Source organism: Schistocerca gregaria, chromosome 6, assembly GCF_023897955.1.
Source record: "Schistocerca gregaria isolate iqSchGreg1 chromosome 6, iqSchGreg1.2, whole genome shotgun sequence".
Taxonomy (NCBI): domain Eukaryota; kingdom Metazoa; phylum Arthropoda; class Insecta; order Orthoptera; family Acrididae; genus Schistocerca; species Schistocerca gregaria.
In genome coordinates, this window is record NC_064925.1 from 298,004,430 (window position 1) to 298,076,518 (window position 72,089).

Here is a 72,089-nt window from a genome sequence, read left to right on the forward strand (position 1 = left end):
ACCAGTGCAATTCATGACAGTTTTTCATCAATCACATGGCACTTCTAATAGTCTTGTGACATTTAACATCTCTGAATAACTTTTTCCGTGCAACATTCGTATTAGAAGTTTTAACAAAACACCCATCAGTTCTAAATGTCATGAAGGCAATGTTTTTCATCGTAAATTCACGATTTCCGCCACTAAATACTGAGGTGTCTGCGACCTAAAGGTTCCATTGTGGAATGGTTTACAAGTTCTTTCTGTATAATTCTTGTCCTGTACTCGAGATCGGTGATTATCAAGCCTCTCTCTTGCACCTTTTGCGTTTTAACTGTCCAAGCGAGTGCTGAGGCTCTCCATGCAAGGACCGCTATGGCTGAAAGGCTGCTAACGTAAGTTTGGGTATGGGAAAAACTCCATTGATGTTTTAGGTATTTGTAGAACCCTGTGTGATTTAACTTGTGTTTTCCTTTTTCCTGCTTTATGACTCGTTTAACTACTGTCAGAGATTAGAGAATACATGTTGTCACTCTTGGCGTTTTGTTGGACAATGAGCAACAACTTTAATTGTTCTAGTTCCATATGTGTTAAATCTCACACTTGGCATGCTTTGAAAATCTCATGTCTGTATCATCAGTACGTCTCTAGAAAACAAGTCATTTAGTGCAAAAAATGTAGTTCAGAGATATTGAGGTTTAAAACTTTGTTATTACAAATTATTATACAGACTTACATTTCTGCGTCTTTTATGCGCTAGAATTACCCTGGCCCATAGTCTATGTCTTCATCAGTGCCACAACAGCCCAGTGCTTGCCACCTCCTTTTCTTTCTTGCTTCTTTTGTTATTTGCTGAGCAGCTAACTCTGCTTCACGTACACGCAGCTCAACCAGTTCCCTTAGTCCTTTAGCTGTGTTCTGTCCAAATCTTATCCCTAACTTCTCCAGAACCTTAAGTCTTTCATAGTTTCCACCATTAAAATTTATTACAGCATCAGACACTGGTAACTTTAGAGGCATAGGGCCAACATATACATTTTTAGGCACACAGCACCACACAACATTATCGAAGGACTGATTCACATATTGGGTCTTCCCATGCAAACCCTTCTTTAGTAGCTCAGGATTTGCCATATCTATGTAAATAGGTTTGATTGCCTCCATTACAGGAAAAGCAAGAGAATGTTTATGTGTAAATTCATGCACGGTGCCAGAAAATTCAGCTTGCCTATATTTACACCAAGTGTGTGGTGGAGGACACAAAGCATGACATGACTTTTCATCGGTTGATATTCGATGAAAGAAACTGCTCCACACAGCTCTTTTCATCTTCTCTAAATTGTCACAGTTATCTCTAATGGTCTCCCCTTAATATCCCTGTAATTCAACAATTTCTTTGTCCGTTAGTCTACTAGCACGTTTTGTTGTCTTGCCATCAGACAGATTTGTGTTACCCTTATTGCTTTTTAGGTTATGCAGACGTGTTGCTATCCTTTTCTTGACATCTCCTGCACACTCACGTTTTTGTATAGAAACATCTTATGGCTTACTGTTTCTTACTGCAATGAAAGCCATGCTGTCTCCATCACCTAAGTAATTCACATATCTGACACCTCTCTCCTTCTGGAAACGTTGGAAAATGTTAACTGCTCCCTTTACCTCCATTCCTCCACTTGTGGCATCATAATTTTTTATACACACAATATGTAACACATCCATGATGTGTTACATATTGAGAATGTACACTGTTTTTTGTCTTAAATATGCTTGGCAATATTGCTGGTGCTGACCAGGATTCTGATTCCTAACTTTTGTCAACTCCTATGAAGCCATACTTATTATGCTTCCAACAGTTTGTACAAATACTTTTAATGTCATTGAAACAATTATCCCTACTGACATGTACATCCTAAATATGTTTTATGTAGAAGTTGCCCTGTTTAAAGGTTAGAATAAGTTTTGGGTTATCCTGTACCAACTGTTTAAGTGTCTTTGACTATGTTTGTGAAATATAATAAATGTCAGTTGCCTTATGCCACCTAAAGCGAAAATAATTTCTTATCTGCTGTTGGTTTCCAGTAGCAACACGTCAAAAATTAACACCGAATCCGATTTTTCTTTGTATAGAGGTATTACCTTGGTACTATCACTGTACTTAGCATATGCCACTTCTTTAATGCCATCAATATATCTTTTAACAACTGATGTTTAGGGCTGACTAAAAATTTGGACTGTATGTATACAGTCTCAAAGTGAACTTTATCTGTATGAGTTAGTAGAGTCTTTATTATATTAGTTTAGCCCCAACTTGAAGATCCAACAGTAACTTTCTGTATGTCATCAGTTAGGAAAGAGTCGTTTCTTTTAGTCTTGTTTTTTTTTCTACACGTTATTTGAACAGTAGGTAACTATTATTTCCTTGTGAATAAATATCGCTTGAAATTTATTTTAATCTTTACATGCCAAATTGAATGTTTTACATCTGATGAAGGCACTCTTAGCAGTTGCAGAAACATAGGTCAAAAGACTTCATTTTTGCGACCAAGGGCTGTTATTGCTTTAATTTTACTTCGTAAACGGTCGCTAACAACGCAACCAAGTTCAAAACTTTAACATTAATATATATAGGGTTTTATAGGAATAAGGAAACACTTCATTATTTATACACACGTTCAACCAGAACACAAATCGGAATGTCTAGTTACACTTTATTCAGACTGATTGATGTCACTGTGAGCTAGTTCTGTTAAATCTGTCAATAGATTTTCATCAATACTTAGGAAATATAATATCAAAGTAATACATTCACCAATACCTCGCTGTTTAGCATAACTCTAGAACATTAAATACTTAAATTTCTTTCTTGAAGGCGTGTACACTAATTTTTGTTGAATATTTTTACTGACTGGAAAAACTCTCTACTGCAAACAGCGTAATATTCCAACTACACTTCTGGAGCTTCGGTGTTTCAGATACTCATTACTGCAGTTTGCACAGAGATTCCACAAAGTGGCGCCGCCTTATCGATTGATAATATCGCTCTACTACTGCAAAAGTGAGGATTTTCAGTTACTGCAACTGGGTAAAAATGACGATCCAGTAGCGTTCCAACATTAATTTTCGTACTGCTTGTGTTTCAAGTTATACAAATAACTGTTATTGCTTTAATTTTACTTCTAGGTCAGGTAGCAGTCGTGTTTGCTTCACCAAATGATACTTATTTTTATCATTTGAAACAATAACAATAATGAATGAGTAAAGATGTATGCATGAATAGAGGGATAGTACATATAACGTAGCATTACTTACATTATTCATGTTGTAGTGGTTTTGTCAATAGATACTTGCAGGTATCAATTGAATCATGTCTTAGTGGTGGTGGCTTTGTTGGAGGGTACTTGAAATTTTATATATTTGGTATACAGAGACTGTACACTTCATGTTCACCCTTCAGTTGTTTCTCCTTAACCAACAACGCTTCTTCATGGTAATAATAATTATTATTAACGTACCACATTGTGTGCACATTGGTGGAACAATTTGAAACTGTATGTACCTCTGCACCTGCCATAGCTATCAGCTCAGGGTTCTAGCTGCCAGGAGGTGTAGCAATGCAGTCGTCAGCTCTAGAGGCAATGTGGTGATTTCTGCTAGGCGGCAAGAGCGCCCATCTGAAGGTTTGTAGAGGGGCTGGAAAGGGACAAACTGAGTGCATGAAGTACTTTTAATATGTAATAATAGATTTCCAGTTCCAACCCTGTTGAAAACCTGCCTGATACCGTCTTTTAAATCTTATTTTTAAGAGAAACACCTGACTACACTACATTTTTTTCATTTTTTGAAGCCGGGGGAAGATCGCAGCTTTGCCATGCACCCAGATATGAGTGCCTTTGCTAGGCAATGCTGCCTGTATCACTTATGACTGCATACGTTCTTCCCAAAAAATGCATCACATCTATGTTATAGACTTTTATTTTAGTACCACATAGCTATGTTTTCATACGCTCTAATACAGCATTTTATTGGTTGTAATTCGTCTTGTTAATCCCCTAACTGCGATTCATTCCTGCACTCAGTTTTCACATATTGTGTTGTTAAAAGACAACAATTTCTGCAATGCACTGATGGGTCGGCTACAGATGTACAGTGGCTGTAGGTACTCAGTAGTGCGCATTATACAGGCATCACCTAGAATATTTTATTGCAGCACTTGCTGAAGTGATGCACTACTACTTGCCTTTAATAGCAATTGCCCCAGGGAGATGGTGGTGTCATAGTAATGTTTGTGATGGTTTGACTGGCTAAAGCTGCTTTGTAGTGCATACTATCACATCTGTACATTCGTAGTTTCAGTCCTTCTTGTTGTGTTGTGGGCAGAGGAAATGTATTTCTCTTTCTTTTTTTTTACATAAAACCTGAAACATTTGAATTTTTCAAATCCTGCGAAAATAGGTTATGTTCTAGTGAAAGTAGATCATAGAGTAAAAACTGAATTAAGTCGTTCAGCCAGTTAGAATAGTTTCAGTAAGTAAATAAAAAAAATAAGTTTAAGAAATCCAGGGTATCACCGTGGGAGCAGTTATGGTTTTTCCTATTCTTACACATCTCAGCATTTTGGTTAACGGTAGTCGTCGTAATGGGGTTAATGGCAGTCACCAACTACTGGTCACTATGCTATTTCATGGAAGCATCATGCAGTTTCCACAGTGTTGCGATTTAGTATTATCTGAAGATGACAACAAAAATTTTATACTCAACGATAAAGTTAATATCGTAGCATAGAGTCACTGTAATGTTTGACTGACTTTGAAAGTGGATCGTTGAAAGCAAAGCAATCGTTGTTTCTTATGTATACGAATGTGTATTGCTACTGTACCGTAATGTCTGGCGCTATCAGGACACAAAGGCGAACACCTTGTAATTCAAGATAAAGTCAGTAGCTTAGCATCGATTTACCATAATGTTTGCCTTACCTAAATGAATGTGTATTACTATTGTTCAGCATCCTATTCCATCAATGTATCTTGTAGTTTTCACTATGTGACAGCAGAAGATGACGAACATTTTGAACTGCAAGATGAAACTAATACCTTAATTTTTGGATTACTTTGATTTCAGATGAGCTTTTGACATGGGAATAAGATTATTTACTTTGCTGATTCTTAGGCTGTGGGTTACATCTGCAGTAGCGCTCATGAGTGTTTCACCAATAGACATCCAGAACACGGTGCTATACAGTTTGAAATGTAGGAGTGCTGCTTTTTGTGACCATTGGCTGTTGTCATTATTTACACATTTTGAAACGTAGGAGTGCTGCTTTTTGTAAACATATGCTTTTGTCATTATATAATTTGCGAACTCTTGGTGCACTTTAGGCTATGTGTTAGATTAGCAGTAGTACTCATGTGTGTTTAGCAAACAGTTTTTATACACTTAGACGAATTTAAAGTTGTTAATAAGCGAGCTGTATGCGTTCTAATAAGTTATACAGATAATTTATATGTGGAAATATTTAAAGTTCAATTGCGCTTACAAAGTGTGGTAGAGATATCGAGTTTTCCGTTCTGGAGTTGTGGGAGTAACATAGTAATTGGTCATCCTTATCGACAAGTGCATTTTAAGCTACAACTTAGATTTTCAGTAGGTGCATGTGTGTTTTGCAGGTAGGTGTTCTGATCACACTGCTATATTTTATGCATTCAAAGATGTACGGTGAACTCCTTTTTGACAGCATAGAATGTTATCAGTGTTTACTTTGCTAATACTGGGTGCACCTCAAACTGTAACTTAGGTCTGCAATGGTATTCACATGTTTGTTTTGCAACCAATTTATTTGAAATTAATACATATTACAAATATCGAACGATGGTAATCAACTAACCCATAATTTGATTATGTAGTGTCAATAAGCTAACTATGTGTGTTTTAATAAGCTACACATACCATTCAGAAGCGTAATGTGTACAGCAGTCGAACTTCTATAACATGTGCTGCTTAACCTAAAAGATTTGTTAGTAATGACAGTATGCAAGCTGCGTGTGCTTTAATAAGTAATAAAGAACTTTTCGATGTGAAAATATTTAATTTGAGAGTCATTGCTCTTTCAATGTGTGTTTTGTGCTTCAGATCATGCATATTTTCAAAAATAATACAATTTATTTGAGGGAAAGTTCGAATTTCCGGGATCTGATAAACAATTTTATTTGGCTCCCAAACGTTTTACTTCAAGATGTGAACTCAGTTTCCATCTTTGCTGATGTTTCATCTATCACCATCTTTTCTATTGCTGTGTGTAAACACAGCAGAAGTTCTCATTGTGTATTACAGTTTAAGTAATACATCTTAATAAAAACACCACGTTCTTTACTTCCTAAAATAGTGCATCGTAATGTTTTGTGTGTCAGAATGGTGTTCTTTACATCATGTACTTTTATTAGATTTTGGTGTAATTTAGTAGTTGACTATAGGAAATACAGTCTGTAAACATTTGAGAGAGCCTTGGTACTGTAATTCACATTACAATGAAATTATCACTCTGCAGCGAAGTGTGGGCTGATATGAATCTTCCCAGAAGATTAAAATTGTGTGTGGGACTGAGACTCGAATTCGAGCCCTTTGCATTTCGCGGGCAAGTGCTCTACCAACTGAAGTTTGGAAGGTAGGATACGAATTACTGGCGGAAGTGAAGCTGTGAGGAGGCGTTGTGAGTCATGCTTGTGTAGCTCAGTTGGTAGAGCACTTGCCTGCAAAAGGCAAAAATCCCGAGTTTTATAGTCCCATTGCTAAACGCTTTAGAGATCCTTGGCATCATAGATATGACTGCTAAATATTGTAGTCTTTTGTAGCAATATATTTTGTACTTAACTTTGAATAGGCCCATTAGTTTCTAATAACAAAATCACTGTCATCAATTATACTTTCCTGGGGTTACATTCTTTTCTTTACCCCTAAATTGATGCTTCCCCAGGAGAAACATTCTTAAAATCTTGTGAAAGCATTAAGTGATTACAGTATGTTATAGTGACAACACGGTAACATTTCCTCAGACTGAAATGACAGCACCCATCACGTATTTCAGATGGGGGCATACCAATGAAACACTTCACAAACATTGCATATCAATTTATATTTGGAAGATTGTGGTTTGAGGGCACATTGTAAGACCAGCAGTAGACCATTACAATGGCATTAAATATATTCTTCCAGAAGCGTTCACCGATTGAGACCACCTATTTGTTTGTGTGCTTGCATGTTTAGCATAGTATTTTAGCTAAAATGTATTTTCTGCAGTTAAAAAAATGGCTCTGAGCACTATGGGACTCAACTGCCGTGGTCATTAGTCCCCTAGAACTTAGAACTACTTAAACCTAACTAACCTAAGGACATCACACACATCCATGCCCGAGGCAGGATTCGAACCTGCGACCGTAGCAGTCGCACGGTTCCAATCTGCGCGCCTAGAACCGCGAGACCACCGCGGCCGGCTTTCTGAAGTTATAAGCCTGGTCAGGTTAGTGTTATAAAAACAATCTTTGAGACATACAAGTAACTTGCAATGTCAACTGTCCATTTAGCTTGCTATATGTAACTATTTAGGAGTGGAAATTGCATTGAGGTACTTGCTTCATCATGTTTTTGACAAAATTTTGTCAGATATGTGTGTAAATAGAAAATAACAATGTGATACTTGACATTAACATAGCACTTTTAGAGTTTCTAATTTATTCTTACAGACATTTTAGATTTGAAGAAAACGTGACACTTGACATTAACATAGCACTTTTAGAGTTTTTAATTTATTTTTACAGACATTTTAGATTTGAAGAAAACATTGTGACATTTGACAACCATCACACATGCGGGAAATAATTAATTTGAAGCTCTGTTGGATCTTAAACGAAGTATAGTTCAATTATAAAATGGTTAAAATGGCTCTAGCACTATGGGACTTAACAACTGAGGTCGTGAGTCACTTAGACTTAGAACTACTTAAATCTAACTAACCTAAAGACAACACACACATCCATGCCTGAGGCAGGATTCAAACCTGCGACCATAGCAGCAGTGTGGTTCCAGACTGGGTTCAATTGTAGTCGAACTTTGTACTTTCATAGGTGCAGCCATCTGTTACTGGCGACAGTCAACAGAAGCATAAACTGGCAGTTGATTTTATTTCACAGTCTGAAGTTCTGCAAAATAGTATTTCAAATAAATCTCGTCTTCATCATTACTAATTCGTTAATTGCTTTCCACAAGTAAACATTACTTTAACTACTCGTATCCTATTGTGAACACTGCATACTATCCTAGGAAATTTACATCTGTGACTGGTAAGAAAGACTGTAAAAAGTTTTTGGGGTCAGGAATGAAAAAATAGTGTAGAATAGTGTGTGGTTCAAACATTTTCCAGCACAACCAAGACAGATGCTGTGAGACTATATTGTAATTTCAGTTTTGACTGCGAAAATACTACACTATGATTGGATTTTTCATGCCAATGACAGCTAAAATACTAAGCTCTGATTGGAGAAGAGGGAGAACCCACAACTGGGCTAGTTTCACTATGTTACTTTTTTTAATTTCTCATTATCAAAACTGCGCAATTTCTACTTTTTGGAATTTTATTGGTTGTTTCATTCTAATGGCTCATAAAATACTGGGCTGTGATTGGTTGGAAAGGGGAGAGGAGAGATGAGAGGAGGCTGTGATTAGGCATTACGAACCACAACTGGGCTAGTTACACCCCTTTGGGTAGTTAAACATTTTATTTATTTATTTATTGAAATTATATTTTCACTAGCTGCCTCATTGAGTGGTAATGAGGGGGGGAGGGAGTGTGGTTCGATTATGTCATTTAAAGGATGGTGATGTCACTTGCAAGATTGCCCCTGCATGTAGGCAACCTCCTCTAAAACATGTGCTCTTCAAGGTCAAGTGGGCGCCATCATGGATTGTAGTGTAAGTGGTATCACATAGTTCAATACCGAATTTAAATGTGGTGTGTGTTGGACAGTGAATACCTATTTTGTAAACGTTTGTAAGAATATCGCTACTGATGTTTAATGTGGCTAGAGTTAAATGTGCAAGGCGTTATTAACGCTCTTATCACTATTAAATTAAGGAATGCAGCTACATATATCATTTAAAACCTTCTGTACATCTGCAAAATTCAGTCCACCAAGAAGTTTTAGTATATCAGAAAGGTAAATAAATAAAAGCATCGACTGTATTGCGACACATATAAAACTCAGGACCTGGACAACAGCTGCACAGAAATAAAGAAACTGGTAAAAAGATAATGGGATTCTGTCAGTCTAGTGGATGTGATACTGAAAATTAAATAATGAATGTACTGATTGTCATAAATAAGGCGTTTCATAAACAACTCTTTGCGCCAAGTGAGAAATACAGTGAATTCTCTCACTTACATGAAAGTACTCAAGATGTCACCTTCTGAGGCCTGCATGGATTGTATCGTATGCCGTTCAGCCGTATATTTTTCTTATGCTTCCCTTGCTAAAATTAATGACGTCTTCACTTTAGTGATCTCAACATCGAAAACACGACGAGAGGAATTCGTCGAAGCGTACAGTCATAAGACTTTCATCCATGTGTGAAGCCAAGAAAGATTCGGTGAGGCAGCTCTTCGAAAACTACTTGAAAGTCTCCTTGAAAGTCTATCCGTCGCACCTGGTAACCGAATTGGGATCTAGCGATTCGACTATTAACACTAAGAGTGTTGCTCGATGAGAACATTCGACATGAATTGAAAATCGTTGCATGTCCGTATAAGAAAGACAGTATTTACAGTATCATGAGTTGAAATCGTATTCTGTAGTCTAATGAAGCTTCCAAAGATTTTATCGGTCGTCTTTTGTTGTTGAAGGGTTCTCTTATATGAAGATAGTACACCTCTGTAGCCTAGTGGTAAGTGGGTCTCCTGCAATGTGGAGGGCGTGGCTTCACTTGCAGGTGCTACCAGGCTGTTTCCATCGTATCAAGACTCTGCTGATGAGGGTGGAGGGGAGCAAGGAGGCTGAGAAGTAGCGGCTCGACGGGCTGCAGATGTCGACGTCGGCTGCGAGACAACTCTGCTGATCCCATGACCATCCACATTGTATCTAAGGGATTCCTTGCAGCATAGCATGACACTGTGGCCCCTTTTCATCTCGGCTGTAAGGCAACGGCAGGAGCTGAAAAACCTTTCTCAAATACTTCTTATTTATTGTTTGGGAAGAGAATCAAACGTTTGATAAAATTTACACAATCTTATGCTAAATAACATAAGTTTTTTCATGATCAAGATCAAAAAATTATCTTCCATATTTACTCATGACGCTAAGATTTAAATTTCGTTTGAGTGCTGCTATACTGTTTTACATAATTCGGAACACATGAAGAATGGCAACATCGAGTCAATTCATTCTTTTTTGGGGAACAAATGCACAAAATATGATCACAATTTCCAAACTCCAGAAAAGAGCCATAGGAGTAATAACCAAAAATAGTAGTCGAGCTCACTGTAAATATCTGTTCAAAGCACTGGGGGTTTTAACTGCTCCATGTGAATACATTTACCAGTCGGTTGTACACATCAAAAATAACATTGGTAATTACTGGACATAAAGCTCTGTCTATGACCATTCAACAAGAGATAGATTCAACTTACATCTACCAAGAAAAAAACAAACATAAAACTCAAAACAGCATTTTCTACCAAGGAATAAAACTTTACAATAGATTACCAAAAGAGATTACATAAATTGCAAAAATACACTAATTTCAAAAGGAAACTAAATGTACCTGTTATCAATACATTTTATTCAGTGAAAGATTACTTAGATAAAATAGAGTAGAGGTTTGGTAAAAAAAGTTATACAAATAAATAATAACAGTAATTATAAAACATCCCAACATTCCATATAACACCTTCACGCTTTGTTTCTTTTTCCTGCTCTCTTCCTTACTTCTTTCCTTTTCTGTAAAATTTTACCCTCAAGCTATGCATAGCACAATACTAACACCTCTTCCTCTCTCTGGGCTCAGCATCTCACTCATTATAGAGGGATGCTGACTAAGTTTTTCACGATAGCAAGTGGGAAGTTTCGGTACAGAAAATGGCCCAGAGATCACCAATGTGTGTGTGTCTGTTTGTGTGTGTAGTGAGTGAAGTGTTAAGAAACAATGTTTGTATAGTGTGTGATGTGACTGATAGTGAGATATGAGTGGTGTGGCTTTACATTATTTAATAAGTCATTTGTAAAAAGAGCACTGTATACCAGGGGTAAATATAATGATTGTCTCTAAGTAGAAGTTAAATATGTGTGTATACGATTTAGCTTATTTTAAATTGTAAATACTTCGACATGTCCTATATCCTTGTAAAAAGACATCTATGGATGAATAAAGCTACTACTACCATTACTATTACTACTACTGATATTATAAAGATCCTTTCACGCAATCAGTTGTCAGTCCCATCACTCAATGTGATGTTATCGTGCGCATGGTAAGCGTCATAAATGGAAACCGAGTTTGCTTTCCATCGGTTACTGGACGGGAAATATAGTATACATGAATATATACCACTTGCACGCAGGAAACTGGCTTTTATTTAGAGTGCTTGGTACAGAGTTTTTCTCTTCTTTCTCTGCCTCTATGATAAATATTATTCGAAACACTATGACAGCTTACCATAGTTGCAATAAAATGTCTTCGAATAACATGGAGAAGAAGAGACAGAGAGATTCCAGCAGACAATTCCGTAACACTTTTGATGTTAATTCCCACTCCCAAAGCTGGAAGAAGACCACAGAAAATGCTGCGGTTCTTTTTTTTTTTTTTTTCAACGAACTGCGTCCAGATATGCCGAGTTTGTAAGATATTCATAGTTAACAACCGATGTTGTTCATCAGATTGTACATTTGAGGTTTTCGTGCTGCCAGTGATTTTTTCCATTGCGCGAAAAAAAATTAGTTTTGTATAATTCGGATTCCATAGAAAAAAAAAGGGAATCCGCGACCCTAGGACTGTACATTTCAGGGGAAACAACACGGTACTCACGTATCAATCAAAAATTTTTCAGTAAGGTATCTGAATCAGTTATTTTCAACTTCATTATCATATTTGTTGTATTAAATTCAACATTTCAATCCGTAATATTTGTATGAATAGTATTCCTAAGACATGACGAGAAAAGCAATTTTTTTTATAACTTTAGACTTTGATGGAGTGCTATTTTTAGCCATGCTAACCTACGGTGGTTTGAGATACAACATGAAGAGCATACTGCTTCTGGCAGTGCTTTTTTTTTATAAATTAGTTGCTGTAGTCCTCCGTGATAGTGACGTCTCTTTCCACCGGATCTTTTACAACTAGGAGTGCAGAGTTAACGAAATCTTCATTTTTATGACACTGTGATGCATCTGTTTTTTGATACTGTGATGCATCTGTTTTATGGATCTCGTCACTGAAGCCAAACCAGCCTTTTTTATAGAAGTAAACTGTTCAATCCCATTACTGATGATTTCTGGGATTTTATTGATTTCTACTTGAAACCTTTTAAAATTTTTGTATAATGGTTCCGTTTCACGATTCAATGCACTAACGATTTTTATTTTTGAAGCAGAAGACAAAGTCAGGATATAGGCAACCTTGTAAAACCTTACAATAAATGTTACTGCAAGACAAATTAATAAGGCTTTCGCCATTTCCTCATCTTGGAAACCATTCAGAATAGCGCGTATCTCAATACGAATTTTTTCGCTTCGAATGATCGTCTCTGTCACATCCCTGGATACTGACCATTCATGCTGGGACACCTGTGTATCCATTCTAAAATCACTTCATCCTGACAACTTCTTATATTCTGTAGGCTAGTATTTAATTAAACGTAGTACCAAAGAAAACTTGAGATTGCTTTGGTATTAGTCTTTGTTTCACTTGTAATATTAGGAGTGACAAACACTGATATATTCATTTGTATTAAAGTTAAGCCACTGTGCTGTTTCGTGTTTTGCCAGTGGCCAGCGTTCTTCCATACACAGAAACAAATCGTTTGTGTATTTCCTGTAAACTGAGTTGTTCTACATCATTTCAGTACAAATCATGGAAATTGCGCACAAATATGAATGTAACGACAACACTAACTGCTTTCGTACCACCCAAGAGGTATCGTCTCATGCTAAATACTTAGGGAAGCGGTTTTTTTAATGCATACGAATGGTCGCTAGTGTTGTGATGCTGATGAAAACAATGAAAGTGATGTTTTGTTATTTTGTTTTGAAAACTAGTTTACATGGCAAGATCGCATTATTAACACAATTACTGTATTACTAGTTTCGGTAGTCTGTAGTGCCGTCCTCAGATCCATAAAACCGGTCAGTCGTACTTACATTATATAATGATTTTACCACTCTGTTAGATAAAGACTATACTGTATGCATAAAAAAGTCGAAAATTACAATGACATAATGCCAGAACTAAAATCCAGCAATTGTGTTACTATAGCCATTTTGGCAAATAATTTGCTTTTCAAAAGAAGACTACAATACGAAATTACAGATCACCTCCTGGACTGAATGAGTACACCGAGCATCCAGAAGGGTGAGTACGTTTGTTCCAAATGACAGACATACTGACGGGAACAGAAAGTGCGTCACTTAGAGCAAACACTACCAATCACATGCTCCAATACTGCGTTTTCTGTAAGATACGTTGATTGCAGTACATTCTGGCTATCGCATCTGCCTATCTTTACTAGAAATATTCAGGTTGTTATCGCAACACAGCATGCCCACAGAACATGCATGTGCTGTTTATCCTCATCTTTCGGACGTTCTGTGGTGTTTAGCTATAAATCTCCTTTATGTTTCTGGAGGCTTGATCCACATCAGTGCGTCGTTAGGCGACCTGGTGTAAGAACACAGGAAGCCACGATTCGTGAGCCTTTTACCTCTTCCATATCCAGTGATAATGGTGTGGGGAGCTATTAGATATGACCGCAGGATTGAACCAGTAAATTCTGGAGGGAGGAATAATGCTAGCTAATTTGTGGCAAGAATGGCAAACCACATAACAGTACTCTAAATGAACTTGCTACCAAATGTAATATTTCAGAGGGGATAATGTTTGATCCATATTGCATTTGTCACCACAGATACCCTGAGGAATGTATGAATCTGGGAGCCCAGTCCCAATTTGTTACCCACAGGGAATGTATAGTATGCGATGGCAAGGCGAGCTGTATTACGGGGTGTAATGGCGGTCTATCGTAGTGGCTGCATTCTCACATGGTGAGGAAGATGGAGGGAGCTGTGTATATGTGAAAGCAGCAATGGTTTGCATTTGTGAATCATTTTATCAAACTAAGGCTTCGTTCATACGGTTCTAGAAAAAACATAATATTTTTGCATTTGCTGCACGTGTGGTGGGTGAGCCACGCTAGCTTGTTGAGACTTATCTGGCTCATGTATTGAATGTTGTGGCAGAGTGTCTCCCACGAATATGATTCAGTGGAACAGTTTCTGTTCTGTTTACGAACAGCAGTTATTTCGCGATCTGATTTTGCGTCGTATTTGATTTTCAATTGTATATGGAAGATTAGACCTTTGTATGACCATGCTGAGGGCAGCACGTATTTTATGTAGCTTTAATTAGTGTGGTCTACGTAAATCTATTGCGTTCTTGAGTACAATAATATTTACAAGGTTAACACAAAAATTATACCTTTAATTCAAATCATAGATTTCGTAAATTATATAATGGTTGTAGCATAATGAGACACACTTCTGATGCCAATTATAGTGAGTAGGTTGTATGGAAGGATGTGGGCGGGGGTTCCCTGCGTAAGACGGATACGGATGCAGCAGGGGAAGACAGTAAGTACAAGAACTTATTCATTACTGCTTTTTTACAATCATGAGATTTTGAAGTTGCTAACGTCCATGGCGTACGAGGATATTACACTTTATCAGCGTTCCTCGGTACCTTTGTCTCCAGCACTACCTTGCTACCTTGCTACATTGCACTCCCGCTGTGACCCACGCTGAATCGCTGGAGTCACTTGTTTTCTGGCCCATAGTGGACCGGCCAGCTGCGGTCCCACGGCTACAAATACGGTAGACTCGGCTCCGCCGCAGCAACACATAGTTCCTCCGTTGGTACATATGTAGAGCAGGTGAGTGTGTGTGTGGAGTGGGGGGGGGGGTGGTTGGATCCCCGATCATAGATTCATGAAGACAGCATATCTCACGAGTCCCCGTACGCTCAGGTGGTGGGTAGAGACGACCAGATCATCGGCGTTGCGTTGGTCAGCACAGGCTGGATTTCACACTGCTACCCGACTGTTCAACGACTGTCTGGTTGTGAGCGGATTTAAATGCAAATGGTGCAGGCTGACCCTGCGGAAATGTGTCGTTATTGTGTCGACATGGAAGCGGTCTGGAACAGAGTGGAAGAATGAAATGGTCGTCGGCTGGCGGCAGTCAGTCAAACCGAGGAGGCTTTTTGAAGACTTGTCCCAATGGCACTGACACACAGAACAGTGTTATGGAAGTAGCCGCTTCTGCTGAGGAGCGCTCATCTGGCAGGGCGACTGCTTGTGGTGGTCGATGCCTGTTTCCTGGTGCACTGTTCTTGGCTCCAAGCTCTCTTACTGCCCATCCCATATTAACACACTTAAATGAGGTACAAGTTTCATGAAGTAGTAGATGTGATCAACCGTAAGATCCTTGCTTGCATGCTTTGTACGGAAGTAACGAAACTAAATACACTCCTCGAAATTGAAATAAGAACACCGTGAATTCATTGTCCCAGGAAGGGGAAACTTTATTGACACATTCCTGGGGTCAGATACATAACATGATCACACTGACAGAACCACAGGCACATAGACACAGGCAACAGAGCATGCACAATGTCGGCACTAGTACAGTGTATATCCACCTTTCGCAGCAATGCAGGCTGCTATTCTCCCTTGGAGACGATCGTAGAGATGCTGGATGTAGTCCTGTGGAACGGCTTGCCATGCCATTTCCACCTGGTGCCTCAGTTGGACCAGCGTTCGTGCTGGACGTGCAGACCGCGTGAGACGACGCTTCATCCAGTCCCAAACATGCTCAATGGGGGACAGATCCGGAGATCTTGCTGGCCAGCAAGAGCACGTTGGGTGGCACGGGATACATGCGGACGTGCATTGTCCTGTTGGAACAGCAAGTTCCCTTGCCGGTCTAGGAATGGTAGAACGATGGGTTCGATGACGGTTTGGATGTACCGTGCACTATTCAGTGTCCCCTCGACGATCACCAGAGGTGTACGGCCAGTGTAGGAGATCGCTCCCCACACCATGATGCCGGGTGTTGGCCCTGTGTGCCTCGGTCGTATGCAGTCCTGATTGTGGCGCTCACCTGCACGGCGCCAAACACGCATACGACCATCATTGGCACCAAGGCAGAAGCGACTCTCATCGCTGTAGACGACACGTCTCCATTCGTCCCTCCATTCACGCCTGTCGCGACACCACTGTAGGCGGGCTGCACGATGTTGGGGCGTGAGCGGAACACGGCCTAACGGTGTGCGGGACCGTAGCCCAGCTTCATGGAGACGGTTGCGAATGGTCCTCGCCGATACCCCAGGAGCAACAGTGTCCCTAATTTGCTGGGAAGTGGCGGTGCGGTCCCCTACGGCACTGCGTAGGATCCTACGGTCTTGGCGTGCATCCGTGCGTCGCTGCGGTCCGGTTCCAGGTCGACGGGCACGTGCACCTTCCGCCGACCACTGGCGACAACATCGATGTACTGTGGAGACCTCACGCCCCACGTGTTGAGCAATTCGGCGGTACGCCCACCCGGCCTCCCGCATGCCCACTATACGCCCTGGCTCAAAGTCCGTCAACTGCACATACGGTTCACGTCCACGCTGTCGCGGCATGCTACCAGTGTTAAAGACTGCGATGGAGCTCCGTATGCCACGGCAAACTGGCTGTCACTGACGGCGGCGGTGCACAAATGCTGCGCAGCTAGCGCCATTCGACGGCCAACACCGCGGTTCCTGGTGTGTCCGCTGTGCCGTGCGTGTGATCATTGCTTGTACAGCCCTCTCGCAGTGTCCGGAGCAAGTATGGTGGGTCTGACACACCGGTGTCAATGTGTTCTTTTTTCCATTTCCAGGAGTGTATATTCCTGTCTAACTCAGCCAATGTTTCTCTCAGCATTACTTCCGCTATAATGCACTCTATGCATTAGTACGTTATATTAAGATCATAGGTCAGTTTGCTGCGAGACCTTCGAGATAGCACCTGCACCAAGTTCTTCGTGGAGCTGTGGTATTACAGGCTCAACAAAAGGAAGCATTATCATTTTGTATGTGAATGCTCCTGTTACACGACCAATTTTCTCAAAACTGACGTTTACCATAATTAAACTCCAGTTAGATTCCAATAAGGTAGTAAATCCAGCCAATATAAATTAACACCAAGCTAAGAATAGGAGTCCAAGTATAATTAACCCTAGCAACAACAACGTATTTTTTACAAGGCGTGTTACCAAAGAGGAGGGGGAGTTACTTTACACCCACCTCAAAAAATAAAAAAATAAAAGTTTTGTTACCTGTTGTTGAATTATATGAACAACATACTTCGTAAAGAGATACCGATGTGTAAGTAGGTTGCAGAACATGAATAACTTTTAGCATAATCTTAGCAATATCAACACACTTTCAATAACACGACTACCGACAAAAAAGTTATGAATGCAAATTTCCTTTATTCTTGTTGATTTTACTCTCAGCGTACTTGTTAAAGGGGTATTGACACGTACGTAATGCCTCGAACTTGGATATATTGAATACGACATTCACTGGCGAAACAGACATCTACCACTGAGACTTAAATTTTTTAGTTAACTTTAACTGAATAATTTGAAACATATATGGAATTTGGTATAAGAATCCATTAAACATAATAAATATTTTTTTCGAAATCTTAAAATATAAAATAACTGACTAGATTAAAATATTTTCAGAAGGTGGATGTGAAGCATCCCTCACCCCCCTGCAATTGGTATTGTGAGAGTTAAAGTCAGTGATTGACATATCCAACGACTATATTTCAATATTCTTCTTCTGTAAGAATGTTTAAATGTAGCTGGGGAGCTTATTGAGTATAAGCTGACCAGACGCCATCCAAAGATGAGAGATAGGCAGCGTCCGCCCATTAAGTGTGAGCCATAAGTCTTTTAAAAGGACACGCACTGCCGTTTTTTAATGTCAATAAACTCCACCAGCAGCCGGATACTTTAAGATCGCCATGATGGACCAATAAAGAAACACTATCTTGGTAATGAGACAGCAGGTAGAAAGTTCAGAACAGTATACTTCATGCGGTCTCAGCTCCACAAAAATGGCGCCATCTGTGTTGTGTCCTAAGTAATGGAAAGCAATTCTATCATGTTTTTAACGTGGTTGGCCTGCTGGTGTCGAAGAGACGCACTGTCTCCTGCAGGAAGCCGTTATTCTGGGAAACGCTAGATCCGAAGCAATAACAAGATACCGTATGTGAAGTGGAGTGAGACAGTAGGCCGTCTGGCGCTTTTGTGTTTAACAACAAGGGGACCGTCAGTTGTCAGGCTTGTGCCAAATTAATTGCCTTGTTGTTGATTCTGTTAATAAATAGTAAGAACAGTTACCATTGGTAAACTGAATGAAGGCCAGAGTAGGCGAATGAAAATTACTGTTTGTACATGGTTAAACGCGTGGTTGGCTAAGGCACGAGACGTAATAGATAGTGGAAGCCACGACTAGTTACTTAGGTCTAATCTGAGTATGGAAGGGAAGTTGTTGCGTTATTAGAATGGGCAAGATCAGTCAGCACTCAGAAGAGACAGTATCATTGGTACACAAGGTTCGCAAACAAAAATATAGAATGAAAATTCTGCTTCTTTCTGGAGGCGGTCTGTGGAACTTACTTTCATCCGACACTCGTCAGAAGACACTTCAGCTGAGAGAGGGACATCGATTCCAGGCTCTCAGGGAGAGCAGCCTTCAGTGTACGCCAGATGAATTACAGTTTTCAACCACCACAGCCGCCATTCACAAGCACTTCATCGCTAAGTATGATGGGCCACCGCATCACTCGCAAGCCAAGCGTTATGATGTACGTAAAGTTTTTAGACTGAGTTTAGGACTTTCGCGATTCTAATACAAGTGTATTCATCAGCAGTTTCGAAATCAACATATATACAATCAAGACAGTGAATGCATTATCCTTTCTGTAGTTCTTTCTCTCCTTTCTGATCGACATTTCGTGATCACTTTGTACCCTCCGCGAACTTAATCGTCTCCCTATATGGTGTGTTGAAATAAACATTGTCACCTTAACCGCGTAAATGAATTACCCGATCCTTTCCAAGGTGCTTTTTTGTAATTTCCTTCTAGCTTGAATTAATGTACAGGGTGAAGAAAAAATGCCACCATTGAAGATCGGCATACGATTCCACATCCAGACTGAAGACAACAGTTTCTCTACCAAAATCAGATGAAGTGCATGAAGACGAGGTTCTGGCAACACTGTCATATCGTGCAGCGCATCGGAATGTACAGAGGAACGTTTATACGTGCATCAGAGTATTAGCCATCATAACTGCCTAACTAGACCAGTAGGACATCAGATCCACATCCACTATTGATTACAGTTCGAATCATCGTCGGTTGCCTTCCTATCTTTAGACGTGATTTCCCCAGTTCTCGTCGTTTATAAGCTGGATATCATTTTGTCACATAACAGTCGTCTCTCACATGACAATGGGATCCATTAAATTGCGTGCATGTGTCTACTAACCGCGCAGTGCACAACCATAACTGATTCTGTCAGTTTCCTGTAGTGCGCTTTCCCGATAGAGTACACAGACAATTACTACGCCGATATCCTTTTGGCGCTGGATATGTCCGATAGCTAACATGCTGCTGCTCGTGCATACTGCACGGTACCCCCAAGTGCGGTATCCCAATATAAATGTTTTCCCCCACCCGTAATCTTCGTCCACAGGTATTAGACAGTGGTTGTCCAAGGACTAGACGTGCTCGACAGTGGACGTATTTACTGGAGCGCTTCATCAGTCACATCCGCGAAATATCCGCGATATTACTAGGTAGTTACATATATCTCAAAGATTGGTTATACAAGTGTTGCGCAATGAAGAACATCGTCCGTATTATTACACATTAACTCAACACCAGCGGCCAGAGAATCACATTCTTTGAACTTTTTCGATGTACTCCATCCGTCCTATCTGGTAAGGATCCCACACCGCGCAGAAGTATTCTAAAAGAGGACGGACAAGGGCAGTGTAGGCAGTCTCCTTAGTAGGTCTTTTACATTTTCTAAATGTCCTGCCAATAAAATGCAGCCTTTGGTTAGCCTTCCCCACAACATTTTCTGTGTGTTCCTTCCAATTTAAGTTGTTCGTAATTGTAATACCTAGATATTTAGTTGAATTTACGGCCTTTATATTTGACTGATTTATCGTGTAACCGAAGTTTAACGAGTTCCTTTTAGCACTCATGTCGATGACCTCACACTTTTCGTTATTTAGGGTCAACTGCCACTTTTCGCACCATTCAGATATCTTTTCTAAATCGTTTTGCAGTTTCTTTTGATCTTCTCATGACTTTATTAGTCGGTAAACGACAGCGTCATCTGCAAACAACCGAAGACGGGTGCTCAGATTGTCTCCCAAATCGTTTATATAGATAAGGAACAGCAAAGGGCCTATAACACTACCATGGGGAACGCCAGAAATCACTTCTGTTTTACTCGATGACTTTCCGTCAGTTACTACGAACTGTGACCACTCTGACGGGAAATCACAAATTCAGTCACATAACTGAGACCATATTCCATAAGCACGCAATTTCACTCCAAGCCGCTTGTGTGGTACACTGCCAAAAGCCTTCCGGAAATCCAGAAATGCGGAATCGATCTGGAATCCCTTGTCAATAGCACTCAACACTTCATTTGAATAAAGAGCTATTTTTGTTTCACAGGAACGATGTTTTCTAAACCCATGTTGACTGTGTGACAATAGACAGTTTTCTTCGAGGTAATTCATAACGTTTTAACTCAACTTATGTTCCAAAAACGTGTTGCATATCGACGTTAACGATATGGGCCTGTAATTTTGTGGATTACTCCTACTACCTTTCTGTGCAACTTTCCAGTCTTTGGGTATTTTTCGTCGAGCGAACGATTGTATATGATTATTAAGTATCGAGCTAATGCATCAGCCTACTTCGAAACAAACCCAATTGGTATACAGTCTGAACCAGAAGACTTGCTTTTATTAAGTGATTTCAGTTGGTTCACTACTCCGATGATATTTACTTCTATGTTACTCATGTTGGCAGCTGTTCTCGATTCGAATTCTGGAATATTTACTTTGTCTTATTTAGTGAAGGCATTTCCGAAGGCTGTGTTTAGTAACTCTACTTTGGCAGCACTGTCTTCGATGGTATCTCCAGTGCTATAGCGCAGAGAAGGCATTGACTGATTCTTGCCACTAACTTAGTTCACATACGACCAGAATCTCTTTGGATTTTTTGCCAGGTTTTGAGACAATGTTTCGTTGTGGAAACTGTTATAAGCATCTCTCATTGAAGTTCCTGAAAAGGGGCAGCAGCCTTTTCAATAGTTGCAGGGACGACAGTCTGGATGATTGACTGATCTGGCATTGTTATATCGACCAAGACGTCCTTGCAGTGCTGGTACTATGAACGGCTGAAAGGAAGGGAAAACTACAGAGGTAATTGTTTCCGAGGGCATACAGCTCTACTGTATGGTTAAATGATGATGGTATCCTCTTGGTTGAAATATTCTGGAGGTAAAATAGTCCCCAACTCGGGTCTCCGGGCGAGGAGTGCTCAGGTGGAAAGAAATTGGTGTTCTACGGATCGCAGCGTGGAATGTCAGATACCATAATCGGGAGGGTAGGTTAGAAAATTTAAAACGGGAAATAGATAGGTTAAAGTTAGATGTAGTGGGAATTATTGAAGTTCGGTGGCAGGAGGAACATGACTTCTGGTTAGGTGATAAAGGGTTATGAACTGCAGATTAAAGCTGAAGAAACTGGAAAAAGACAGGTATTTGACGATTTGGGGCCTGGAAAAAGTGAAAGAACCAGAGGTTGCAGAGGGTTTGAGAAGAATCATTATGGAACGACCTAGAAAAACAGAGGAAAGGAGTACAACAGAAGAAGGTAGCTTTGAGAGACAAAATAGTTAAGGCAGCAGAGGACCAAGTAGGTAAAAATACGAGGGCTAGTAGAAATCCTTGGGGAACATAAGAGATAATGAATTTGATCGATGCAAGGAGAAAATATAAAAATGCAATAAATGAGGTGGGTGAAAGGCAATTCAAACGCATAAAAAATGAGATCGACGGGAAGCGAAAAACCGCTATGTAGGAATGGCTAGAGGACAAATGTAAAGATGTGGACTCATACATCACTAGTGGTAAGGTAGATGCTGCATACAGGAAAATTAAAGAGGTTTGGAGAAATGAGAACCACCTATACGAATATGGAGAGCTCAGAGACAAAACCAGTCCCAAGGCAAGAAGGGAAAGCAGAAATATGGAAGGATTATATAGAGAACGTCTATACAAGGGAGATGTACTTGAGGGCAACATTATGGAAATGAAAGAGGACGTAGATGAAGATGAGAAGGGAGACATGACACTGCGTGAAGAGTTTGAAAAAGCACTGAAAGAACTAAGTCGAAAAAAGATACCGGGAGTAGCAAACGTTGCAGTAAACTACTGTCAGCCTTGGCAGAGCTGGCCCTGACAAAACTCTTCCATCTGGAGAGCAAGATGTACAAGAGAAGTGAAACACCCGCAGACTTCAAGAAAATATAGCGATTCCAATTCCAAAGAAAGCAGGTGCTGACAGTTGTGAAAATTACTGAACTATCAATTTAGTAAGCCACGGTTGCAAAATACTAACACGAATCATTTACAGAAAAGTGGAAAAACTGGTAGAAGCCGAACTCGGGGAAGATCAGCTTGAATTCAGGTGAAATGTAGGACGAGGAGAGGCAATACTGACCCTAGTACAGGCATGCTATGTTTACAGCATTTGTAGAGGGAAAACTTTTGACAATGTTGATTGTAACATTCTCTTTGAAATTCTAAAGGTGGCGCGGTAAAATACAGGGTGCTAAAGGCTATTTACAATTCGTAGAGAAGCCAGATGGCAGTTATACGAGTCCAGGGACACGAAAGGGAAGCAGTGGTTGAGAAAGGATTGAGACTAGGTTGTAGCCTATCCCAGATGTTACTCAACCTGTATACTGAGCAAGCAGTAAAGTAAAGAAATGAAAAGTGTATAGTAGGAATTGAAGTCCAGGGAGGAGAAATAAAAACTTTGAGGTTTGCCGATGATATTTTAATTTTGTCACAGACAGCAAAGGACTTGGAAATCAGTTGAACGTAGTGAATAGTGTCTTAAAATGAGAGTACAATATGAACATGAACAAAGGATACGAGGATAATGGAATGAACTCGAATTTAATCAGGTGTTGTTGTCCACAGACGATAATTACACGAAGTATTTGTTAGTATTTGTAAGCAGTGGGTCCTTGAGGTACAGAATCACGTGAACACCGGGAAGTAAGTTAAAACAGTTTATTAACAAAAGACCGATTATAAACACGCACCCTGCGGGCACCCATCATCACCGTGTCTGACATCCTAACGCCGGCTAGTTACGGTCGTATCGAAGGGCTCCATGGTGAGCTAAGATGTATGCGCGCCCGAGGCCGCGATAGCTATACGGCGCGCTGCCGACGGCGCTCAGTCGCCTACTCTCCTGTGGCGCACTGCGGCCGGACGAGCGTCTACTGACCAAGCAAATTGTCAGCATTCGAGGGGTCGGCCGGCGAGTGAGTGTTAACGTTCTATACGGCTACGTGCAAACCCATAGATCCCTAACATCACTCTCCCAAGAGAGAAAGTGCAACCACAGGTGGCTCAAAACGACCTCCTGCGCATTATGAATTTATTTTGCCATTTGTGGTATCAGAAGGCACTGCAACATGTATTTCATTTGCAGACACAGTAACGTCCAGTACAGAGAAGCGAGTTTGCAGGATGACAATTTCATACGCGATAAATGATGCTGACAAAAGACAAATTAATAAAAGCAATAAAAACACAATACTGACAATCAAGTATGCATTAATATTACTGGATGAATCGAATTTGCTGCTTCAATGAAGTTTAACTCATCATTGGAAGAAATTACATTTTCATGAGTATTCTTAATTAAATGATTGTCTTCAGAAAAACTTGATAATGAATGCTTTCCATCTGTTAATATGTATGAATCATTGTAATAAACAGATACATTCTCGTTAATGTGCAAACGGTCTAGTTGCATTAAATGTGGTTGACAATATACTAGGCATATCTACCCCATGAACCATGGACATTGCCGCTGGTGGGGAGGCTTGCGTGCCTCAACGATACAGATAGCGGTACCGTAGGTGCAACCACAACGGAGGGGTATCTGTTGAGAGGCCAGACAAACGTGTGGTTCTTGAACAGGGGCAGCAGCCTTTTCAGTAGTTGCAGGGGCAACAGTCTGGATGATTGACTGATCTGGCCTTGTAACAATAACCAAAACGGCCTTGCTGTTGTGGTACTGCGAACGGCTGAAAGCAAGGGGAAACTACAGCCGTAATTTTTCGCGAGGGCATGCAGCTTTACTGTATGGTTAAATGATGATGGCGTCCTCTTGGGTAAAATATTCAGGAGGTAAAATAGTCACCCATTCGGATCTCCGGGCCGGGACTACTCAGGAGGACGTCGTTATCAGGAGAAAGAAAACTGGCGTTCTACGGAGCGGAGCATGGAATGTCAGATCCATTAATCGGGCAGGTAGGTTAGAAAATTTAAAAAGGGAAATGGATAGGTTAAAGTTAGATATAGTAGGAATTAGTGAAGTTCGGTGGCAGGAGGAACAAGACTTTTGGTCAGGTGAATACAGGGTTATAAATACAAAATCAAATAGGGGTAATGCAGGAGTAGGTTTAATAATGAATAAAAAAGTAGGAGTGCGGGTAAGCTACTACAAACAGCATAGTGAACGCATTATTGTGGCCAAGATAGACACAAAGCCCATGCCTACTACAGTAGTACAAGTTTATATGCCAACTAGCTCTGCAGATGATGAAGAAAGTGATGAAATGTATGATGAGATAAAAGAAATTATTCAAGTAGTGAAGGGAGACGAAAATTTAATAGTCATGGGTGACTGGAATTCGTCAGTAGGAGAAGGGAGAGAAGGAAACATAGTAGGTGATTATGGATTGGGGCTAAGAAATGAAAGAGAAAGCCGTCTGGTAGAATTTTGCACAGAGCATAACTTAATCATAGCTAACACTTGGTTCAAGAATCATAAAAGAAGGTTGTATACATGGAAGAATCCTGGAGATATTAAAAGGTATCAGACAGATTATATAATAGTAAGACAGAGATTTAGGAATCAGGTTTTAAATTGTAGGACATTTCCAGGGGCAGATGTGGACTCTAACCACAATCTATTGGTTATGACCTGTAGGTTAAAACTGAAGAAACTGCAAAGAGGTGGGAATTTAAGGACTTGGGATCTGGATAAGCTGAAAGAACCAGAGGTTGTACAGAGTTTCAAGGAGAGTATAAGGGAACAATTGACAGGAATGGGGGAAAGAAACACAGTAGAAGAAGAATGGGTAGCTCTGAGGGATGAAGTAGTGAAGGCAGCAGAGGATCAAGTAGGTAAAAAGACGAGGGCTAGCGAGAGCTAGTAGAAATCCTTGTTTAACAGAAGAGATATTGAATTTAATTGATGAAAGGAGGAAATACAAAAATGTAGTAAATGAAGCAGGCAGAAAGGAATACAAACGTCTCAAAAATGAGATCGACAGTAAGTGCAATATGGCTAAGCAGGGGTGGCTACAGGACAAATGTAAGGATGTAAAGGCGTCTATGGTAAGGTAGATGCTGCCTACAGGAAAATTAAAGAGACCTTTGGAGAAAAGAGAACCACTTGCATGAATATCAAGAGCTCAGACGGAAACTCAGTTCTAAGGAAAGAAGGGAAAGCAGAAAGATGGAAGGAGTATATAGAGGGTCTATACAAGGGCGATGTTCTTGAGGACACCCGGTCGGGGTGGCCGAGCGGTTCTAGGCGCTACAGACGCAGGTTCGAATCCTGCCTCGGGCATGGATGTGTGTGATGTCCTTGGTCAGTTAGGTTTAAGTAGTTCTAAGTCCCCTAGAACTGATGACCTCAGAAGTTAAGTCCCATAGTGCTCAGAGCCATTTGAGCTATTTGTTCCTGAGGACGATATTATGGAACTGGAAGAGGTTGTAGATGAAGATGAAATGGGAGATATGATACTGCATGAAGAGTTTGACAGGGCACTGAAAAATCTAAGTCGACACAAGGTCCCAGGAGCAGACAACATTCCATTAGAACTACTGATAGTCTTGGGATAGCCAGCCCTGACAAAACTCTACCATCTGGTGAGTGATAGGTATGAGACAGGCGAAATACCCTCAGACTTCAAAAAGAATATAATAATTCCAATCCGAAAGAAATCAGGTGTTGACAGATGTGAAAATTACTGAAATATCAGTTTAATAATCCATGACTGCAAAATACTAACACGAATTCTTTAGAGACGAATGAAAAAACTGGATGTAGATGAAGATGAAATGGGAGATATGGTACTGCATGAAGAGTTTGACAGAGCATTGAAAGACCTGAGTCGAAACAAGGCCTCAGGAGTAGACAACATTCCATTAGAACTACTGACGGCCTTGGGAGAGCCAGTCCTGACAAAACTCTACCATCTGGTGAGCAAGATGTATGAGACAGGCGAAATATCCTCAAACTTCAAGAAGAATATAATAATTCCAATCCAAAAGAAAGCAGGTGTTGACAGATGTGAAAATCACCGAACTATCAGTTTAATAAGTCACAGCTGCAAAATACTAACGCGAATTATTTACAGACGAATGGAAGAACTGGTAGAAGCTGACCTCAGGGAAGATCAGTTTGGATTTCGTAGAAATGTTGGAAGACATGAGGCAATACTGACCTTACGACTTATCTTAGAGAATAGATTAAGGAAAGGCAAACCTACGTTTCTAGCATTTGTAGACTTAGAGAAACCTTTTGACAATGTTGACTGGAATACTCTCCTTCAAATTCTAAATGTGGCAGGGGTAAAATACGGGGGCGAAATGCTATTTACAATTTGTACAGAAACCAGATGGCAGTTATAAGAGTCGAGGGGCATGAAAGGGAAGCAGTGGTTGGGAAGGGAGTGAGACAGGGTTGTAGCCTCTCCCCGATGTTATTCAATCTGTATATTGAGCAAGCAGTAAAGGAAACAAAAGAAAAATTTGGAGTAGGTATTAAAATCCAGAGAGAAGGAATAAAAACTTTGAGGTTCGCCGATGACATTGTAATTCTGTCAGAGACAGTAAAGGACTTGGAAGAGCAGTTGAACGGAATGGATAGTGTCGTGAAGGGAGGATATAAGATGAACATCAACAAAAGCATAATGAGGATAATGGAATGTTGTCGAATTAAGTCAGGTGATACTGAGGGAATTGGATTAGAAAAGTAGTAAAGGAGTTTTTCTATTTGGGAAGCAAAATAACGGATGATGGTGGAAGTAGAGAGGATATAAAATGTAGACTTTTCTGAAGAAAAGAAATTTGTTAACATCATGTACAGATTTAAGTGTCAGGAAGTCGTTTCTGAAAGTATTTGTATGGAGTGTACCATGTATGGATGTGAAACTTGGTCGATAAATAGTTTGGACAAGAAGAGAATAGAAGCTTTCGAAATGTGGTGCTACAGAAGAATGTTGAGGATTAGGTGAGTAGATCACTTAACTAATGAGGAGGTATTGAATAGGATTGGGGAGAAGAGTAGTTTGTGGCACAACTTGACTAGAAGAAGGTATCGGTTGGTAGGACATGTCCTGAGGCATCAAACGATCACAAATTTAGCATTGGAGGGTAGTGTGGAGCGTAAAAATCGTAGAGGGAGACCGAGAGATGACTACACTAAGCAGATTCAGAAGGATGTAGGTTGCAGTAGGTACTGGGATATGAAGGAGCTTGCACAGGAATGGTTGGCATGGAGAGCTGCATCAAACCAGTCTCAGGACTGAAGATCACAACAACAACAACATTAAATTGTTCACATGATAAATCACAATGTGTGGCATTCAAGACTGATCCACTATTACTCAGTTTAAGTGTAAAGGGTAGTTTAAGTGTATCACAATTTGTACATGTAAATGTGACATCAAGGGTGCCGTTAAATGAGAAAATTATACCTTCAGAACATCATTTGAGAAATGGATGATAAAGATGCATTAAAATTCTAGAAAAATAATCTCTTGGGGGATGATTCATATACAATTCTTTTTAGATAATCATTTAGTACATATTTTTCATGAATACCTGGCTGTCTGCATCTCACAGGGCAAGTATAAATTTTATACCTATCAAAATTATGCTTTGATCTAGCAATAGGTATAGAAACAATAATAATTAATTCATATTCAGTCATTAAAGAGTGTGTGGTGCTTCACATGTAGTAAGCATATAAATTGTAAGAGTTATCATGGTAAATCATAGTATATGTTGCATCTACCTTTCATTCAATTGATAGTAGGATCTTTAAAAATTGTTCCGGATATTGTAGTACACTGCTCAAACTATCATTTGAACTACTTTCTAATGCTGTTCTTAAGTTAAGGGCATCAATTCTAGCATTTGATAAACTATCAGTAATCCTTAACAAAAGAGTGTTTAAATCTATGTGTGCACTCACAGCATTTAATCCTTCGAATAGTTCTTGGATATTTGCGTTCATTTCATTACGAATTACGTGGAAATGTGAGATAAATTGCTTTACAATCTGTTCAGTAAAAACCGTGATTAGTAATGGTTCTTTGCATATTCTTTAATACAATAATTTCATTAGAGAGGTTAGATGAATCTATACTGTACTGTTTTCAAGAGCTAATATTTTGCCTTTAACTTCCAGTATATCTCGACTAGTTAAAGTACCACATACAGTACGAAGGACACCCCCTCCAAAATCAAACCAGGCATGTTTATGCCTAATTAAAGTTTTTTTGGTGACAAAAGCTTTAAACAACAGAAGAAACTCTTGTTCATTATTATCAAATGTAGACACTACCTGCATTTTGGCTGTAATCCAGTATTATACCAAGATGTACCCATTTCCCAAATTGTATCATCACCCTTGACAGAACGAATTAGATCAATTTGCTTCTTTACAGAATTGAACTGTTGCTGGATTTCACTCAGATTGTACTTGAGTACAAGTTTTGCATTACTTTTTGAAATTACCATGTCTGATCGTGGTTCAAGCAAAACACCTGTACTCTGTGGTACTATTACTACAGCATTGAGAGAATACGCTATCAAAGCAAACAGTACAATAAAACTGAACATGGTCAAATACTAGAGTTAACAATGAACATAAAAGAAATGAGCTGGTTGTGGTAACCTGTGAATAAAAGGTTGAGTTTGACTTGTGCACTCTTGTAATAGCTTCAATACTAAATTTTCATAACACATTCACATAAGCACATGGCTGAAATAAACACATGCATTGCACTCACACGCACTACATATGTTTACGCAGATTGTAGGGGTGTCTGAAACAACATCACTCGGAATGTAGCCATGCCTCGGCATCGAAGTCAGAACTGCGACATCGTAATTCTCGCTTCCTGTGTGTGAGAACAGCAGGTCCTCATCATCTTACGATGCTACAGGAAATCTACCCAGAAATGGAATTACACGACTGACATGAACGACAATCAAACGAAAGGACGGTTGGAGCTTAAAAGTGACTGGTGGAAACATCTCCAAAATTGTATATGGTCCTCTCCAAAATTTCTTAAACTTTTTCATTTGACTCTTCTTTAACACCACATTGCTCAGATACACAAGATCTCCAAGTCGACACTGTGGCACTGATGCTTGCCGTCGTGTTGTCTTGCTTGCTGAAGGAAGGATTGATGATTTCGCTGTTTCATTCCCCTACATGCTTTCTTTAGTTTGCGTGCTAGACCCCTTACTTGTTTAGTGCTGATTCCAGCAGTCGATATTGCAAAGTCCAAGGGTGAATACATGCTTCTTCCGTAGACGATCTCATATGGGCTTAGGCCAGTTGAGCTGTGCATTTTGGCTTTGTAACAAGTACAGTAAACAGACATCCCAATTGTAGTGTTTGCTGCCCAGATAATGGCTAACCATTTTAATAATTGTTCTGTGGACTCGCTCGAATCTTCCATTTCCTTCAGGGTGTGCTGGTGCCTGTTTAAGTAATTCACTCATAAAATTCGTTTGTTGATCACTAATTATACTTAATGGTGATCCAAACGTAAGAATCCATTCTTTTACAAAAACTTTAGCTATAGTCTCAGCGCTCTGATCAGATATTGGTACCATGAGAATGCATCTAGAGATATGACCTAACATTGTCAATATGTATTTGTTTCCATCTTTAGTCTTAGCCAATGGTCCTACAATATCAAGTCCTACTCGTTCAAATGGTTCACTTGTTTCTGGCACTTCTTGCAATCCTGCTCTACTTTTCCTTACATTATTCCTTCTGTTGCAAGAATCACATAGTGAAACAAACTCGGAAACTTCAGTTCCGAGCTATTTTAATGTTTCTTGCCTTTTTACTGCAATGTACAGATAATAAAAAATCGTATTGTTCCCTCATGATTTTTTATTTCATGCTTTCTGCATAACTAGGCGGCTTCCTTTACTAGTGATTTTGTATAATAATCCATCTATTTCGACGAAACGTTGATCGTTTTTCCATAATTTGCATTGCAGTCTTCTTCTTGAGCTGCCATTAACTCTTCCTCTCGAGTTATGGCAACACAAACATTGACATTTCGACTCATTGCATCAGCATTTACATGTTGTTTACCGGATCGGTGAATAACCTTAAATTGGTACTCACTCAGTCTTAATGCCCATCTTGTTAATCTGGGACTTAGATCCTTTAAGCTCAACAACGATTCCAGTATTGAATGATCTGTAATAACTGTAAATTTTCTTCCTGTTAAGAAACACCTGTTATGCATTGTACCAAAAACCAAAGCACAAAACTCCTTCTCAATAATAGTTTAATTGTCTGGAAGCAAATGGGATTGGATGTGTGTGACCATCAACTTCTTGAGACAAGATTGCACCTATGGCAAAACTGGATGAATCTGTTGAAAGAATAAAAGGTTTACTGAAATCCGGATACGCTAACACTGGGGCTGTGGTTAGAGCAGTTTCAAGTTCTTCCATTGCCTTTTTGCATTCTGTTGACCAATTAAATGTGTCTCCTTTCTTTAGTAGCTGTATCATTGGACGCACTATATTCGTATAACCAGCTATAAATCTTCCGTAGAAATTTGACAATCCCAAGAATGATTGTAGTTCTTTGAAATTCTGGGGTTGAGGAAGATTCTTTTCATCTTCAGTTTATTTTGGATCGGGTCGAACACCTTCACCGGTTATAACATGACCAAGGTAGTTAATGTAACTTTGTGCAAAATGACATTTATGTACTTCTTATACACTCAAGAACAGCCTTTAGTCTCTTAGTATGCTCCTTCATGATTTCACCAAAAATTATTACATCATCAAGGTAAACAAGTGCTAGTGTGGGGGTGAGCCCTCATAAAAGTGAATCCAACAGGCGTTGAAACGCAGCTGGAGCATTACGAAGTCCAATGGCATACGAAGATACTTGTACACTCCTGTTGCTATTACAAATGAAATTTTTGCTTGATCATCTAGATGCAGTGTTAACTGGTGATAACCACTTGTTAAATCACATACTGAAAGAATTCAACATCTGCCCAAGTAATCCAAGGTTCCCACTAAATTTGGTTAGGGGTAAATGTCGGGTGTTTCACAGCATTCAAAAATCGGTAATTAACACAAAAACGGAACTGTGGGTCTCCAGAAATGGATTCTTCTTTACAATTACAACAGGCGAACACCACGGTGGGTCTGAAATATCTCTTGGTTTTATAATTCCGGCTTCTAATTGTTCTTTAACCAAGTCTTCTACCAACTCTCTATGACTAAATGGTATTTGGTAATGTTCCTGTGTGACTGGGGCTGCATTCCCTGTATGAATACGACGCTGAACTAAATGAGTGACAGGTAAATTTGCACGTACTCGGGATAAATCTGCATAGTCCAACAAAACAGGCGCTAAAATCTTCTGTTCATCAGCTGTCAAATGTTGGATCTTCTTCCAAATCTTGCGCTTCAGTTCATTATTAACTTCGTCTCCTCGTTTCAATTTTGCCGTACCGTTACCAAAATCTATAACTATAGCATCTATAACTATAGCATTTGTTTCCTCATCTGGAATCTGTTTGACGTCACTTATACTTATGCTTGACACTTCAGCAACTTCTGTTCCTAGTGACAAGACAACATCCTTATTGCTCATACCCGTTATTGTAACTGGGACTATATCGACATTCTGTCTCACATTGTAGTGACACCTGCACTTCTAGCAACATAACAATACATTGTATCCAGTAACTCACTTTTCTCGGATCGTTCAATTAATAACAAAGTTCCTTCCTCCCATCGGGGTGACTTAACTTCAACCTAGATTGTCTTTCCTGCTCCCTTGTGAATTTTCTGAGGCTGAGCAATTTGAAGATCGACTCTGACGGTTTGAACTGATGCATCGTTTGCGCGGTCCATTCCCGCGATGTCAGTATCCTTGTTCCTTTGAGTAAGATCTGAAGAACGATTTTCTAGGTTGTAGTTGCTACGGCCTAGTCTGATCTTTCTTCCTGCGACAAATATCTCTTCCTCGTTAGTGGACAATTAATCAAATCCAAGTACACCTTCGTAACGCGTTTCGTTATTTGAAACTACTTGCACCCTTGCTCTGTATTTATCTTTACCTTCAATTTCACCTTCATCTTAGCCTTGGCCAATAATTAATTCTACGTCAACTTATCCATAATTACATAGTTTTCCTCCGTTTGACCCTCGCACTTTTAATAGCGGCGGTTTCAATTTATCCCGTTTATCTGTTCAACACCACATTAATGAGGTGTGTGCTCCTGGGTCAATAAGTAGTTTGATGTTTCTCCCACTATATACAGCACCTATCACAAAGTCATTTTCGATCTTATTTTCACTGGAACTAACAGGAATCACCGTTTCTGGCACAGGGCGGATGGAGTGGTGGCCCCGTACGTCCCCATACTCGTTCAAAAATCTGGCAGATGGTCTGTTGTTGGCATTACCTTTCTTCTTGTTGCTACAATCTCTAAACGTGACCCTGTAACTCGCAATGATAGCAGATTCGGTTCTCTTTACAAGCCTTACGCTTGTGACCCAGCTTATTGCTTCTGTAGCATTGTACTGTTGTGTTGAAAACCCTGCATTCTTTTTTCTGCATCTCATTCGGTCGTCTTAGTGCTTCAACGAAACCAACAGCTAATTCTACTGCTTCCTGAAACGTTTTACATCGTGCCAATCTAACAGATTTGCTTACTTCCTCTACGTACAACACATGAATAAATTTCTCTCTCGTCGGCTTCGAACAACTGAATGCGATTTTCATTTTCATTTTCTGCTAACTCGTACGTTTGAGAGTTTATGTTTCGAATTCCGCAAATTGCTCGACAGATTAGTCTCGTCTCATTCGCAAACTGTAAATTTTCTCTCTGTAAAGTCTGATCGCGTTTTTACTTTTAAATCTCTGAACAACAACCGTTCTAAACTCATTGCAATCTTCTGTTTTCACGCAAGTGGGCTCCCCGCTAATGAATTCTTGTGCTGCTCCCTGAATTCTTAATTTGGCAACCACTAGCTTATTGGAATCTGTCCAGGATCCTAACAGGGCGGCACCTTCAAGTTTACGAAAAATACGTTCACATCATCTTCGGGTTTCCCACTAAACACTGGTACTGATGGCAATACTGAAAATATTTTTATTTTAGTTATACTTGTACTGCATGAACTATCATTTGACAAGCCTTTAGGAATGTTATGCTCGCTTCTTTCTGCTTTTAACTGCAGAATCTCTTCTTGCAGTTCATTAATAACAGTTTGTAGATAGACAACGTTACTCTGACTGGATCGTGGAATTTCGTCTACTTTAACGATAATGAGTCACTCAAGTGTAAAATAAAAATCCGTCACTGCCTTTCGTATTCTAGCCAAACTGGAGTAGACCAACCTGAATTCCAGTGTTGGATGTCCCCGCATAGTCGGAAGATGTTGATGCTGCTGCTACTCGAAGTTTGCGTTGTGCTGCAGCTCTTCAGGTCTGAAGGTTTTCCATAATTATTTCACACTTGGCACCACTTCTATAAGGAGGTTGTTTGTGTTCTTGCCCCGGATGATAATTACACGAAATACTTGTTAGGATTTGTAAGCAGTGGGTCCTTGAGGTACAGAATCACGTGAACACCGAGATGTAAGTTAAAACAGTTTATTAACAAAAGACCGATTATAAACACGCACCCTGCGGGCACCCATCATCACCGTGTCTGACATCCTAACGCCGGCTAGTTACGGTCGTATCGAAGGGCTCCATGGTGAGCTAAGATGTATGCGCGCCCGAGGCCGCGATAGTTATACGGCGCGCTGCCGACGGCGCTCAGTCGCCTACTCTCCTGTGGCGCACTGCGGCCGGACGAGCGTCTACTGACCAAGCAAATTGTCAGCATTCGAGATAGGTCGGCTGGCGAGTGAGTTTTAACGCTCTGTACGGCTATGTGGAAGCCCGTAGACCCTTACACAGGTGATGCTGAGGGAATTACATTAGTGAGACATTTAAAGCAGTAGGTGGGTTTTGCTGTTTGGGAAGCAAAATAGGTAATGATGGTTGAAGCAGTGGGGAAGTAAAATGTAGACTGGCAATGGAAGAAAATTGTTTATGGAGAAAAGAAATATATTAACACAGAGTATGGTTTTAAGTGTCAAGAAGTCCTCTCTGAAAGTATCTGTGTGATGTTTAGCCATGTATGGAAGTGGAGCGTGGACGACAAACAATTTAGACAAGAAGGGAATAGAAGCTTTTGAGATGTGGTGCTACAGAAGAATGCTGAAACTTTGATGGGTAGATCATGTAATTAATGAGGAGGTACTGAAGAGAACTGGGAAGAAGAGTAATTTCTGGTACGGCCTGATTAGATGAAGGGATCAGTTGGTAAGACACGTGAAGCGTGGAGAGGAAAAATCGTAGAAGGATACCAAGAGATGAATACAGTAAGCAGATTCAGGTGGATGTAGATTGCAGTAGTTACTCGGAGATGAAGAGGCTTGCACAGGCTTGAGCTGCATGGAAAGTTGCATCAAACCAGTCTTCAGACTGAAGACTGCAACAACAACAACATCTGCTGCGCCGCTTGAATTTGCAATCGTGGCGGCCTGACGGCTACTTAAGTACAGGGTAAACCTTAAGGAAACCGACAAACTCCAGGGACGGATTCCTGAGTGGAAATGGAGGGCAAAAGGTCCAATGAACATGTGTTCGGATGTGCATCGTTGCTACTGTATATAGCGCTGACAAATGATAGTTCCTCTGACCACATGCCTTGTTTTCCTTGTGTGTTGCAAGTTGTGTGATTGACACTGCTTAATGTAAGCAGCAGAATGATCCGGTATTCATATCGGGAACAAGCTGAGGTGGTGTTTGTGTACGGCCAAGCAGGTGGAAACGATTGCGAGGCAGCACAGCTATACCAAAACAAGTACCTTCACAGACACCAACCACATCAAACACGTTTCAAGCCCTTTTTGAGCGTTTGTGCGATCGTGAATCCTTTCACACAAACGGACGAGCAGGGTGGCGTACACCAGATATGAAGGATCGAGTTCTTCAGGATACTGAGGCAAACAGTACCCAGTACAAGCTCCGGGCAAGTGGCCCGCCAATACGGTAATAGCCAGAGTACTATTATGCGTATCCTGCATGACAACCGCTATTATCCCTATCTCCATGGAGGGCACTTTGAAACTCTGTTGTGACATGCATGGGCTGCAGCTCTGTACTGTGCAGGGACGATTTGTTGACGTGACTCGCAGACCGTCCGTTTCCGGACACAGGTTCATAGGACCACTTTTCTTACATTCCCAGTCAGGAATCTGTCCCTACAGTCCGTCGGTTTTATTAAAGTTCATTCTGTGTATATGTATATGGACATTAAATCTATGTAAATTTCTCGGTAGAACTTCGCCACCTGACCTAAAGGGCACACACAAGAACACAAATGACGTATTTTTGGTGTACAAAGTCATACAAAGTGACTCACAGGACCAAATTTAGCGTCTATTTCCTTCTTGAGTTAACCATGGTTAGCGTACGCGGTTCTCATAGCCTGCATTATGGTTCCCTGTTTTGCTTAATATTGTTGTACACCAAATTATTTTTAACTATGTAAAAATACTACCTGTACGTCCAAAATACAGTTGCGATACCATGGTCGTTACATTATAATTTTTTTCTTATATTAGATTTTTGGCAACTTATGTTTGTATAACACTTTCTTGCCCCTCTCTTATGTTATATCAATTGATCACTATTTCTACTAATTTCATTACAGCCTTTTTTATGTAGCAGTCACAGTTATTATTATATCTTTATTCAATTTGGCACTTTAAGCAGTGCATTCACTAACGACACCTGGTTATTGTCATCAAGCACTTTGGCTTTCTGCTGTCGCTAGCCGGCCGCGGTGGTCTCGCAGTTCTAGGCGCTCAGTCCGGAACCGCGCGACTGCAACGGTCGCAGGTTCGAACCTGCCTCGGGCATGGATGTGTGTAATGTCCTTAGGTTAGTTAGATTTAAGTAGTTCTAAGTTCTAGGGGACTGATGACCTTATAAGTTATGTCCCATAGTGCTCAGAGCAATTTTGCTGTCGCTAGTGCAGCGCAGCACGATGTAGACAGTCCCATCGGTCAGTGGTTGCCTTAAGAAGTCTCCACAAGCCGGATGAATTATTATCATTTCATTGTCTCAACATGCTGAATGTATTCAGCACTGATTTTAACTGACATCTCCATGTTGGCGTAACTAATTTTTAATCCAGTGATCTTTTTATATACTGACATCCAGGTATGATTATGTAGCCTGTATTTGATACCTATGCAAATAAGGCAGCTCTGTTTGGTTTAATGCTACCTTATGTAGGATACATTGTACGTATTTTTATGTCTTTCCGTCATAAGACAGATCTGAAGAGCATCATCACAGACGGAAATCGTCAGAAGATTGATTTACGTTTTTGATCAGGCACTGGAATTAATCAGAACTAGAATCAGTGTTGCCCCGGATCGTTGTTCGCGGGGTTTGCGACGATGATGGAACTCATAAATACAGTTTGGTGTATAATTTGTTAGACGGATGCCTGATGATAGCAACTTTGCTGCAGAAACACGTTATGTTTAAGTAAATATTTCTGTTAAACGTGACGGAAACAAGAAATTCTGTTATTTCTTTGTAAAATACAGAAGACAGTCGTGGAGGTAAAACAGTTCCATTTGCATACACATTACAAAATAAAAATGTATGTATGTATATATGTATGTACATATGGATATTCCACATATCCTGCTAAAGCATTGGACCGGTTTCAACCAAACTTGGTACACATATTACTTACTGTCAGCTAAGAACCACAGTTAGGGAACCTACCTACCTAAGGGGTGGGGGTTGCGGTGAAAAAGTAATGTAGCCAACGATGCAAACAGTATTTATGTATACCAGTGAATGTACCTACAAAATTAAATCAGTGTACCACATATAGTTCAGCACATACGACGTCGTAAAACCGTTAAGATGCGCGAAAACGGCCGCATCAAGCATGACGTTTAAATTTACTACTTCTTTGCTACTAACTGTGTTATAGAGGCTGTATCCACATATACCTCTGAATTTATCTACAAAATCGCATTATCGTACGACGCGTTGTTGAGGGGATGCGACTTCATAAACATTGAGTCCCTTGAAAACGAAACTTTTGCGCGAAATTAAATGGACATAAAGTAGAAATAAATATACAAATGTGTGTGAAATGAATTAAATATCGGTGAAATATAAGTGACACGTGCGTATGCGGGCAAAGCAGCGGATAGAAGTCTCCTCTTGAACTGCTGGATCGATTTCAGCGGATCTTTACTATATGGAAAAAGATACTGTGGGGGTAAGACCCGGGAACCTCCTGTTGGGGTTGAGAGTGATAACGTGGAGGGAAAACGGGAAGAGGAAAAAATAGAGGAGATGGTGGAAGATGTGGGGAGAAGAAGATGGACACAGGTGGGAAGGCACAGATGGATAGAGGGTTGAGGTGGAGATGGACAGAGAATAGGGGGGGAGACGATGGAGGTGGGGGAATGAGATAGGAGGGAGAAGGAGGTGAACAGAGAAGGGACGGAGGAGATTGACACAGAGAGGGAGAAGGAGGAAATGAACTAATATAATTTTAATGAAGACATACCCGGGCAACGTCGCGTACTCTGCTACTAACATAGATACAAAGAATTTGTAAAATGATATCTTTTGCCTTTCAGTATCCTCTTCTTTTCATAGTACTTGTTCAATGTTATGCAGCTTTTTGAAGGTCCACCTTGATAAATTTAATAACGACAATACGGTCTTCTTGTTATTGCGCTTTTGTTCTGGATCTGTCGGCATGGTTATTAACAGGTCTGGACTGGTTCCCTTCCCGTCGTCGTCCCGCCTCCCCCCCCCCCCCCCCTCCCAGTACGGAATACGTGGATCCCCAACTGCCTTCGAGTAATGTTATTTATGTGAAAGCGAGCGGAAGTTTTGTAAATGTTTATGATTGTGTAATTGAAGCGGGACTTGGGTACCATCCCAGTATTCACCTACTGGGATGTGGGAAACCACCTAAACGTCACATCAACGCGGCTGGCACAGCGACCGTCGTCGTTAATAGTCCCCCAGGCGTCTACAATCTGGGGCCAGCACACCTCTCCATATCCCAGACGTGGTGTTTGAACATATATGGCTATCTAGGTGGGTAACAGCAATACCTATTTTCAAATGAATCTATATGGTTCCAGAATTTTCCAAGTGTCAGACATCTACGACGTATAATGCAGACTGTAATGACATATATAACTTTGTACCAAGACCAGGGTTCTAACCTGGGTCTCTTGGTCACTAGGGAGAAGTACTAACCACTGTACCACCTTGGCACACTGGCTTTGCACAACTTCGTAGTTTACTATAGCACGGGGTAGCCCCGCGGTCTGGGGGGGTGGGGTCTTAAGGTCTGCGGGGCTCCTCATGCCGGAGGTACGAGTCCCCCGTAGGGCATGGGAGTGTGTGTCGTCCTTAGCGTAAGTTACTTAAAGTTAGATTAAATAATGTGTAAGGTTAGGGACCGATGACCTCAGCAGTTTGGTCCCATAAGACCTTGCCACAAATTTCCAAATTTACGGATTCCTATACACGCCTCAGCTCTCTTGCTATCCCCCTAAACTCGAACAGCAATGCAGAGGCCCTAGAATTCTATTGCAATAACACTTCAGCATCGAACGAAACGGGTTATCCTGCCTGAAACTCAGGCACAGGTGCTTCAATCAAATGAAACTAAAATGGTTTCATAGACGAATGGAATTTGTATTGAGAAGTGAGGCGTGCTAAAGTAGTCCCTTGTGTTGTGCAAAAAGCCTCTGTGCCTGGGCGGAGGTTCAAAATGGTTCAAACGGCTCTGAGCACTATGGGACTCAACTTCTGAGGTCATCAGTCCCCTAGAACTTAGAACTACTTAAACCTAACTAACCTAAGGACATCACACACATCCATGCCCGAGGCAGGATTCGAACCTGCGACCGTAGCTGTCGCGCGGTCCCAAACTGTAGTGCCTAGAACCGCTCGGCCACTCCGGCCTGCTGGGCGGAGGAGTGGGCAAGAGACCTGGGTTCGATTCCCAGACTTGGTACAAATTTTCATTTATCACTTTAATTTGCATACAAACATCCCAGATGTTTCAGACTTGATAAGCCGTCTGGAATCATTTAGTTTCATTTGATTACAGTGCCTATGCCTGTGTTTTAGGCAGGATCCCCATTTCGTTCGATGTTGAGGTATTATTTCTATACAACTGGAGAGTCTCTTCAAAATTATTCGAGTTTGCGGGTGAGCCGTGCGTGGCTCGTGTTCCCGCTATTATGTATTTTACACCCTGTTTTTAACTTACTTCCGCCTCACTACGTCAATTTAAATTACTACTGTCACTGAGTTGATGCTTTGCCTAACTGTGATCGATATATTCCCTCTCTTTGTATCTTTGCTCGACTGCTATTACTTCCCGGTCGTTGTCTGTTGTAGGGGAGTTGGCGGCAGTTCGGGTTGCGAGTTCGTGTTGGAGTTCGGATTGGCAGTTCGGATAGGGAGTTCGGATAGCGAGTTCGGGTCTGCCGGTCAGTTGGAACGTGTCTGGAGCGCAGTCCGGACCTGCAGTCGAGAGTTGCAATGCGGCACTGGTGCAGCCGGGTTGGAGCACTGAGGTCTGCGTCGACATGGCTCGCCCGACCATTGCCGCCACGCATCACTTGAGTCGGGCCACAGTCTTGGTGGATCGTCGGTCGGTCGTCCTAGCGGACGACGCGTTTTGGCCTGCCGATCGTTCATGAACCGGCTGTGTGTGTGTGTGTGTGTGTTTGTGTGTGTGTGTGTGTGTGTGCGTATCGACTCCCGATTGGTCTTCGTATGTGCTTAGTTACTGTTGGGTATCTTTCTGATCTTCGTGCTAGTGTTTGTCAGGTTGTGTGTGTAGTTGGCGTGATTTCCTTTGACAAGTTATTTTAAATTTTGTCGGCATACTGGCTCTGAGAGGTTGGTCGTCTCTTCGGGCGACGTGTAACTTGTTCTCTGAGCGCTTCTGGCCCCCTCCAATTACCATCTTGTGAAACTTGGGTCGGTCCTTTCCTTGTGCAGGGATGCCAGTGGGCCCGTTTCCTCTGCATGGATTGGTCCGAGGCAGTATTTCCGCCTTCGAGAGTCTGGAAGTGAGTCGGAGGCGCACAAGCAATGCAGTCGCGACGGAGCAGCAGTCGCGGACGGATCAGCAGGCAGTCGGTCAGTTGGTGCCGACCAGGGAGTACATCTCCGTGCGGTGCAGTCGCCTGGGTCCGCTGCCGGGCCCTGCGCAGTGTCGCATCGTGTGTGGAGCTGTCCGATCGCTACGTGCTTCGTGGTTCACCGACCAAGGACGTCAAAGTTGAGTAGTGGCTTCAGCTACCCAAGCCACGTCCATTCATGTTGTGGTGGTTCGTTTTAGTGGTTTGCTGTTGGGGAGGTTTTCCTGTGAGCAACACCGTGTGTTTCTACTGCTGAAACTTAGCCGTCATGAGATGTAATTAACTATTTTGGTCGACTACGATTTGAGTGCACCAGTTGAATTTTATGTCTTGTGGCCGTTAGTGTTCTGGTTACCTGCCCTGGCCACTAACGTAATTTCAGGCAGCGTCCTTTCCTCACCTGTTGTCGCTGTCCAACTTGGTGTGTAGTTTTGACAGCTAATACATATTTCATTGTGGATAATCACGTTAGTAACCTTTTGTTTTTGAGTTCTCATGTACAGATTAGTGGGAAGCAAGTCGTTGTGTCGGTGGGTCCGTGTCTGTCTCCTGGTTGGGTTCCGACGGATGAAGTATAGTTCGGCTCACCACCTGTCTCGCCTAAGTGAACGAGTGCCACCGATGTTTAATTACTTGTTGTCAGTTACTTTAAATTTAAGACTTATGGTTATTTTTTTATTTTCTTAAAAATTTTGCAAAATTAATTTTTAAATTTATCCTTGAAGCTTAGATATTGCGGCCTCCTGCCTTTAAAAGGTTATGGTAATATAATTATTTTAAAATTTGGAACTTAATTGTGGCCTTCAGCCATTGGTATTGCACGCTGCATATGTACGTTCTATCTGCTTAACCTTAAGACTCTTCACGTTTTTTGTTTTGTTTTTTGTTTTATTTATTTGATTTACCTCTTTAATTGCATTTTAATCTTGTTGATTTTGAAGATTTCTTGTTGTCAAACAGTCTGACCTTCTGGCTTCAACAGTATATGGTAATATATTCTGAAATTTTGGATTGCACTTTGCATACGTTTGCTGATTTTTAAAAATAAGTTTATTGCTATCTCAATCAGATTTTTGTCTTGTTAATTTGTTAAGATTTGTTCTTTGGAGGCCTTCAGCCGTGAAAGAGTTGCATTCGGTACAGGTCCGGCTATGTGCCGCTTTGGTTGTAAAGGTTATTAAATTACAATAAATGACAATTAGAAGGAGAAACTGACCTCAACCTTTGGCCCTTTCCACAACCCTATTACCTATTTTCCCCAGCGGGCGTATCAACTGGGATGCCAACAGAGCTGAGGGGTGAATGGGAATCTGGATTGGGGAGGGAGACGTGCTAGGGTGGCCAATGTTGTTGGGGTTGTTTGGGGGAGGAGACCAGACAGCTAGGTCATCGCTCTCATCGGATTAGGGTAGGAATTCGGCAGTGCCCTTTCAAAGGAATCATCTCGGCATTTACCTGGGGCGATTTAGGGAACCCGCGGAAAACCTAAATCAGGATGGTGGCCAATGTGGCCAATGTGGCCAATGTGGTTGTGCAGAAAGCCTCCGTGCCAGGGTGGCGTACCGAGCGAGGTGGCGCAATGGTTAGCTCACTGGACTCGCATTCGGGAGGACGACGGTTCAATCCCGCGTCCGGCCATCCTCATTTAGGTTTTGCGTGATTTCCCTAAATCGCTCCAGGCAAATGCCGGTATGGTTCCTCTGAAAGGGCACGGCCGATTTACTTCCCTGTCCTTCCATAATCCGATGAGACCGATGACCTCGCTGTTTGGTCTCTTCCGCCAAAAACCAACCAAACAACCAGGGTGGCGTAACGGTTAGCTCATCTGCTGTAGTGAGCAGATCTGTATTCGAATCCTGGCGTTGGTATGAATTTTCATTCGTCGCTTCAGTCTGCATGTATGCAGTGTTTATGTTAAAGGAATTCAAGACTCAATCCGAAGAACTGTGTACTATTTAACGATCCACTTTGCTAACTTTAGCCAAGACAGTAGCGGTACTGTGATTAATAAACTCACAATTCGTCCTCTAGTGTGCTGTCCTGATTGCGCAGCTCTCTGAAGTCTTGTAGAACAGTTCCTAGCTTCGTCGCTTTGGGAGCGGACGTACAACGGACGAACGCTGCAAATTGCGGATTTTTTTTTTCCCTCGATGACAGCGGGGCGTCGGCGGAGCGGTGACAGCGCGTCGCGGCTCGGCCGAATCAATATGGGCGCAGCTGAGCCCGGCTCTGCCGGACCAACTTTGCGCAAACGAGTGTCGGAACTCTACTCGCAGAACGGCCCCCACCCGCTCATCGATCTGCTGTCCGGTCGCGTGGTGGCGCGTCGCCTGCACCGGCTTCCCAATGGAAAAGATCGCCCTCGGCTGTCATGAGGGCACACCAGTCTATGTACACAAGCTTTATATAAGATGTCATTGTACAATGAGATGATGAAGACCATGCGATCCTCCTAATGTCGTGGCGGACCTTGTTTGGCCGGCGTAGTGCAGCAATTCGTGGCATGGACTCAACAAGTCGTTGGAAGTCCCCTGCACAAATACTGAGCCATGCTGATTTTGCAGCCATCCTTAATTACGAAAGTGTTGCCGACGCAGGATTTTATGCACGAACTAACCTCCCGATTACGTCCCAGAAATGTTCGACGGTATTCATATCGGACCATCTGGGTGGCCAAATCATTCGCGCGAATTGTCCAGATTGTTTTTCAAAGCAATCGCGGACAATTGTGGCCCGGTGATATATTGTCATCCATGAAAAACTCCAAGGTTGTTTGGAAACGTGAAGTCCATGAATGGATGCAACTGGTCTCCAACTAACAGAACATAACCACTTCCAGTCAATGATCGGTTCAATTGGACCAGAGGACTCAGCCCATTCCATATAAACACAACCCATACCGTTACGGAGTCACCATTAGGTGAAACAGTGCCTTGTCGACAACTTCGGTCTATAGCTTCATGGGGTCTGTACCACATGTAACCCAAACCTCGGACCTTACCAACCTAAATCGGGACTCATCTGATCAGACCACGGTTTTACAGTCGTATACCGCCCAACCGATGTGGTCACGAGCACAGGAGAGGCGCTACAGGTGATGTCGTGCTGTTAGCAAAGGAACTCGTGTCGGTAGTGTCTTGCCATAGCCCATTATCGCCAAATTTCGTCGCACTGTGGTAATGGATACGTTCGTCGTACGTCCCACATTGATTCCTGCGGATATTTCAATCAGTGTTGCTTGTCTGTTAGCACTGACAACTCTACATAAACGCTGCTGCACTTTGTCGTTAAGTGATGGCCATCGGCCACTTCATTGTACATGGTGAGAGGCAGTATCTGGAATTTGGTACCCTCGTGCCCCCTTTTGACACTGTGGATCACGGAGTATTGAATTCCCTAACGATTTCCCGAACGGAATGTGCCATGCGTGTAGCTCAAAACGCATTTCCACGTCCGATAATCCCCATCGTGCGGCCATAGTCAGGTCGGAAACAATTTCACATGAATCACCAGAGTATAAATGACAGCTCCACCAATGCACAGATCTTTTATACTTTGCGCACACGATACTATCGTTATGTTTATATGTGCATATCTCTGTCCCATGAATTTTGTCACCTGAATGTGTTTCTTGTGGTCTTCAGCCCGAAGACTGGTCTGAGGCAGCTGTACTCGCTAGCTTATCCTCTGGAAGCCTCTCCAGCTCTGCATGCCTACTGCAACCTGCATCCTTTCCGACCTGCTCACCGTAGTCACGTCTTCGCCCCCTGTACAAATTTTACCTCCTGCATCTCCCTCCCTTACCAGATTGACGAATCCTTGCTGTCTTATGATTAGGGACAGGAATATTTTGTGACAACGATAACGCAAAAAATAAAGCGAAAATTAGTGGTTTATAACAAAAAAACGCGAAATTGGAGATTTTTACTAAATATCGCGAAATTTGTCATTTCCCTTGTCAAAATTGTTATAAGTCTCAGGACGGCAATTTACCAATATTCGTAACGGATAGTTATTGAGTGTTAAAACTGAATTTTGATTCATTTACTCCTCAAGGCTCCGGCTAATGTATAGTTTTAAAACAACAGTTCGTTTGGAATTGTCAATATACGCAGAGTTTGGCAATAAACACGCCGAAATTGACAAAAAATAAAATAAAAATTCCCAAAAAATGGTCTGTCAAAAAAGTTTTACATAGTTATACGGCAAAAATGACACCGAATGTTTAAAAAAATTACACAGAATTTGGTAAAAAATAAAACTGAAATAGGCGAAAAATAACACCAAAATCGAAAAAAGTAAACAAGAAACTAGAAAACGCTTACGCCAAATTGTAAAAGAAATAACAGCGTAATTATTAAAAGTATAAAGTAGAATTCGGAATGTATATCACTGAAATTCGCAAAAAAAATCACATGAAAATTGGGAAAAAACATGGGACAGGAAAAAATAACTCTTAAACTGGTGTTACATGACCCATGGATTGTGACCGTTGGGCAGTGGATTTGTTTAATTAACTTCTTTATTCTGTCCCTCGGGCATAGTACAACGGAAACATTTTGGTGGAGGCATCCAGTTGCTTTTCGTGTGAAACAATAAACGTCTGGCACTGCTGACAGTGCAAAGAGCGGGTCCGAGCATGCCTTCACTTGACTGCCACTGTCAGCGATGTCTCTGGCTGTCACCGTAATGACAGTGTAGCAGTGCAGCTGACGGTTTCATGACCTCACTCCAGCGAGCAGGAAGCTCTCTGCTCTGGCGGCGGCTGCTTTCGTGACTCGGGGCAGGCTGCCCTGAACAGTGGTCTGACAGCAGACCCTGTACTGCATTCCAGGATGTCCCTCCAGGCGTCACAGACTCGTGGTGTCGGCTGTGATATTGAGACGAGAATGTTTCAGTACACAAATGGCTGACAATTAATGCACTCCACACTATGTCCGCTTAGGGCTTAAAGCATATTCTAAAAGCACTTGCATGGTGGCAAGAGAGGAAAGTCTTCCGTCGTTCCGCTAACATAATGCATCGTAATCTATTGCTGTACCAGACCCAGCTGGTTCCGTTTCGCTACACCTGTCGGCCGTGTTTTGCTTCGCAATGCATAAAACTGCCTGCAGCTGGCTCTCTGGCAACTCATTTCCGCTCTGGCGCACTTTTTGACCGAATACGGTTGATACGCTACATTGCACTCCTTTTCATCAAATGGTTCAAATGGCTCTGAGCACTATGGGACTCAACTGCTGTAGTTATCCACCCCCTAGAACTTAGAACTACTTAAACCTAACTAACCTAAGCACATCACACATCCATGCCCGAGGCAGGATTCGAACCTGCGACCGTAGCAGTCGCACGGTTCCGGACTGCGCGCCTAGAACCGCGAGACCACTGCGGCCGGCCCTTTTCATCAAGAAATGGTCCCCCAGGTCGCCCAAACTATGTCATTCTTTACACCAGAGTTTCTGGCGGCTGGTCCTTCTGGTCCTGATTCGCCTCTTAAACATTATTCTAAGAACTGGTTTCTTAATTCTACCACTTAATCTTAGACATTTCTACAGGATCTTAAACGCTATGAACTTATTTCATTACTAGACTTCTTGCACAATAACTTCTAACTCTCTATTCCAAACTTACAAGCTAATACTTCCACCCTAAGAATTCAACTTCATTCTGTTACTTTTATACTTGGGATATCCACTGGAATCTGAACAACGGCTGGATCTGAACTCAGTCTTGTGCTTCGTCTTCTACATACCAAAACAAGAAAACACTCAGCAGAACAAGTGCCGCTTCAATGGCTGCTATGACAATAGTCAATGTTATTCTCTTTCCAGCACTGATTTTTCTGATATCAATTTACATGCTGCAATAACGTTTCCATGGTGACTCGGCCCTACTGCTGGTCACAAATGGTTCAAATGGCTCTGAGCACTATGGAACTTAACAGCTGTGGTCATCAGTCCCCTACAACTTAGAACTACTTAAACCTAACTAACCTAAGGACATCACACACATCCATGCCCGAGGCAGGATTCGAACCTGCGACCGTAGCAGTCACGCGGTTCCGGACTGAGCGCCTTAACCGCGAGACCACCGCGGCCGGCTGCTGGTCACAGGCGCGGTTCCAGAGTTTCATTTAAGATGGGTAGATCTGAGTCAGGTAGCACTTCCATGGGCTCCTCTGGCCAATACAAACTAGGCTACGAGTTATCCCTGAAATGGCGGCGGCCAGGTGGAAATTATGCCTTATTGTCCCGCACGCTGTTCCATTTAATAACAAACCACTCCCATTTAATTCTATCTCTTTGCGGATGTGAGGTCCCCTTGCTCGAAAGAACTAGCAACTACTACCATCTTATCATGGTAGAGTACAACCAATGCACCTCAACGAGTTGAAAGTCCAAGTCCGACTCGATCACTTCTGTACTGCATTTCCTTAGCTCCATCTGTCCCATTAGCAATTTCATTGTGCAATAATCCTGCCCCTCTCTCATTACCAATCCGGACAGAATGTGATTTCCCCTCAGCAGTATTTTTGTAACTCTGCTTCCTCCATTTATACATAGCTTCACATTTATTATAAATTTCTTCAAAATCTCCCACTTGATAGGATACGCATGAATGACGTAGCACTCGTAACGTGCTTGTTTCTCTGGCATAGAAACGGAAATGTAAACTTTTGCTCCATCAGTTCTCACCTGTACTGTGGATAGCTTGAAATGAAAAGGCAAGTTTTTGTGCTTGGGTTCTAAAACCAATGCCAACTCCTGCGGTACTTCTTTCTGTACTTTCCTTACACCCTATAAATACTGCTCTGGTGGCGACAAATTTACCCCTAGCTGACCTCTTACAACCTGCTGCATAGCCACCTGTAGTTCTGTTACTTTCCCTTGTATTTCCCAAACCCTACCTTCTATCGGCTGCAGCCATGTTGTCATTACTACCTCCCTATCAATGACTTCTACTGCGGTTTATAGTTTCCTGATTTCTGACTAACTGCCTCTTCTGTAACTCTGGCATACCGCTTTACTTCTGCAGTCAGTTTCTCACTCGTGTATTATTCAATACGTCTTTCTGTAAACTTGCAATCCCGATAGTGTGCCAATCACTCACGGCTTTGTTCCCTTTTGCCCACTGCTTAACGTCTTCTACGGTGTCCTTCACTCTTCGAATGTCTTACTGCCGGCCTCTGTGGCCGAGCGGTTCTAGGCACTTCAGTCCGGAACCACGCTGCTGCTACGGTCACAGGTTTGAATCCTGCCTCGGGCATGGATGTGTGTGACATCCTTAGGTTCTTTAAGTAGTTCTAAGTCTAGGGGACTGATGACCTCAGATGTTAAGTCCCACATTGCTTAGAGCCATTTGAACCATTTTTCAACAGTGCCAAGTAAGCCGACCTCCAGCATCGATCTAACTCCTCTTCCTTCGTGTATACGGAATAACTCCCAGTACCTGGGTCATCTCATTCCTTAATTTCTCATTCGCTTCATGTGTTCTCTCACATATCCCAGCTCTTCGTCTGAGTATCCCATGTATTTCCGTTCTCTAACGGAATTTGTCGTATGCTTCAGCCACTCTTCTCACCTCGTTACGCATCTCCACAGCGTTGAATACCACCTGCATCACCCAACGATAACTAGTGATCACTAAGTGTTCCTGCTTGTCGAACAGCACTGCTCCTCCCAGGCGCTTGTTTGGTAACGCTTCCACCCCAACGAAGATCAGTAGTCCCACTGTGAACCGCATCATCTCGCCTCTCTGCACCTCACATACAGGCAGGAATACCTATTGCTTTACACCTTCTTAAATTCTTTGCTGCCCCGCAGCTGCTTGTACTATTAGTACACCAGATCTATACCAAACCTACAAAAAAAATTAAATGGCTATCTCCTACACCTTAATCCATATGGGTTTCTTATTATCGTTTCATTCACAACCTCTTGTTTATGTTCCAATACCTTACCCCTCACCCTCCCTTTCCCGTACAAATCTCCTGGCCCTGGAATAACTTCCGGACTCCATTTAAAATGTTTCAACTACACTACATGCACAATTGTCGTTCTCGTCGGCAACTGAACCTTTCACATTTATTGGCGATACAGTCTCTGCGACTTCGTGTGGCCCCTGATACTTTGCAAACATATTCTTTGTCTTTCCGATCGGCGTATACAAGGGTGATAGCATCACCCACTGACCAACCTTATGTTGTGGCTTTCTTGCTGTACGGCCCACTGTTTCTTCCTGTTTCTCCAGTGGTCAGTCCCCGTACTCTATTCCAAATTTTCCTAATCACTTTGGAAAATTTCTTGACAAACTCTACAGTCGTCTCTTTCTTCAGTTTTAATGTCTCCAACAGTGATGGAAATTTAGCACCATATACTGCTTCATTTGGAGACAATCCTGTATTCGTATGCTATTTGAGTTGTAGGCAGAGACGACGTACTTCAAATACATATACCTTCTGGTACTGTCCTGTGCATCCTTTCCATTCTTCCATTGGTTTTTTGGATGGAAAGGACTTGTACTTAACTTCTTCACTTACACGATTTCTTAAATATATCTGACATGACACTCGTTCCCTGATCTGTTACTACTGTTTCATGCACTCCAAACTTCTGTATCCATTTGTTCACAGGTGTTTGTGCCACTGTTACTATCTGCTCTTTTGGCATCACGACCATTTCTGCGAATCACGGAAAATGATCTATGATTGTGAGTATATACTTATTCTCTGCAAGTGTTTTGTTGAATGGACTTTAAACATCAATCCCCACAAATTCGATTGGTGCTAATGATTCAGGTAACCTCTGCCTGACACAAATCCGCTCTATGTTCGCACTATACGCAATTCCGCACATACAGGTTTACGTCTGTCTGCCTATTCCTCCACCAAAACCTTTCTGCTAATCTTCTGCTGGTAGATCTGCTAACTCCGTGACTCACTAACATGTGATCATGAGTATCTTGTCGCATTTTGTTCCTTAGCTTCGCTAGTACCACTACCCGTGGTCCCAACTTGGTTTCTCTGCATATCAACTCATCCTGCATACAAAACTGGGACTGCTTAAAATAATGCTTACATTCATCATTTGGTCTCTGTGCAGTTTACCCACTATATAATACTGCTACTTTTCTATTTAAGCTATCTGCATTTCCATGTTTCTTCCCAGGTTTATGTGTGACTTTGATATCAAATTCACTTAGTATTACTGCTCTAAAGGACAACCTACTAGAAAGATACTTTTACCTCAACAACCATTTAATGACCCATGATCTATTATTCGGATTGCTCTAAATTTTTTACTGTAGAGATAACATCTGAAATACGTGATTCCATAAATAAGACTTAACGTCTCTTTGTGGAATAATTTCTTTCTGCAGAATTTAGTTGTCTTGATGGGTAAGCTACAGGATGTTCTATAATTTCTACCTCTTATGACAACAAACAGCCAAGTTCACGGTTGAGGCATCACCTGACAAAATAAGTTTTTTTAATTACAATCCGGAAATACCAATATCAGACTCGATGTTCAAGCTCCTTTTAGCTCCTCAAAACCATGCTGGCACTTTCTGACCACACAAATCTAGTATCGTTTTTTAACGACTATGTCAACGGTCTGGCAATATCCGCAATTCATTTTACGAACTGGCGGTAATTGTTCGTGACTGCTAAGAATGATTGCAACTCTCTTACAGATTCTGGTACAGGAAAGCCACGTACAGCTCGAATTAATCTTTGATATTTCTTAAACTTATCTTTACTCCTGATATGACCCACGTATACTGTCTCTTCCATCACAAAATTGCACTTTTCAGTACTTAATATTAACATCGCTGCTTTTAATATCAGGATTACTTCCCTTAATCCCACAAACGATTACGTCATCGACAACCCTAAACATTGTCGTGGTTTTAAATCTATGAGTATTCCATTCAACAATCTCTTAAATAATGCAGGTGCATTTTTTAATCCGAATGGCGTTCTTATGATTTGGTAGCGTCCCCAGGGTGCCTAAAACGCTGTTTTATGTCGATCCTGTCGTGCAACCTCTGTCTGGTGATAACCACCCTTCAGACCCATTCTTGAAACATGTGTGCATTGCTCAAAATGATCTAAGGTTTCAGTGATGTTTTGCCGAGGGTAGGGATTTAACATTCATATGTCTGTAACCAGAACTGAACCTATACCTTCGTGTTCCATCCATCGATTTTTTTGGCACGACGCCAATTCTTGACTCCCATGCACTATTTCTTTCTTCGGTTATTCCATCTTTCAGCTTTGATCGATAAATTCTAGGTACTATGTGTGATTTGAAGAAGACTGGTGATTGATTTCCCATTGGTTTGCAGTGCTGTGTAATATGCGTAACTGGTGTTGTCCTTTTTGGAAAAAATACATCCCTAAATTCCTAAAGTGTTTTTCCATCTGTCCCTACTGTCTACCTCCGCGTGGTTCGCTTTTCTTGATAATGCAGTTTCAGTGGTGTCTAGTGACTGTCTGTGGATGACACTCCTCGTGTCCCGTTCTTCGTCTTGCAAGATATCCATAGTAGCGACTAACAACCCGTATGTTAATCCCATGTCCTCTGTGCGAAAATTATCTATAGAAACAGGTTCTTTCTTTTTACCCTTTATATATTATACGTGTAGAGTAACTCTTTTAACTAAGCAACCTGTCTGACCTAATACTTCATTCTCTTCTAACGGCTCCAGCACACACAAAATTCCTATCGGCAAACTAGGCTCAACATTGACCCAAAGTGATTTCCCACTACCTTTAGGTACACAGTCGTGCGAATCAAGTCTTAGTGTAATCGTTCATGGTTTAACGGTCGTCTATCGTGACAGATTCCTCTTGCGACATCGCTACACTGCCAATGGGTTCACCTAACTGAAACATTTTTCCGTCAAGTTCCCCTTATGTTGCCGAAGATCGATTATGGTCCAATGCTCATATAAGAAATCTAACCCCAAAATCACGTCGTAGCCCTCATCACAAGTGACACAATTTCTACATATTGTTCAAACTGAACCGTATCCAGGTAAAAGTCTATGTCCATTGATCCTGATTATGTGACGTCTTTATCCCCCACTTCATGCAATCTGTGCCGTGGTGGGTCCCATTGCTTATGCTTCACCACATCACTACTGGCGACCGACACATGAACCCCTGAGTCCAACAAAATCCTACAACCCTTTTTCTCCTATTGTTCGAGTTATCGCAGAATTCACCTCTGCATACGATTTCATAGCAACAAATCTCATTGGGAATGACAGTAGGTGGATCTCGGTTCCCGTTGGTGTTTAACAGTTTATTTTTCTCCCGGTCCTCTGCTTCTAAAAAACTATTACTTCCTCTTACTTTATTCATATCACCCTGAGGCTAGTAACGCTGCCTCCTTACATGTGCTGTTCGTCCACGTTTGAAACATTTTACGCCAGCTGCAAAGACTGTTTGTTCACCCTGCATTCACACTCCACAGCTGACAATACTGCTGTGCGCATTTATGACAAAAACCTCCTGTCTCTACACCTCTTGACATCACCCTCTTAAAAAAAAAAAAAATAACGTCGAGCACCCTCTGTTCATCTTCGTCCAAAATAATCCATAGACACATCCATCAATTTCCCTTATCCTACTCGCAAATTGTTCCACAGTTTCCATATTTCTCTTAGTTATTACCCGTAATTGTTCCCTAAAGTTTCGTCGTTTCGTATATGTCTGAATTAATACTTATTTAAGGTCTTCGAATGTTATGGCTCCCTACAGAGCTTCTATATACCATAGACAAGTTTTAGCTTCCCCTGTTAGTCTATGTTTTGCAACACTCAATAATTCCTTATCAGATCAACCTTCCATCTCAGCCAGGTTTCCGAGATCTCTAACGAAAGCCTGCACAGCCTCGGTTGCATTACCAGAAAAAAGGAGCAGCGACTGACAAACCTGCAACCCATTGTGACGACTGCGATTCTACCAAACAACAACGTTTTCTACCAAACAACAACGTTCTGTATTATCCGCTGTTAATTGTGCTATCTTTTCTAGCAACATGTGTACTGCTTCCGGCTCTGACACACCTTGCGTCTCTCGTTCCGTCAAAACATCCATTTTGAGAACTAACACTCACAAAAACAAAATACACTAACCTTAATCTTACACCTAATCATGAACCATCTCGATTCCCCACATTGCCTGGCTATACGCCCGCAACGATTATATGTAAAACATTTTACCGGAACTGATTCCATACATAGCGCTGAGTGACACTCAAGGTTACATTGTGAACGGCTAACAGGCACTAACCAATCGTGACTTCCACTGCCCCTAAAATTATACAAATCCACAAGTTCTCAATTCGCAATAAAACCCACTTTACAAAAGGCATGACCGTCAAACCTTTACTCCAATACCAAAATACGATCTGTAGGTTCAGACGCTGTAAGAACGCGGCGTCAATGATCTGACACCAGTGTTAGATGATCCATGGAATATCACCTTGGGAGAGTGAAATGAGACATCAGGACGACAGTATATTTGTTTAATCACCTTCTTTCTTCTGGCCGTCAGCCATAGTGCATCAGGCACAGCTTGGTGGAGGTGACCAGTTGCCTCTTATGTGAAACAACAGACGTCCAGCAGTGCTGGCAGAGCAATGAATGGGGCCTGGTGTGGTGCAACCCGAATGCCGTTGGCAGTGACATCTCGGGCTCCGATTGTGAAGACAGCAAGGCAATGCAGCTGACTATTCCACGGGAAGCTGACCGTCCAGAGTGTAGGGTAGGGGCACTCTGCTCTGGTGGTTGTTGCTTTCGTGACTCAGAACAGGCTGATCTACCCAGTGGTCAAACAGCAGACTTCTATTGCATTCCACGATGTCGCTCTCAGCGTCACAGACTCATGATGCGGTCTGTGATACTGAGACAAGAATATTTTGGTATACAAACGGCTGAGTAGGTATATGTTCCAGACTGTGTTCATTTAAAGATTAAGGCACGTACTCTAAACAGAACCTAGGTGACAAGTGAGAAAAGGCACTTGTCCTTCTGCTAGCATACTGCACCGTCGGCTGCTGCTATATCGCACCCAGCTGGCTCTTCTTCATAACGCCTGTCGGCCATGTTTTGCTTCACAATGCTTAAATCGCTTGCCTGCCTGCAGCTGGCTCCGCTCCAACGCACTCCTGCTCTGGCTTAATCTGTGACCGAATACAGTCGATACGCTACACTGGAAACGATAACAGAGAAACTGATAAGAAGTAAATACAGGTGTGGAGGTATGAAACCGGAATATACCTGTGGATGGTGCTAGCCGTCAGTGCAGGACCCGTGAGACCGCGTCTACAGCGCCATCTGCTTCCTCTAACGGTTGACGACGAGTGTCAACACACGGTAACACAAGTTCCATACATCCGTTATCTGTTTCCAACCCATAAACATGTCTAGTTTAGTGTCTACGAACTACGAATGCTTCTGCCCCTCTCTTTGTCTTCGTGTTTCACAGTTTTGACATGGACGTGTATACCCTAGTTGTTCTTGTGCCCTAAAACAAAACAAACAGACTATTAAGAAACACCGACTGGCCTGTGCTGCCGTTAACCCCAGAAGAAATTCAACGTTCAGTGCTATGTGTCCTGAGTCACTTACAGCATACAGCAATGCTCAAAGTCAATGTTTTGAGCACTTATTTGATTACTTATTTGATTACATTTGGTGCAGTTGGGCAGGCGTTTGTGAAACCTCTTCTCCTGACGGAGGGACGGTGATTTGCGACGCTTCTATCTTAATGTTATTTCATCATGTTCCTCTTATGTCACTTCGTCGAAGTTGGAAACTTTTTTTCAAATGCCAAAGAAAAAATGTGTAATTTGATTAGGAAAAAACAATACCGATGTTGCAATTCGACAACTAAAACGATAAAAAATGCTTGCGAACGTGAGGAAAATCGCCGTATTGCCTGCTATACCTTGGCTAAAACCGCACCTCGATATGCTTATTCATTCTGGATATATCTGGAGTGACCAGTCTTTGCTGCCCCAGTCTGTAAAAACTTGTACTGTCAAATCGCAAAAGAAAAAGGCTCGCTGCATTTCCGAAGCTTTCCTTTGCGTTATTTGACGGTGGCGAGCAACCATTTTTTTCTATTTCCTAACCGTGTTTTACTCTCTTCTAAATTTCTAACATTTTTACTTAACGCCCTCCGTTTTATAACTAATCTGCAGTTTATATTTTGTTAGACTTTCTTTTTAAGTCATTATTATTACTTTCTTTTTCCTTTACTGTTAACAATACGTATCTGTTTAAAGAAAAAAAACTATTTTATTACGTGAGACCATAGCACGTAGAACCTGTTTTAATATAGTAGATAACAGGTCTTCAAATATGCAATAAATGAAATGTAAATTAATGCGAATATCTGTTTTGCGTGTCGCGTTTGTGGTATGTAAGGTGTAGGTGAGTATGATGGGTACGTGTAAGTGTAGTGATATGACTGTGTTGTATGATGATGATGAGAGAAGAAACAGAGTGACACCTTATGCCGCACATAGCCTATTCCTGTCCAATAGGATCAAAGGGGCCGCCGAGCTTAAGTTCCCCATCCGGTGAGCGAATCACTGTCAACAGTGTCACATGTTGTCACTTCGTGAAATACTGTGGAGAAGTTTGGAATTTAATCCAACACACTGGCGCGAAGACTGGAGATCAGGAACTCTATTCCACCACCTGTCCTTCCCTTGCTGGCAAAATACTGACAGCGAAAACTTAATTCGCCACGAGGATTCCAACGGGCTTATCTAGTAGTCGAGTGTCACCGCACAGCGTACGTTAGCTCCCCAGTTACGGAGGTAAGTAACATCTAGATTTATACTAGCCGGCCGCCCCGGTTCCACATTTGTAGCACTTACTATCCACGGCCATAGGACTTGTCTGGTGTGGCAGTAATGAATTACTATATGCCACCTAACCAAATGGGTGTCTTCAACCTCATGCGTCTGTGGGATAACTGTACGGCTATCGAACGGAGACTTTTTGATTGCCCCTTATATTACACATCCGTCGTTTCTAGAATTATAAATTACAAACACAGCCTTCATGTACAATTAATCTAATTATTAGTGAAAACCGTATCAAAATCTTTACAGTAGTTAGTTAGAATAGCCTTAGCATGAAGAAAGAAAAAACGCGAGAACGAACTTTAAGTTAGTAATACGTATAGCTTAGATGTTCACAAATTTCTTCTTTAACAAACGATCTTATTGCTTGTCGCAGTCTGCATTTCACATCCTCTGTATTCGAGCCAACATTAGTTATTTTGCTGCTGAAAATGCAGTACACATCAGCTAGTTTTAATGTCTCGTTTACTAATTTGTATCTCTCAGAGGCGACGTATTTATTCGAGCACATTACAGTACTAATTTTGTAATTCTGTTGATATTCATCTTATAACTCATTTCAAGAGACTATTCATTCCGTTCAACTGATCTGCTGTCTTTGACAGAATTACTTTAGCCGGCAAACGTTAGTTTTTATTTCTTCACCTTGAACTTTGGTTCACTTTTATCCTCAGTTTCCTGTAATGCTTGCTCATATTACACTCCAGTGTCACCCCTTCTCAACCACATCTTCCCTTTCATATCATTCGACTCTTATAACAGCAGGCTTGTTTCTTTACATTTCGTCCCCTGTATTTCATCACAGTTATCTTTAGAATTCGTAAGAGTGCATTCCAGTGCTTTTCAAAACTTCCTCTAAATCTACAAATACTATAAATATTAGTTTGCCTTTGTTCAGTCGATCTACTAAGATTGTCGTAGGGTCATTATTGCGTCGTGTGTCCCTACAGTTCTGCGGAACCCCTCCCCTCACCTCAGATCGACCTCTACTGGTCTTTCACTTATACTATAAACAATTCACTCCAGTATTTTGCAGCTACGGCTTATTTCGTGACCGTTAGGTAACATTCGCACCTGCCATTTGGAGCAGCGATATGCCTTGACGATTAGGAAGCTGCAAGATTCTTCTAATGTTGTTCCGTGGCCCGGTGGCGTGGCCCACAGAACACGTTCCTGCAGTGGGACGCCGCGTCCTGTCGTCTCTGTGCTCGCTTGTTGGTTGCAGGCCTAGTCGCATACGTACACTTCACAGATAGTTTAAGCTACACACCAAGCCTTGAATTAGTAAAATCATTTATCATACAACAGCTTAGCTGAAATTTTATAGGGTCTTTCAGAATCCGGCCAAAGTGGCCGAGCGGCTGCAGGCGCTACAGTCTGGAGCCGAGTGACCTTTACGGTCGCAGGTTCGAATCCTGCCTCGGGCATGGATGTGTGTAATGTCCTTAGGTTACTTAGGTTTAAGTAGTTCTAAGTTCGAGGGGTCTGATGACCTCAGAAGTTAAGTCTCATACTCCTCAGAGCCATTTGAACCATTTTTGTCTTTCAGAATAACAATAGTTAACTGCTTTAAATGTTTTCGGAAATACTCAAAATTACCTGCAAACTGAAATTTTATAAATTTCCGATGGAAAAAACATCCTGAAAAGTGAAGGTTTGTTTGCAAATACAGGTAACTTGAACTAGTCACTTCGTTGCTATTTTTCCTTTTTTCGCTTTTCTTCTCGGTCGATCTCGGTTGAAAAAAGCGCAATTTTTTTGTGGAACATCGTGGAATATTCCCGCTTTAGCCCCTATATGTAGCATTCAAAATGGATTCTGTGATGGAGATGCGTTCCAAGCAGAGAGCTGTTACTGAATTGCTTCCGGCGGAAAACCAGAGCATCGTAGATATTCATAGGCGCTTACATAATGTCTACGGAGACCTGGCAGTGCACAAAAGTACGGTGAGTCGTTGAGTGAGGCGTCTATCATCACCACAGCAAAGTCCTGCAAACCTGTCCGGTCTCCCACGTGCCGGCCCGCTGCACACAGCTGTGACTCATGCTATGATGGAACGTGCGGACACTCTCATTCAAGGTGATCGATGGATCACAGTCAAACAACTCGCTGCACAACTGGATATCTCTTGTCAGTAGTGCTGACACACTTGTCTTCCAGTTGCGGCACTCAAACGTGTGTGCCCGCTGAGTTTCTCGCCGTGTAACAGAAGACCGTAAAGAGAAACGAAGGATTATTTGTGAAGAATTGCTTGAGCGTAACAAGGCTGATTGTGTAACTTTTTGGTCAGACATCGTAAAAGGGGATGAAACCTGGGTTTTTCACTTCGAGTCGGAAACAAAACGGCAGTCCATGGAGTAGTGCCACATCACCTCCTCTCAGAAGCAAAAGCTCAAAGCCGCACCTCGGTCGGTAAAGTAATGGCGACGGCCTTCTGGGACTACGAAGGGTTTGGTTCAAATGGCTCTGAGCATTATGAGACATAACATATGAGGTCATCAGTCCCCTAGAACTTAGAACTACTTAAACCTAACTAACCTAAGCACATCACACACGTCCATGCCCGAGGCAGGATTCGAACCTGCGACCGTAGCGGTAGCACAGTTCCAGACTGAAGCGCCTAGAACAGCTCGGCCACTGCGGCCGGCTCTGAAGGATTTATTCGGTTTCATCTTCTCCCTCTTGGTGCTATGTTCAACACAGAAGTGGATTGTGCTACCCTCGGGAAATTGAAGAAACGACTTCAGTGTGCCTGTCGCCACAAAATTACAACCGAACTTCTCCTTGTCTATGATCACAAAGACCTCACACAGGTCTGCGCAATCGAGAGGAACTCGTAAAATTTCCTTGGGCTGTTCTTCCCCATCCACTCTTCAACCCGGATCAGACACCCTCAGATTTCCGTCTCTTTGGCCCAATGAAGGCTACAAGCCGCACGAAGCAGTACGTGAATGATGGAGAAGTTCCTGATACACCAAGGAGTTGGCTACCACGCCGACCAGTAGAGTGGTACCAGGCAGGCATACAGGACCTCTCAGTAGCAGCGCGTGTCGTACTCGAAAGAGATTTTGGTGAAAAATAAGTTTTTGTAGGCTAAAGAATGGAAATGATATGATGTATTGATATCCTGAATAAAATCAACCTGGTTTTCTTTTTTTTAAAAAAAAGTGTTGTATTGGTTATTACCAGGTCGCAAGAATTACACGTCTGTTGTTTGAAACTGGTAAACAATATTTTATTCAAAAAAATCTCCATTGCTATTTATACATTTCTCCCACCTGTCCGGCAAGCTATGAATACCACGCCAAAAAAGCATTTCTTCTTTTGAAGCGAACCAGTCAGTAAGCCATTTTCGTACGACTTGAAGCGTTGTTCAGCTACAGCGCGTCCCAGTGATGCAAATAGATGATGATCGGACGGAGACAAACCTGGAGAATAAGTGGCATGCCCTGGTATTTCACAATTAAACACCTCGAACATTTTCCTAACTCGTTTTTCTGTCTGTGATTGAGCGTTGTCGTTTTTCACGTAATTCTCGTTTTAACTCGATCATTTGCTATTGATAGCGATCACTGTTAACGGTTTCCCCAGGTTTTAGCATCTCATAATAGATGACACCCTTCTGATCCCACTAAACACAGAGCATCCTCTTCTTTCCAAGGCGATTTTGTCTTAGAGTGGATATCGATGACTTGCCTGGAATCACCCATGATTTACGACGCTTAGGATTCTCAAAATATATCTCTTTTACATCACCTGTCACTATGCGATGGAGAAACTTCTTTTTGTATCCGTAGAGCAGCATTTCACAAGTGATCTTTCGATCCACTTGATGTGTTTCATTCAGTTCATACGGAACGCATTTTCCCACTTTATTCATCTTTCCTATCGCTTTCAACCGAAGAGAAATGGCTTTCTGCATCACTTTCAATTGTTCCACGAGTTCCTGTTGAACTTGAGTATCATCTTCATCCAATAAGGCCTCAATTCGTTGTCTTCGAACTTTTTCGATGGTTTCCCGCATTTGTTGTTTCCCACCTCAAAATCACAGCTTGTGAAATTTTTGAACCACACGAAACACTGTTTTCCCACGAGCTTATTCGCCGAAAGCTTAAACATGCACTCGATGAGATTCTGCTGCAGTTTTCTTCAAATGATAACAGAAAACCAGTGTTTCCAGCAAATCGTAGTTCTTAGGCACAAAACTAGGCATGTTTATGGGTTTGAAACAGACAACGATGTATGGAACTTAGGTTACCGTGTGCTGAAATTCGTCCTCAGCCGTTAACGAAGCAGATGGCGCTGCAGACGCGGTCCCACGGGCCCTATCCTGACAGGTAGCACCACCTGTAGGGAAGTACCGGTTTCATACATCTACACCTGGTAAATGCCCCTGGTAACGGTGTAAGTTACGCACGCTTCAGTTTTCTAACCATAGCTATTGTTTTCACTTGTTTGGCATAACTATTTTCTTTTTTTTATGCTGTCAGAGTGAGTGTGGAGATGGATGGAGCATGAAAGCGACGCATGAATCTTCAAATTTATTAATAATGCGCTTCTGAATTGCACTGTTATTGAGCAGAGTGTCACATATATGATATGATTTGCTTAATGTGAAGCAACCAATTTAAGCACCCTAGAAGTAATTATTTTCTTCTGTCGTTACGATTAGTAAAGATGAGATTATTTTCAGCTTATTTGCTATTTGGTAAACTCTGTGTTTGGAAGATCATTAAAGTAAATAAGGAAATTACTGGGTCTTCTATGAAAATCTGCCAAGCTGACTGGCTATAATACGGTCAAGTCAGTCGGAACTGAGAAGTTCGCGCATCCCCTGGACAGAGGTTCGTGCACAGCAGCCTCGACAGGTCGTAACTCAACCCTCGTGATGCGCGTAACTTTGTCTATGTGTTCTAGTAAAAATGTTTAAATTTACTTTTGTTACGAACAGTGTTTCGAAAAATGATTGATATGTGACCTAAATAACGTATCTGAATGTTTCGAGAATTTTAGACAATGTTCTGAATGTGTTTCGATGGGCTGAAAAGTTCCGCTTGGCACGCTATACACTTTTAATTCAGAAAACTTCGGATTACTCAGTGCTCGTGGACTATGTAGTATTGAGCGAGCATACCAAAATTGATGACGATAGTATGAACTTTACAATGCTTTATTGGTATTTAAAAAGTTGCGTTTCTTTAGGCAGTACGTGGCGAGATCTATACTTAAGCTGATTATTTGCGAGAGAATTTGACAGCTGACCGCTGTGACCGAGCGGTTCTGGGGGCTTCAGTACGGAACCGCACTGCTGCTACGGTCGCAGGTTCGAATGCTGCCTCGGGCATGGATGTGCGTGATGTCCTTAGGTTAGTTAGGTCTAAGTAGTTCTAAGTTCTAGGGGACTGATGATAGCAGATGTCAAGTCCCATAGTGCTTAGAGCCATTTGAACCATTTAGAATTTGACATGTGAGTAAACGTTGTAGTACAAAGTATGAGCAAATACTTGCTTTTGCGTCAAGAACAGTATATGTGGGCGGAATTGGTAGCAACTTGTGTATTATTAAAAAGAGAATATAGGACAAACATTTCAGTAGCCTCGATTAGCCCTATGTTAAAGAACCTCTTTGCTAAAGGAAATAGAAGGTCTTATGCACTCTAGTGCTACATGTAGTTTGCCTTTCTTTTAAGCAGTTTTTCCAGGCTTTCCTTTGGATCTAAGGAGCCAGACAGACAGATCGTCACCGCCAGAGTCGTTATCTGCCTTCTATGGGTTAGAATTATTACGCACTTATTGATGTCTGTGTATGTTTCGTCTATCCCGTATACGTTGCTTACTTCCCGAGTATCGCTGTAATTGTAAGGGAATATGGTTTTTTGTAGTTGCCTTGTATCGACTGAGGTATATGGTACTGTGTAAAACTCTTTTAGCAATATCACATCTTGATTTACTTTGTCTTCACTTTCCACAATATTGTCTTCAAAAAATGGTTGAAATGGCTCTAAGCACTATGGGACTTAACATCTGAGGTCATCAGTCACCCAGACATAGAACTATTTAAACCTAACTAAACTGAGGACATCACACACATCAATGCCCCAAGGCAGGATTCGAACCTGCGACAGTAGCAGCAGCGCGGTTCCGGACTCAAGCGCCTACAGCCGCTCGGCCACAGCGGCCGGCAATATTGTCTTCAAGTTTCTGTGCTTTACCTTGTCCTCCTATATATTCCTTCCACGTTTCTCTCTTCTCTAGCGTGCCATCTGGTCTCCAGATGTTTTCTCCTAAAACTTCTTTAATTTCCCCAACTGCGGCATCTATCTTCCCCCTGGACACATTTGCTTTTACAGCTATTCAAATGGTTGGATTTTCTTTTGTATGGTTTAGGAAGAGCAGTAAAAATAGTGGAAAAACGTGAAAGGGAGAAAAGGAATGAAATTGCTTGTTGGCTACAAGAGTTTTTCACAGAGTACATTGCAAGCACTTGGTTGAAGAATCCGAATGAGGAACTATTTTACTTTTGGTATATTTGACCTGAGTGTGTGACAACATAATTAAACCTTTCAGTAGAACTACACTTCGCCAGGAAATATAACAGGCAAACATATGGTTCCTGAAGAGGGGCACAACGTTCTCACTAGTTACAGAGCAGTAGTCTAGATAATTAACTGATCTGGCTCTGTAACATTAGCTAACATGGCCTTGCTATGTTGGTATGGCGAATGGCTGAAAGAATTGACAATAATTCAGCAATAGTGACTTACTCATAAACGCCATTGTTTCCTATGAGTGGTACGTTGTCTCGCTTCCCCACACATAGGAATCGCTGGCAGTGCCTCATCCTGACTAGTGGGCTAACCAGTGTCCTCGGCGTACACCTCCAAGCGCATGCCATTGCTTTCGGCCATGTGGGGATATATTCTGCGGACTATTGGCTTTCCTTGCGTTCTCATTCGTATGCAACATAAAAGGATAGTATTTTGAAAGTAACATACTTCTTGATCATGAAAGGGATGCCTACTGTCAGATGCGATATCAATAGGGATATTTTAAACAAAATTTATACTCGTGTCTTGTTTCCATGCACTCCTCGGCTAGTGTAAGACATCTGAATCTATAAATAGTCTCAATCTGTATAGTTAAATTGGCCCAATAATATCATTAAATTGAGTCTATGTGCAATAGATAAACTTATTATTAACATATGAACTCATGGTACATGGTATCATGTGGAATGCAATATAGATTGCAGAATTACGTTCATTTCTCTTTTTCAAATATTCCTCATGTTATTGAAGCAGGTTAAATGAAAGGAAGGAATGAAGTTTCAGTTCATCTGTGTTATGAATAAAATGTGAAGAGGTGGTAACTACAAATGATGGCAGTTTATTGGTTATTAAGATATGCATTTACCATCAGTCTTTACAAAAAAAATAGATGGAAACGTTTTCAACGAATGTATGCCCAGATAATAAGGTTATTCACAAAATATTAATTACATGGTACCCTGAAATGAAGTTCGTGAACATGGGACTGCAATTACAGACGTAGTTGCTTCTTGTAAGTCGAAGACACGGGGGATGGTATGCAATAAGGGCAATGGGAGTAATCTATACCAACTCTAAGAAATCAGCAGGTTAGGCTTCAGATATAGACGTGATAGGATTATGCAGGTACTCAACCATTATAATCAACCCCTTTCAAGTAAAAACGGTGGTGCAGAAGCACGTTACCAGTCATATGCCGTAATGGCAGAAAACACATTAAATTCTATAAATACAAGAAGATAAAAAATTCATTATGCATGTTGGTACGCATTTACAATATTGAATACAACCACGTGGCATGGTTACCGACCAAGAACAAAATACTATTTCACGTGTTACAGTCACAAAATTCTGAGACAAAGATTGATAAGTTTCATTTTCCAATACGTATTTAATTTAGGAATGAACCATATATATATATAGGTACACATGAGAGCATCTTATCACAGCAAAAATTCCCTCATTAAACTGCATGTCAAAGTTGTTGAATAAATGCTGGTACAACCAAAAATGTTATTGCACTGTAACCTACTGAATTGTAGCACTAAATGAAGCCGATTGAAATCTACCTACGGTCTAAGGCGCTTCAGTCATGGACTGTGCTGCTGGTCCTGGCGGAGGTTCGAGTCCTCCCTCGGGCATGGGGGTGTGTGTGTTTGTCCTTAAGATAATTTAGGTTAAATCGTGTGTAAGCTTAGGGACTGATAACCTTAGCAGTTACGTCCCATACGATTTCACACACATTTTTTTTTTAAATCTACCGTGTGATGAAATGAATCAAATCAATATCTAACGCCTAATCATATCAGGAAGCTCAAAAATGTTTACCATGTTATACTCATGAAGACTCGACAAAAGTGCCTGGCAGTCAGCAAATTTCGGCGGGTCAGCATCGCCAGCAAGTGATGGGGACGGCCAAACTGTTACTCGATACCGACTGCCGTTCAGCGGCCTTAAAAGAGTGCGATACATCCTTGACTCGCCAGAGTTTACTCCTTAACCCCGACTACCAGAATATTTTGTAGAAAATGTTCATATGTGTGTGAAATCTTATGGAACTTAACTGCTAAGGTCATCAGTCCCTAAGCTTACACACTACTTAATCTAAATTATCCTAAGGACAAACATACACACCCATGCCCGAGGGAGGACTCGAACCTCCGCTGAGACCAGCCGTAAGTTTGGTAGAGATCTTGCTCAGAGGTTTTAAATCTTTGGTTCATTGCGGAGCATTCGAAATAGACTGATTCATTCCTCCAATCATGTGGAAAGATTCACGATATGGAACGTGAATCAAAAAGGTTTACTGCATCATAAATAAACACATCTTCCCACTTATTCGGCCTCCAAAGGCTAGTCACAACAGCAGAGGAGTGACACACAGTATGACCCACAGGTTAACATGCACATAGAGCTCATCTATGTCGCTGCAAAGTATTCCGTCTTGTCTGGACAGAATGCATTGCGTAGTCGCCATGTGGCTTGCACGTCACTGTATTTATGAAAAAATAAACTACTGATTCAAAACCAGTTCATCGAAACAGTTTTCTTCCTCACTCATATTTCCTTAGGCAACAAATGCGTAATAAAGCTATCATGGATAAACTGAAATATAAAGTACAAAACTGAACTTCTTCCCACATAAGTATATGACAATAAATTTCGTTATCATTACGCAGTGTTATATCAACCATAAATGTGACTGAGTTAGAGTGAAGAATTAGGTCCACTACAAGCTCAAAAAAATGTGAAGATGCATGCTAAAGGTATAATTAATACCTACGATGCCAGTAGAAATATGTCGTCGTGGATAGCGATCGCAGTGCGCGAATACACCGCGTCCGCGCCGCTGATTGGCTAGCCTGTTCACTGTGTCCTGTTACACGCGAGTCCCCAGGGGGAAGTCCCGTGTAGCGTTAACGAACGCCCAATTACGGCGCGCGTCCTGACGATCTGCCGCCAGGCGTGCCAACCGACGCGCAGATAACGAGTTGGCGCTCCCCAGCTGACAGATTTTGTTGATCCCAGAGGATAAAACGACGGCCTAAAGTCCCAATCCCACTCCACACACCGCAAAAAAATGCTGCATGAATGCTCTCATCTGATATCCTTGTTTATGCTTCTATTCAGAACTGATAGAGGACGGCAGACCTTTGACGAAATATGTCGTTCCACAAAAGTACAAAGTCAAAATAATGACAACAATTTGTTTTGTGGAAAAGATTTGCTTGCTTTATTCATCCTGGAGAAATAATCTGCTACATTTCAGTCATTATAGGGCAGCTTTTCCTAGACAAAACGTTCAGTCACCATATTTCTAATGTACGATGAAACTGCCTTTTATCATCGGTTTTCATATTTGTTCCTGTTGGAACATCAACACAGAGGCAAAATATCGTTTTTATTCGCTTCGCTGCCCAAGCGGAAAGCTTCCGCCCTGTTGATAATTGTTAAACACAGCAAAAACTCACAAATGTTACGATGTTGCCTAGCAGGTAATAGCAGAAGCTGTTGTTAAGGAACATGGAAACATATTTCTATGTAGCTTTTATAACTTCAGCTGCTATGGCAAGGCAAGCATGTATTAAATTTCACAATTAAGTAATTGCTTTTTTATTTCTTCCTTTGCGTACATGTCTCAACTTCATATACGTAATTATTTCACATACCATACATCTATATAAATAAAAATTAAATGCTGTTCGTTGGTAAGAACTGCTAAACCGATTTGGCTAATTATTTTTAAAATGTTAGTCCGAATAAGGCTTTCAGAACAATACAAATTGGAAAATTTGCCTGGAAAATCGGGGAAAACCTGAAAGTGCTTTTTGATATGGGGTTTTTGTACGAAATGAAGACCATAACATACGATTAGAATGATAGATATGCGGGTACTTTTTTTTTTCATTATGTTCCTGGGACGGAGATAACTCATGTTATCGATGTTCGCACCAGACAACAAAACAAAAAACTTCTTGTGTCATAAAGCATTGCAGTGAACGAAACCACGATGTCACAAAGCACTTCCTGATTTTATTGTTTTCTCAAACACCGATCTTGCAATCGAAATGCCCCTTAAGAATCTTTGTGATTTCACATATAACGGAAGAAAATAAATAATTTGTTTGACGTAAAAAGATGACTTGATTCATCTGAGCCTCAAATTTTGGAACGAAGCCATATGGTTCCAAGTCGATCCCACTGCAGACACTTCACACATCTCCAGGATTTCAGCGTTGTAATGAGAACAGAACTGGCATACTTCCAGACGTACTCCTCCTCAAACTGAATATCCATGGCCACAATCGTTAATAGATAGAACGCTAGAAAACTACCTTTTTTCGTATCATTACTTTGTTTACACATTTCCCATAGCTATTCACCAATAAATTATTGAAGTTTGGATAGAATAACATCTGTCGGGGCAGACAGTACAATTATATTTTTCTGGAACAAATGTACGTTCTGAAAGATAGATAATAATATGTATCCGTGGAAATAAATTGTTACATGCTGAGATAAGTGTTTTACAGTCTTGCGTTACGTAATAAGCATCTTTTCGTAATTTACTGCGTCACACGATGTTTTAGTATCATATTTTGAGTTATTTTTCATATTTGTAACCCTGTGGTTTTGTACCTTTGAGTATTCCAGATTTATGGAGCTTCTGGTGTTGTACTGTTTCATAATTTCTGCACATCTAGTCACCAGCCACACTCTTGAAAGTTTAATATTTCAGACAATAACACATAGCTACCAGGAGACCATTTGGTTATTATTCTTGGCATGTCGTAGTAGTTTCGTTCAAAATGGTCCAAATGGCTCTGAGCACTATGGGACTTAACATCTGAGGTCATCAGTCCCCCAGAACTACTCAAACCTATCTAACCTAAGGACGTCACACACATCCATGCCCGAGGCAGGATTCGAACCTGCGACCGTAGCGGTCGCGTTTCCAGACTAAAGAGCCTAGAACCGCTCGGTCACTTCGGCCGCCCAGTAGTTTCGTAGTATGCTCTTTGTTCTCTAACGTATCTGAAGATGACATTTATTTAAAACGTGTCAATTTATCTGCATCACTAACGTGCGTACGTCCTTTGTTTGCAGAGGAATATCCTTAATATAAAGTCTGGTATGAACATCCAGCCCAAGACCCTACAATTGCGCAAGTGGCCTACTGTGAACAGAGAGAAAATTGAGTTGTGGCCATTTTAGTGGTAAACTTACGCGAGAATTTTGAATGTTCAAATGGTTCAAATGGCTCTGAGCACTGTGGGACTTAACTGCTGAGATCATCAGTCCCCTATAACTTAGAACTGCATAAACCGAACTAACCTAAGGACATCACACACATGCATGCCCGAGGCAGGATTCGAATCTGCGACCGTAGCGGTCGCGCGGTTCCAGACTGTAGCGCCTAGAACCGCTCGGCCACATCGGCCGGCTATTTTGAATGTCTCTATGATACCTTTGGTTACAAGAGATCTTCCTTAGAGTTATGTCACAAACACAACTCCTCACTTAAGTACGTAACTACAAGATAGATTTCTAATTTGTGGACAAACGGCAACTAATTTATTTTACTTGCTACGAGAAATGGTCGTAGGTAATAGTCGCATAGAGGCACCCCTTTTATTTTTTAATGATTTATGTACAGTATATGTACATCTAATCGACAGCCTCTTGGCAGCATTTAACCGCATCTCTAAAAGCTGGGGATTAGAAATGGGAAACTGAAAATAAATGCTCGTTCATTATACTTATGTTACTTTGTAGGAAGATTTATCAGGTAACAGTGCATTAACGTACAGTACACTAAAAATATCCAAGTACCTGTGAAAGGTAACTTTGGTTCCATACTCGATTTCATTTGTACAATTACACCCTGTGTACCTCTTCACCATTTTCCTTCACGTAGTCTGAAATGTGTAGACAGTACAGTTACGAGTAACAAATACCGTATGTATGCCCCAATAAATATGTGACACTTACCACCATAGCGACGTCCAACGTAAGATTCAAAATATCGCGTGACTGCAGCTTCTTTTCAGAGTCTAGCTATTTTTACAGGGTATTCGGCCGTGCTCGACGTTGTTGACACAAAGTAACGGATTCTGTCTATTTTGCATTGCAGTCAGCACATTTCATGGACTATTTTGTGAAGGCATTATTGAACGCCAACAGTAACAAACGTGATATCACTGATCCCGTCTCTTAAAGAGCATTTGAGAGCCGTTAAAATCGTATAAGCCTTCCCCATGAAAACCTTACCGTTGTCTTGATACCTCGATTAGTCACATAACAGTATTGCATGACTCTTCTGCATATCTAAGTGCTGGTTATTAAAACTGGAACATCAGGTAACATGGAAAGTAATGAAATGCTACTGTTAACGTGCATATGCATTATAGTAGAAGGAATACATTATTAAATACGTAACTGATTCGTGATTATACGAGGGTCATTCCATCAGTCATAGCAACAGTAGTATAAATTACGATAATGTGACAGCATGGTAATTCCATGAAGTCTTTGAACCAGTAAGGCGGCATGTACCCCAATACCAACATACAGTAGGTTTCCAGTACTGAAGGTCCAGCAAAGGTTGAACTGAAACAAAATCACTGGAATTCTGTGTAAATTTTCTGTGCACGATCGAAATCAACTCTCTCTCTCTCTCTCTCTCTCTCTCTCTCTCTCTCTCTCTCTCTCTGTCACTCTCTCCCCATCCGAACTGGCCTCGGAAGACCCCACTGTATCGACAGACCGCCGTGTCATCCTCGGCAGATAGGCATCAGTGGATGCTGATAGGAGGGGTATGTGGTCATCACACCACCAGGATGTTGTCAGTTTTTTTTTTTTTTTTTTACCAGAACCACCACTGTTCAGTCAAGTAGCTCCTCAATTAGCCTCACAGCGGCTGAGTGCACCCTCTCGCCAACAGCCCTAGGAGGACACGGACTATTACCCATCCAAGTGCTAACCAAGCCCGACAATTCTTGACTTTGGTGATCCGACTCAATCAGGTGTTACCACTGCGACAAGGCTGTTGGCTCAAAAACAACGTCTTTCCCCCAGTGGATCTGAACAATGTTTCCATGGCGAAGGCGCTAAAATGTTGCTATCTACCGCTGGAAACGCCGTGAGCACGTCCGACCTGTTTGCAAAGCACCTTTCACAGTCTGCAGTCTTGTGTTCTCTTGTTGAAAGCTGTCATGGAGACCTGGCAGATAGGGACAGCCAACAGCCATAATATATCACAAATGTTCCTGCTACTGTTAAAATTACCAAATATTCAAACCAGAGGTGATGGTGTTGTGTACCCCACAGTTGGGCCCATAAGTCGACGACAAATGCAATCCGTAAACGTTCACTTTCCTCAGAGTCATCACATACATGTACGTAAAAACAGTAATCCATTTGAGTCCATAGACGTATCACGGCACTGCACTGAACAGATATTTGAATGATTTGAACGCTGTGCAAGGGCAGTCGAATTTACTGAAACTAAACTTCTAATTTTTGTTGTTTATAGGTCCCCCAATTCTTACTTCAGAGCATTTCTGCTCAAGCTAGAGAGGGTTCTTGGTTCATTTTATAGGAAGTACAGGAAATTAATTATATGTGGTGACTTTAATATTAATTTTCTATGTAATCGTGCAAGAAGAAGAATGATGTTAGATCTCCTAAATTCATATGCTGTGATGCAGACCGTGTTTTTTTCAACTTGGGGAATAGTCGCACAGCCATAGACAATATTTTTATTCATTCTTCATTACTAGACGGGTATTCTGTTAGTAAAAGGTTGCATTGCCTTTCAGACCATGATGCACAAATTTTAACAGTAAAAGGCTTTTGTATTCAAACAAATGCCACTTATAATTCTAAACTATGTAGGAAAGTTAATCCAACGACAATACAGAGTTATTTAAAATTGTCCTTTCTTGTTAACAATATTAGCTTATTCCCAAGAAAAAGTGGCTTTCACTCAGCTAATATTCGGCAGAAATCCAGTCTGCATTTGGATCGGACTTTCTTAACTCTTGTGCAGAAAGGTGTGCAATACACTGCTGCATCCATTTTCTATAAGCCACCACAAGAATTCAAAAATCTTAGCAGTAATCCACGCGCTTTCAAATCGAAACAGGAGAGTTTCGTCATGTGTCACTCCTTCTATTAAGCTGATTCTTACGTCATATTGTTGATTGCGTGTAGTTAACTTATGGTTTGACTTTTTTTTGGTTCATAAACATTTTATTGGCAGGATGTTTATAGTGCCGACAGTATAGATGACAAATATAATGCTTTCCTTAACACGTTTCTCATGATCTTTGAGAGATGCTTTCCATTACAACGCTCTAAACGGGGCACTAGCAGTAAAGGGCAGCCTGGATGGCTGACTAGTGGGGTAAGGATATTATGCAGAACAAAGCGGAATTATATCAAAATGTTAGAAGTAGTCACAATCAAGCTACAGTGGCCCACTTCAAAGAGTGTTGTAAGGTGCTTAAAAGGGTTATTAGGAAGGCAAAGAGTAAGTGGTACGCAAATAGAATGACTAGTTCACAGGATAAATCTAAAACCATATGGTCAATAGTGAAGGAAGTGTCTGGGCAGCAGCACAGTGTCGACAGTATAAAGTCAGATCGTAATAAAAATATTTACGTTACTGATAAATCTTATATATGTACAGTATTTAACATTCAGTTTCTGAGAATTTGCTGATGAATTAAATAAAAGTTTAGTTTCTGCACGGAATAATATAGCTCTCTTAGCAAATGTCTTTCCGAGACTGATGCCTGAAATACTCCACTGTGATTCAGACACGGAGGAGATTGAATCAATAATTGAATCACTGAAGACTAAGGACTCTCATGGATATGATGGAGTGCCTAGCAAAATGTTAAATTACAGTACTGCACATGTTAGCCCTGTACTTAGCTATATTTGCGATATTTCCTTTAGGAATGGTCAGTTTCCTGAACGATTAAAGTACTCAGTAGTAAAGCTGCTCTACAAAAAGGGGTAAAGGGATAATATAGACAATTTTAGACCTATTTCTATACCATCAGTGCTTGCTAAAGTTATTGAAAAGGCTGTGTATGCAAGGATAATTGATCATTTTATGTCACAATATTGCTATCAAATGCCGGCCGCGGTGGTCTAGCGGTTAAGGCGCTCAGTCCGGAACCGCGCCACTGCTACGGTCGCAGCTTCGAATCCTGCCTCGGGCATGGATGTGTGTGATGTCCTTAGGTTAGTTAGGTTTAAGTATTTCTAAGTTCTAGGGGACTGATGACCACAGCAGTTAAGTACCATAGTGCTCAGAGCCATTTGAACCATTGCTATCAAATGTACAGTTCGGCTTTAGAAGTCGTTTAACAACTGCAAATGCTATATTCTCTTTTCTCTGTGATCTACTGGATCGGTTAAACAAAAGATTTCGAATGCTGGAAATATTTTTTGATTTAACTAAGGC